Source organism: Lactuca saligna, chromosome 9 (assembly GCF_052625555.1).
Source record: "Lactuca saligna cultivar CGN05327 chromosome 9, ASM5262555v1, whole genome shotgun sequence".
Taxonomy (NCBI): Eukaryota; Viridiplantae; Streptophyta; class Magnoliopsida; order Asterales; family Asteraceae; genus Lactuca; species Lactuca saligna.
The window spans coordinates 4,662,291-4,734,379 of NC_136425.1; the positions used below are offsets into that span (position 1 = coordinate 4,662,291).

Below are 72,089 nucleotides of genomic sequence, written 5' to 3' on the forward strand. Positions count from 1 at the left end.
GGGTCGACCTTTGTCATCAATGCAGGGTACTCTCTCCCATGACATATCTTGCTTATCACCAACAAAAGATGTAGAAATATTAGAAGCATTAGAAGATTTGGAAGAGTGAGCCTTTGGAACCTATTTGTAGTTGGGTTTAACCCATTTCTTTTTCGATCTGATGGGTGGCTCAGTGCTTGCTTTTGATCTTGATGTCGGCCGTTGAGATGACTTTGACCTAACTGGTCTTTGTTTCACTGGAGCATCTATTGGAATAGGCTTCGTGGCCGACATTCCCTTCTTTCCCTTGGCATTCGGATTCTTGGTCTTGTGGGTTTGATTCTTGGCCTTCTGTGCATTCCAATCAACATTGTCTGAACATGAACTGGAAGGATTTCTTTTGAAGTATCTCCCACTTGGCGCGTTTTTCCATCCTTGTGCGCAGTTGGGAACGTATGCGCAATTTGGACAATTTCGGGCAATGTGTCCAGGTGTTCCATAGTGAAAACATGTCTTTTTCTTCACTGTGAAGTTGTTTCTTCCTGCCCCTGGTGGCGTATCCTTGTCTTGTCTCTTATTGTTCCCATATGCACACTTGCAATAGACAGTCTGTTTCACTGGAATTGGTGGCTTATATTTCTCAACAGCAAGTTGATCAGAAGCATCTGAGTTCGAAGCAACAGATTCAGAGTTCAAGGAGATGTTGGTTTGTTCAGTAGAGTTCTATTTGTTCTCATCTTCTGCTACTTTACCTACACATGAAATAGAAACATTAGTATTTTCAACTTGAATACCTTCTGACACAAATCCAGCTGGTTTGCCATATTGAAGATGTGCCTCCCTGTCAATTTATTCCTGTGTCATAGGGATGGATGTGTAGTTATGATTGAAAGGTGGAGGAACACTATCATACCCTAGACTCTTGTTTTGATTATCTTTGCATTTTAATTGAGTTTCAAATAAGGACTCAACTGTCTGACTTGATGCAGTATAATTTTTGAAACTAACATCCGTTTTTCCACACTTAATTTTCAAAGTGTCAAGTTCTTCAGTTACACCAGCAAGTTGTCTCTTGATATAGTCATAATTTTCACACTTGTTGCTATACTCTTCCTGAAGCTTACTAAAGTCCTTGGTTTTTGCTTCTAATTCAGCCTTCAGGGGTTTCTGTCATTTCCTAAGTTGATATCCTTCGTATTTTAGGTCCTCGACTTCCCTTTTTAGCAAATCATTATGTTCACGAATAATTTTAATCGTATCTTCACAAGATGGAGTACATGAAACTTCACATGATTGAGAACATGAAACTTCATTGACCGAGATGTTTGCAGAACCCATTGTATTTCCACACTTCAAAGCGTCAAGCTCTTCAATTACATCAGCAATACTAAGACGGTTTAGATCTTTTGTCTTCTTGATGATAGCCACGTTTAGATCCCACGATTTTGAAAGTGAAATCAGTAGCTTTTTGTTTATCTCAAACTTAGACAAGAAGATCACATCTATATTAATCTCAGTAGTGAGTGTGGTAAATCGCTGCAGCTGAGCTTCGAGGGTTTCTCCAGGGATATAATCGAGAATGTTGGAATTTTGTCTTAACATATCCTGACGATTCTCTTTCATGTCTTTAATTCCCTTGTTGACCTCAAAAGCCATTAAAAGCACAACTCGAAACTAAGATAAAACTTAAACGTCAAATTTAAAAATGTCATTTTTCTAAAAAGTCAAATTTAAAAAATCAAACTCAAAAGTCAAACTTAAAAGTAAAACCGAAAAGCTAAATTTGAAAATATTAAAAATCAAACAAGAAAGTCAAAGTCAAACTTTTAAATGAAAGTCAATAATAATAATAATAATAATTATTATTATTATTATTATTATTATTATTTTATTTGTTATTATTATTATATATAATTTTTTTTATTTTAGATGAAGAAGGAATTTAAAAATAAAAGAAATTTAATTTTTGGGTTAAAAGTGTAAAAATAGCGAAACTTGCTGCGACACGAAGTGGTTATACTTAAAAAACGGGAGCTTGAAAACAATAGGAAGCTTGGCTCAAGTGGTAAGACGCGTGGATCTTGATTCGAGAAACCCGAGTTCAATCCCGGCACCTCCAATACATGTATTATTTTTTATGCGAGGACGATGCACGTGTGCGAACCGGAAACTCCGAGCCGTGCGAGCTGGCCGCAAACTTGGATGCCGCAAGCTCGGGGGCCGTGAACTCCGAAACCCTAGCCACCAGCCGCAAACTGTTTCCGGTCGTAAACTTCGTCCGTAAACCTTCAACAGATTCGCGAAAAAACGATATTTTTCACCATTTTTTGCTCCAAATCTCGATCAAAAACTCGTTTTTATGAAAAATGTAAAGAAGAAACCCCCCTTAATTTTCATAGATCTATCCAAAAACGCAAAAATATTTCGAAAATAAGAAAAAAATAAGCTCCAAATCTGACAAAATTGACTGATACAATCATTGCTCTGATACCAATTGTAAGTCCCAAAAATGTCTGTGTATCAATCATATATGTTTGATGGTGCGGAATCCCAATCAAACGGATGATGTCAGATCAAACAGAAGATAAGGATAAGAAGCATATGATGAATCTTGAATGTATTGATTAGAATGAAGTTCCGGATACAAGATTCACACACACTAACACACACTTGTTCTTCTATTCTCTTTTGTTCATCAATCTTTACTCCTCACCCCTAACACCTATAACATGGGCCAGATAACATGGGTCGTAAATAGGTTTACGACCGTAAACACATATACGACCGTAAACGCCAAGTTGTTTACAGTCCAAGACACAAAAATACATTTTCCCTATAAAAGTAAAGTATAAACCATATTTTTGACCCAACATTCAACATTATAAGGTACTCCATAATCCACTAGTCAATCTTTTGATCAAAGTCAAAGTCCTCAGTCAAGGTCAACAGTCCATGTTGACCTCAACTCGCCCAGTACCCTCGACTACTCGCCGAGTTCCTTGAAGCACATTCCAACTCGCCGAGTCATTAGGGTGACTCATCGAGTTCCTTCGATTCTCGATCAAACTTTGAGGCCACTCGTCGAGTTCCCTCCTTGCAACTTGATGGATACACACACATACATAACCAGGAGAAAACTCATCCGACTCGCCGAGCTGTTCTTCAACTCGCCGAGTCTATGGCAATCATCATCGGACTCGCCGAGTTGTTCATCCAACTCGTCGAGTTCACGGTCATCTTAATGTGACTCCCTGAGTCAACCTTGCAACTCGCCAAGTCCATTCAGTCCTTTTTCCATACATACTTATTTTGAGCAATGCAGCGACTCCAAATCACATATCCAAGCTACTAGGGCATGCTTGTCATGTAAAGTTGCAAACTTTACATGCATGCATGGCTATAAAGGCTCTAAATGTCTATTTTAAGTTCTTAATGGAACTTCATGCTCAAGAGGGACCTTAATCATGACCAAAACTGAAACTTTATGCTTCTATAGTCCAAAAAGGGTCCAGATCTAAAGTTTCAACCTCAAATCCAACCCATAGCTTATCTTTCCAACTTATTGTCTCACCAAAAACCCTAAAATTCAACCAATAGAAGAGATTCACAAGGAAAAAGGCGACGTGGTTACCTCCAGAAGATGATAACTGAGATGAGACTTGATTCCCACACTCTACTTGCTCCAATCTCCTTCTCCCCCAAGCTTTCTCCCTCCAAAGATCCTCTTTTCAAGCTTCAAACACACAATGGGCATACACATGCGTATTAGGGTTTTAAGGGGCTCTCAAAGACTGCAAAGAGGCCAAAGGATGCTAAGGCTCCTTTAAATAGACGTGCAAACCTTGTAATTTAGGGTTTCGTCTGCCAACTCCTACTCGCCGAGTCCCAATATGGACTCATCGAGTATGTCACTTAACACGCGATCCCACCCCGCTGCTACTCGACGAGTAGGTCAACCAACTCGTCGAGTAGAGCTTAACCCAATAAATTTTATTTAAACAATACCTGGAAATTAGGGCATTACACAACACTTTATTATGTTCTACATTATACATATATACATATGATTGAATCAAATATGGTATTCGAAGGAAAACATTATGATCCTGGGACATTCAATTTATGGCATGATAGGTTGGGCCACCTAGGATTAACAATGATGTGAATGATAATTGAGAATACACATGGGAATCCATTGAAGGACCAAAAGTTCCCTCAATCCAATAGCATAAAACCATGTACATCTTGTTCCCTTGGAAAGTTAATTCTAAAACACTCTCCAAAGAAAGTTGAACGGGAATCACCTAGATTTCTAGAAAGAATTCAAGGTGATATATGTGGACCGATTCACCCTCCATCTGGACCATTTAGATACTTTATAGTCTTAATAGATGCATCCAACAAATGGTCTCATGTTTTCCTATTATCAACTCGTAATATGGCATTTGCAAAGTTTCTTGCCCAAAATATTAAATTAAGGGCACATTTCTCTGATTATACTATCAAAAGAGTGAGACTTGATAATGTTAGTGAATTTACTTCACAAACATTTAATGACTATTGTATGTCTGTAGGAATTGTTGTTGAGCATCCAGTTGCTCATGTACACACACAAAACAGTTTAGTTGAATCACTAATTAAACGTCTCCAACTAATAGCTAGACCATTGATAATGAGGACCAAACTTCCTGTTTTTGTTTGGGGCCATGCAATCTTACATGTTGGATCATTGACACGCACGAGACCAAGTTCATATCATGTATATTCTCCACTACAACTTGCTTTCGGTCAAGAGCCAAATACATCTCAAATGAGAATTTTTGGGTGTGCACTATATGTCCCTATTGCACCACCTCAATGGATAAAAATGGGTCCTCAAAGAAGGTTGGGAATATATGTTGGTTATGAGTCAGTTTCTATTATAAGATATTTTGAACCATTAATAGGTGATGTTTTTACAGCACACCTAGCAGACTGTCAATTTGATGAGACAACTTTCCCATCACTAGGTGGAGAAAAGAAGATTATGGAAAAGGATGTATCATGGCATGAGCCTTCTTTATCATATCTTGACCCTCGCACAAAGCAATATGACATGGAAGTTCAAAAGATAATACATTTCCAAGAAATGGAAAATCAATTACCTTATGCATTTACTGACACAAAAAGTGTGACCAAATCATATATACCAGTTGTCAATGTTCCAACTCGAATTGACATTCCACATGGATAATCTGATGATAAAGCCACTCAAGAGTCTAAAACACGCCTGAAGCGTGGAAAGCCATTTGGTTATAAAGATAAAAAACCACGAAAAAAGAATATGAGCAGAAAATGCACTAGATCATGAGGAAAGTGTTCATGGAGAAACACGAATTATTCAAATTCCCCATGAAAGGAGTGATGGGTTTTTGTCATAAGACATCCTATGTTCTCATACAAACCCTAATGCTTGGATCTAGGTTTCTCTATTGTACATGCTTTGAATCCAAGACTATAAACCCTAATTCTAGCATACATATAATCATATTAACATGAGAATAAGTTTATAGTGTTACCTTGATTGTTATGTAGCAATAACAATCCCAAATCTCCTTGTATTGACTTTGGAATGCTTAGAGTCACAAGTGTCACTCCTCTAATGGCTTACAAACACCAAGAGCAAATGGAGAAGGTATAAAGAGAGAGGAAAGAGGTTAGAATTTGTCCTTAGGACCTCTTGGGAACAAGTACACGAATTCTAAGGCCTTAGGGTCTTTATATAGGTGTAGAGATAGGGTTTCAGTCATTATCCTTATCTAGTTGCTTATCCACAAAGCAACCATAAGATAAGCCTTGAAAACCCTTATCCTCTATCCTTTGGACGATTTCAAGGATCCTTATCTCCTTGAATTCGTTCAACCCATATTTAGGATAACCATTACCATATTTTGTAACTATCACATAATTACAATTCAGCCCCTCTAGTTTAATTAATTACACTTGATCACAAAATTAATTCTTAATTAATTATTGACCAATATTAATTAAACAAATATGATTTCTCCTTTAATATATTATTCTTATAACATATTAATAAATCATAATAACCTCTCTCTCTATTTATTTCTCCAATCAAGTTGCTTTGGTGAAGGCAACCCAAAAGGACTATGCACCATCGGGTCAAGTACATACCAAAATAGTTATGGACTTAGACACTAATCCAACAAGGAGGACAATGCACAAAATTACGGTCAAGCAAATAGAATATGTGACCAAAATGGAACTGTAAATATATGTGCAATATTTTCTTATTCGGTTGCATGTGATATTATGAATGATGATCCCGAACCACAATCTGTCATTGAATGTCAAAGAATAAGTTATTGGGCTAAATGGAAGGAAGCTATGCAGGTTGAATTAAATTCTCTTAACAAGTGAAAGGTTTTTGGGAACATTATCCTCACACATGAAGCTGTGAAACCGTTAGGATATAGATGGATCTTCATACAAAAAAGAAATAAGAAATACGAAATTGTAAGATCTAAGGCCAAGCTTGTTGCTCAATGTTTCTCTTAAAGACCTAAAATTGATTATGAAGAAACTTATTTACCGGTAATGGATGCAACCACTTTCAGATATTTAATCAACTTTGCAGTATCTAAAAATTTATAGATGTGTCTTATGGATGTTGTTACAACTTACCTGTATGGATCACTTGATAGTGATATCTATATTAAAACCCCTGAAGGATTTAAAATGCCTGAAGTGTTAAGTGCAAAACCCAAAGAAATGTATTTTGTAAAATTACAAAGATCTTTGTATGGTTTAAAGCAATTTGGGCGCATGTGGTACAATCGTTTAAGCGATTATTTGATAAGTAAAGTTTTAAAAAATAACATTGTTTGTCCATGTGGATTTATTAAGAAAACAACATCTGGATATGTGATCATAACGGTCTATGTTGATGATCTGAAAATCATTGGAACGAATAAAGAAATCCTTGAAGTGATTGAACTTTTAAAGAAAGAATTTGAAATGGAAGATCTTGGAAAAACCAAATGTTGTATTGGTTTACAGATGAAGCATATGTCTAACGGAATACTTGTGCATCAATAAAATTACACAGAAAGAGTCTTGAAACGTTTCAATATGGACAACGCAAATCCTTTAAGCACTCCAATGGTTTTAGATCATTAAATATTGACAAGGATCCATTTCTTCCATGTAAAGAAAATGAAGAAGTCCTTGGTTTAGAAGTACCATATCTAAATGCAATTGGAGCTCTTATGTATCTTTCGCTGTAAACTTGCTAGCAAGATTTAGTTCAGCCCCAAAAAAAAGACATTAAAATGGAATCAAACATATTTTTCAATATCTTCGAGGAACTAGTGATTTAGGGTTATTTTACCCTAACAATTCAAAACGAGGCTTGATTGGTTATGCAGATGCAGGTTATTTGTCTGATTCTCATAAAGCTAGATCTCAAACTGGATACGTATTCATGAATGGAGGTACTACAATTTCCTGGCATTCTCAAAAGCAAACACTTGTTGCCACATCCTCAAATCATGTTGAAGTAATTGCACTGAATGAATCTACTAGAGAATGTACATGGTTAAGATCGATGACACAACTAGTTTTAACTTCATGTGGACTTGAAAAGAATATATATATATATATATATATATATATATATATATATATATATATATATATATATATATATCAAAATTTAATTTATGAAGATAATTGAGCATATGTCACTCAAATGAAAGAGGGATATATCAAGAGCGACGAGACAAAACATATACCTCCAACGTTTTTTTAGTACACTCAATAGCTTATAAGGAACCATCAAGTTGAAATCAAATATGTTCAATCCAATAAAAATGTAGCAGACCTTTTTACGAAGGAACTTCCTACTGCAATCTTCAGGGAACATCTCCATGGCATCATAATGCGACATGTGCATATAATATAATGTGACGGATGTCTAAATAAAGGGAAGTCAACTATACACTGCACTCATTTTCCCTTCGCTAAAGTTTTTTCCCACTTGGTTTTCTTTAGCAAGGATTTTAATGAGGTTGTACATCAAAGTAGAACGCTAAAATGATGCCATCCAAGGGGGAGTGTTGTAAATAATTCGTGGTGTTGTAAATAATAGGTGGATGACATAATAATTGATGCATGGTAAATTTGTCAATATTTCTAACTAGTTACAATTATATGTTAGTACACTTTGTAGTATAAATACCCCTGCATTGTAAATAATGAGATACACCAAAAGTTATAAGAGATATAACTTTCATATTATTCCTAAATATTTTTTCTTCTCAATTAAAGTTCTTATCAAAGTTTACTAGTTTGATTTGGTTTAAATTTATATTGATTACGCTTAATTCATATATATATATATATATATATATATATATATATATATATATCATTGGGCTACAATATTGAGCTTAGGCCGATTTTCAGGTCCGGAATAACCCATTCCGGACCAAAGGATTATTTTTCAAATAAAAAAAATGGTTGTATTTATTTAAAAAAATGGTTTGTACTTAATTTCCCCTTTTTAAAACTATGACATGTATTCTTATTCTAGCATCACTAAATTGAAACCTCATTACTCGAGCTCTGACTTCGAACATCACATATAAGTATCTTATTCAATTGGCCACTAGGTTAAAGATTTTCTAGGTGTAACAACTTATATTATGGCTAAATTGTTACACCCAAAAATATTACGTTTTATTTTTCCTTAAAAAATATTTTTTATTACTTGTTGGTTCGTTTGGCGAACAACGTGTTAGCTCATAACCTTGTGTAAGTTTTTTATAATCCCAAAATCTTTTTCACATCTTTGTACTCTAGGTCAGGCACAAGTATATTTATGCGTAATATTGTTTTCTATATATTCAGTAAAATGCAAACACACGAGTAATGGGTGATATTCTTCTAATTATCACATGGTACCATGTTAGTACATGTTAGTACCTATCTTACCTAACTCGGTTTTGTTGCAGTTAAGTTAACATCTTTTTATTTGTTTATGCATGTGCTACTACTCTTCTATACCTAGTTGTCTACATAGAAGATATTATTGTCGTGGCAATGATCTCACCTTACTTCACGATTTTATCCAACGAAAAGACACACAATTCTCATTTAAATATTTAGGTTCCTTAAGGTATTTTCTAGAGTTAGAATCCACTCGCACCAAATATGATATTTTAGGTGACAAGTTAAATATGTTTGGATATTCTTAATCAAGCATAGTGTAACATCCCAATTCCTAGGTATGAGAATTTTTATTAAAAAGGAAAAATTTCCTTGGAACTCATCGATTTGATGGCCTCAAATCGACGTGTTGAATAAGCTAGTTAGTGGATTACCTTTGGACCTAATGAGTGAGAGTTTGGACTTAGTTCCTAATTGAGTTAATTGTGGGTTTGGCACAAAGTTAGTGGTCGGTGCGTAGCAACAACGTTTATAGGGGTTGTTCATCATCCGAGGTGAGTTTTCTCGCTATACTTACCATGAGTGGTATCCTTGTGTGACCGAAATGTCTTATGTGTTTATATTGAGTATTGTGATATCATGAATTATGTGTATGTGATTTATGTTGTGTATTGTTATGTGTTTACTGAGTTAGGACCAGAGGGTCCACCCGAGTTACGGGACCGGAGGGTCCCACTGAGATGCATTGACCGGAGGGTCTTACCGTGTTATGGCCTCGAGTGGCTAATGAGCGGTGTGTGGTATATTAGGGAACTCACTAAGCTTCGTGCTTACCGTGTTATATGTTATATGTTCCAAGTTTTTCCTAGGATCGCGGGAAAGCACCGGCTTGATTGTACACACCAGAGAAAGAGTTATGTTTTGAGGATCCTGGATTATTATTAAATAATTATGGAGTTGTGTTTTGTAAATTAAATAAATGGTATTTTTGTGAATTATGTTATGAGAATTATGTGATTTTAAATGAAATTTTTGTTTGAAAATTTATGACGTTACAAGTTGGTATCATAGCATTGGTTTGAGGGATTCGGATGCACCTTCGGGTATAACTGGACTCAAACTGAGGATTTGAGAATTTTTTTGAAAATAAATGATTTTTCTAAAACGAGCAAGAGTTTGTAAGAGAAAATGTCGCACCCCCAAACCAAGGATGGCGGAAACGTCCGAGGGTGGAGGACTTCATGTAGAGTATCACAACAATGAGTATAATAGTGCTCAAAGTAAATACAACCAACACAAATATAATTGAAAATGTTACATCGAAGCACATGTTTACATGATTCACATCAGTTACATTATAATACGAAATGAACTGTTTGACGATTTATCGTCCCATCCTCAAAACGTTGTTGATTTCCTGTTTTCACTGAATTCCTGAGAATACAAGTAGTTTTGAAAAGTGTCAACACAAAGGTTGGTGAGTTCATAAGAGATTTCGTTAGAAAAGTAAATCGTTTTCCTCGAAAAAGCGTTAGAGTATGTATCCAGAAAATCCGATATTTTCTTTAAAACCTGTGTAATGTCGTCTTATGACTGAAGACCAAAATGTATAAGTAACCCTTCTTATTAGTAGAAAATGTTATGTATTTAAATGGACATGGACACTTTTGAATTAAACGAAATTTCTGTTCGTTCTCATGTTTGTTAATACATTATATATATGTAGTCCTAAATTAGAGGACCGAGTAATAACAAGTATTGACCATACTTAAAAGTATAAATGCGGTTTCAAATGATGTGTAGTCGTAACTACCAAAACCAAAAGTGTACAGTAATATCTGTACTCATAGAGATAAAAAGGTGATTTTAAATCGACATAAAACTCGTTTAGGTTTTAAAAATAAAATCCCGCAAACTTATGGATTGTTATATCCCTATGTGAGTCGCTATAATCATACTATGACTATGTGAACCTGCCACGACGTTCTCAGTGTCGCGAAAAATAAAATGACATTTGTCACCCGTAGACCTGCAGGTCCAACTGTAGCTAGCAGCAAGGTGTGGGGTGTCAATCCCAATATAGATCTATATACAAGTATCACGTTCTCCCTCAAGGAGATTCTGATTATAACTACCAGGAATTATATCCCGCACTCGGGCGTACGGGGAGAGAGAGAGAGAGAAAGAAAAATAGAGAAACTCACGATATAGGATAACAAGTTTACGTGAAATGTGTGTGAATATAAATATTTCTTGTATGAATGTACCCTTCTTGTACGAGTGCGTAGAGTGATGTATCATAAACTATACCTATTATAGTTTATCTAAAATGTATGTAATATGTATGAATTCTTTTATGGAAATGTATTAGTGTTGTGAATTTATCAAACTATACTTTTTATAGTTTAATAATGCGTGTTCCAAAATGAATGAATAATATTTAATATGAATGTCTTAGTTTCAGTTCATAATGATAAACTAACAAGGAAACACATACAAATACTAAAACTTATGATTATACACTTTGCTTAACATAATACAAAGTGTTATGATATTTACATGCTGTTGGCAAAATTTAGCAATTCTGCCCTGTTTTGGAAAAATCATAGAAAAATCATACGAAGTCGAAAACTAGATCCGTAAATTCTGAGAGTTCAAAAAATGTGTCTAGTTTGCTCATAAATTTTATCTCAATTTATAATGACCTCTAACTTGGGTGAAAAAGTCCATAATCACAGACTGGTCCGGATTGTTGTTTGAAATGATAGGCAGTTTTGTAAAAATTACCATAAATTGTAGAAAAATCGTATGGAGATGTGCAAGTAGTCATTTTAAAGATAAAAACTTAAACTATTTGCACCTTGTACAGTTTTGAAAACAAAAATGTTTAAGATGCCCAAAACAGTCCGTGAATGGAGTTGAACTTTTCTGATGAAGGCTGTTAGAAAAATCTAGTTATGTTCTTAGTGTTTTAACTTGTATTCCCCCCCTGAAAACTTGAGAAAACATGAAAATGTAGGGGTATGAACTCACCTTGAGTGATTTCAGTAGATGATTGTTGAAGAATGGAAGTGTTTAATTCAAGAACACTTGGAGATGCCTTGAAGGTTTTCGAGAATCTAACATCATAGTTAGGGAGTTTGTGTAAGCAACCAAAGATTTGAGTAGAATGAAGTGAAATAATAATAGGGAGGATGAATTTTTACTTACTAAGTGTGGAAGAACACTTGAATCCAGCCTTGGATCTCGAAAATTTGTGTAGAAGAGTTTGAGAGAAAAAGTGATGTTTGTTACTTAGTGGAATGAGAGAAATGAGAGAAAATGAGGAGTGTGGTTGATTGTTCCAGCTCAAAAACGTGGGAGTGAGTGAAATTTGAGTGTAAGGGAACATTGAAGTGACATAGGTAAGGTGGGGAGGTATGGCTGGTCATAGAGTGGGTGTGGGGTGGTTGCATGTGACTTTGATTTTTTTTTTTTTTTTTTTTTTTTTTTTTTAACTTGCAAGGTACAATGGAATATATTACTCCTATAAAGGAAATTGACTCAATCAAGGACGATTTCACAATTAAAGTTCGGATCATACGTCTTTGGACTCAAAAGTCAAGAACAATGTCTTATAATTGTCTATATCCCATTTTTAGTTTAATTTTTTAAATATATGTGTGGTTGTCTATGTGTGTGTATCTCTTTAAAAATTCTGCAATTTCATCATTTTATGACCCCCATTTGCGAAGTTGAGTATTTATTTCCAAAAATGCGAAACTCCAGGGACAATATTTGAAATCTTCTGTTTTCTTCCCCAATTCGCATTCTACTGTGAAATACTTCGCATCTTCATTCTTACACCCTTCGCATCCCTTCGCATTAATCACCTTCGCATTTTAACCTAATTAATCAAATGCGATTCACAAAATTTTTCATTCCAGATGCGAACACAGTTTAGTTCTTGAACTCTAAACTTGCGAAATCAAAATTTTCATATGTTGAACCCATATGCGAATATTAACCCAATTGACTTCAAATTGATTCATAGATGCGAACACTCGATTGTTTTACTTTCGCAAAATGAGCATCAACAACTCCACAATCGAGTTTTTAAATTCTTGCAAACAACAATTTCATAGTCCTTGACTTTGCGTTTTTCTTCACGAATCATCCCTCAATCATCAATCCAATTGCGAATCAAAAACTCATATGTTCTTGCTTTATCGATTCATCGACTACACTCATACAAATGCGAACAATACTCAATTTCAAAATCGATTGAAACTTATAGCAAAGCTAAATCCAACTTCGCATTCAAAGCAGTGTTATTGATTGCATTCATGAAATACTAACAAGATAATATATTATAATACAAATATACATATTTTAGGTGGTGAAATCGTAACAGCCTAACAATTTGGTATGCAACTTTATTAAATCAATAAAAAAAGTTATGCAAATTGGAAAAATAAATAAAAATATATCTTTTGTTGTTTTGATTAAGGAAATAAATATTTTATATGAATACTCACCAGGAAAAACGCATATTATACATTCCCGATGAGTATGCAACATGGTTTTCATCAGTTTAATTCATTGATTAGTACGAAGGCTTAGGAAATTTTTAACACAAACTTTTCTCCTGTGATGTTTTCCCATTAACATAGCAAGTTATACAATACGAACATAACACTAACCCTAATACACAAGGTTTAATAGAGTTGACCGGCTTGACTTGATGACTTGACTTGACTCAAGATTGACGATTGTCACAATTTGGGAGAGATTTGACATTCTTGGAGAGATTTCTAATACAGAGAGATATTTGAGAGAGATTTCACATACTTGGAGAGATTTGGGAGAGATTTGACATTCTTGGAGAGATTTCTAATACAGAGAGATATTTGAGAGAGATTTCACATACTTGGAGAGATTTGGGAGAGATTTGACATTCTTGGAGAGATTTCTAATACAGAGAGATATTTGAGAGAGATTTCACATACTTGGAGAGATTTGGGAGAGATTTGACATTCTTGGAGAGATTTCTCATACAAAGAGATATTTTGGGAGAGGTTTCACATGCCTAGAGGGATTTGGGAGAGATTTGACATTCTTGGAGAGATTTCTAATGTAGAGAGATATTAGAGAGAGAGATTTCACACACTTGGAGCGATTAGGGAGAGATTTGACATAGACAGAGATAGAGTGAAAACGATTGAGAGAGGATCCATGTGTGACAATTGTGAGTGTCCGGCATCGCAATGCATGGTTCGTAAACCCTGTTAAGCCTTGTTTAAGGATCTTACACATTCCCGATGAGTATGCATCATTGTTTTAACAGTTTGGCTTGCCACGTACTAAAATTTTTAGGTTAAAGAGGTCTAGTTGTACGTACTTTTCGATTCATGTTTTCTTATTAGAATAGTGGGTTGTTTAGTAAATACTGAACGTAAGTCCAAGTACACAAGGGTTAGTTGAGCTGACCGGTTTGACTCGTTGACTTTATTTGACTTTGAATTGACCAGAATTTGACGGTTGTCACAGAAAAACGATAAGGAGTTATGTGTACACTCAGCCAGATCCCGAATGGTGATTTCCCAAAATACCCTTACTTATTTGTGCTATGAGTTATGATTAAGATATTAGTGATGCATGCTAGAAGATAGGCTAGGTGTTTCATATTTTAGGGATAGAGTTGCCTGATTTGTGAAGCCTTAGCCAAGGAATGTTGTTATATGTGATTTGCTTTGAGTATATACGGAGTAAGAGTATCCGGCAAGAATCTTTTAAATAGAGAGATTTGAGTAGAGGAATAATCTAAAAGAGATACCTAGATGAGCATCGGAGGAGCCTACTGAGAGAGTAGTTAGATACCCATGAGGGGTAGAGTTTCTTGAGTTCGGTGATACCTTTTGAGTGCGAGTAGAGAAAGTGGAGCTGTAACCTAGAGTGGTTTTACGTGTTGGTAGAGATTATTCGGTGCCCGAATGTTGCTTGCTTCGTGCTTTGTTGGATTCTTAATGATGGGAGTCAGCTACTATGTGAATATGATGATATATTCAGGAGGTAGATGGCTGGCGTCATAAGGAGTTCTTCAGTAGCTGATGACAGAGAACTGAGAGAACCTAGGAAGAGCTTGGGGTGATCTTAGTCAATTAAGTACGCTGATAGAGGAGAGTATTTGCTGAGGAGCGACCGAGTTTAACGAAATTGGTGATCGAGAAGGTCGAACGTCCGCTTAGGAACTCTAGAATGGTTCGTGTGGAAAGTATAGGTAGATGTGGCAGGTAGTATGGGTCCGTACTACTGAAAGCATAGGACTTATACTCGATAAATGGAGAATTCTAGAGGTTCTAAGTAGCAGGTTGAGAGGAGATAACATAGTTCGAGTACCATGATTCGTAGCAGATTGAGAGGTGATCACATGGTTCGGGTACCATGATTCGTAGCAGACTGAGAGGTGATCACATGGTTCGAGTACCATGATTCGTGGCGGTTAGTGTTTCTGGTTTTACTAGTTATCCCGTTGTGATTGATTAGACTAAGATCAAATGTGATAGCGTGTGGGGCCCGAGGGCCATGTTGAGCACGTTTTAACGGAGCCTACCTTGAGGGGGAAATCGAGTTAGTTTCCAAAATTTTTTATTGGTGGGATGCCAGTTGGAGTCGCAATACTTGGGGATGAGTAGAGGCGGTGCTTATTGGAGGATCACAGTCTGAGTTGAGCAGTCGATCGATAGATGAGACATCACCTTCAGTGACAAGAGTTGCGTTGTCCCTGTTTATGGGAGAAGCGAAGGAGATAACGAGTTTTTGGATTTAGAGTGTTGAAGGTAAACCCCATGGGGTAGCATAGGTTTAATGACCCAAAAATCATGACAAAAAAATTTCTTTAAAAACATTACTAAAACCATATTTATAAAACCATAACATAATCCATAACATAAATTCGGAGTATCAATTCAAAACGTGTTCCTATTATCAGAGTAAACATCCCAGGCTAATTAAACAATGGTGTGTGTCATGCGATCACCCCGAGCTTTTCCCTCTGCTACCGGAAGTACCTGAAACCAAAACTGAAAACTGTAAGCACGAAGGTTAGTGAGTTCCCCAACCTACCACATACCATGCATAATCACATACTGTAAGCACTGGGCAACACCCGCTATTTCGGGCCTCGCCCGATCCCAGGCCCCACCTGTCTCCGAGCCTAACTCGGTATACAGATCTGTTTTACTTTAGGCCCCGCTAGTCTCTGGGCCCCGCCTGGTAAACACATACAAACATATAACCATAGCACATAACACATAAACTGAACATACCCTACTGAATTATTGTCCTAAGGCCTCGCCTATCTTGGGCCCCGCCTTTGTCCTGCTACTGATGAGTCATGGAACCCCGTCCATACTCCTGTTGATAGTTAGATACGGGCCCAACCCACACTCACTTCTTTCCTAACTCGGGTCTTGCCCCTGCTCAACTACTAATGAGAGATGGAACCCCGTCCATACTCTGCTAATGGTGAGATACGAGACCTCGCCCACACTCACCTCCCTACCAAGCCCATACAAGTATCACACAGACAACATGTATACTCTATCATGCAAACCATTCCTTGGGCACCCGCCCGACATTGGACCTTGGTCTTTAATATCATACTAGCAAACAATACCTAGGGCTAGCCCCCTAGCCTTGATTTCTGGATCCACACATGAACGCTTTTCCGAACGGGGTGTTACAGCTCTCCCCCGCTTAAACTAGACTTCTTCCTCGAAGTTTGCTACGGTCAACAATTATGTACTCTGCTCACCACATGAACGCTAACGGGGTGTTACAATAGGGTTGCAACCTTTTCACCAGAGTATTTTGGGCAGTATGTTTGTTGCAGAGTATTTGTTATACCATTAGAGAGTCATTTGTGGGTTCATAATGGAAGAGAACAGGGAGGTGCCTTTTGAGGGAGGCATACTTTTAGCAGTAGTTCCAGGTGGTTAAGATGAGTATATCAGGGTGGTGACCCTTGTTGTCTGCGTTGTATATTGACTGTGAGAGTGAGGTCTCTTGTTTTTATGAAGATTCCCGCATTGGGGGGGGGGATGGTCGATGAATCAGAGACGAGGTGTGTGATAGTGTATTATCTTGAGATTGAGAGTCATGTTTAATTCGGATCAGTTGAGGTATTCGACAGTGTGCCAGTCTGAGGTTTCGAGGTGACTAGAGGCAGTCATGTTGGAAGGATTATGAGATTCTTGTCTGAGTTACATGATATTTGGAGTTGCTTGGTTTCCATAGGGGAGATCATTGAGTGTTTGTGTGGTACGTTCCAAGAGTCAAGTTTGATGTACCTGGTGAAACAGACTATGAAGTAAATTGTTGGCATGCCTACTGGTGAGGGTTCGAACCTTGAGTAGGGGAGAACTGGGTATTCAATTGAAAAGACCAGCAATTCGTTCAAGTGTGGTTAGAGAACTGATTATGGAGATCTGCGGTGCGGACGCATGAGACCTGGGTTATTAGTGGATGAGGCGTGGTGCAAGGCAAGACGATATATGTGTATGTGCTTAAGAAAGGATGAGTGAATCCACGACAGGTGGCCATTGGTCAGTGAATTTATTATGGCTAGGGATTTTTCGGGTTTGCAAGTGTTAAGTTCGAGGCGGTTGGTTCGCTGAGTTTAGGGTACAATAGTTGAGATTTGCAAGTATAGGTATATATTGTGGTTTATAGTCCAGGAGGGGCATCAATTGATTTGACAACCAATTTCAGAGTCGGTATGAGTAGTTCGTATGGGTGGTGGTCAATAGAGGGTAGAGCTTCGGATTTTCGTCAACGTGTATTCATTCGTTGACAATTTCTCCGTGTTCCAATTGGGAAATGGGAGCATTTCGAGGCTTCAAGTTGCGTAAATGGGAGATCAGTGGTTAAGGCAAGAGCGCATGAGACGTTATGTTGGTGTACAGAGGTACTCGAGTATGATGTCCTAATTTTTTTTGTCATGTTAGAACTCGAGTTGTGAGATGGCGGGTGGAGTACCGAGTGATTTTGTTCCAGTGGGACCTATCAATTAATTATCGTTGGAGTGGGTGTCTAAGGGTGTTACTGTGCTGAGACTAGTGCCTTGCCTGCGAGAACTTACCTCATAAGTGGTGGTGCATAAGCGGGGTGGGTGTAAGCACCCATTTATGTTGAGTTGCGGAGTGAGTTGGTAAACTCAGTGTGGTGATGACTAGATGATAAGATTATGGGGGATAAGAGAGCAAGTGATTCGATTGGGGAGTATTCACTTGGTACTATCAGTAGAAACCATGGAGTGAGTCCATGGTGAGTCAGTGAGAGAAAGTGTGTCGTGATACTGCGGGGAGCCGTAGTATTCACTAGTTAGAAAGAGAGAGAGAGAGAGAGAGAGAGAGAGAGATTGTGTCGTGATATTACAGGGAGTCATAGTATTAACTGGTTAGAGAGAGTGTGTCATGATACTGTGGGGAGCCGTAGTATTCACTGGTTAGAGAGAGAGTGTTGTAGTACTACGGGGAGTCGTAGCATTCACGAGTCAGTGAGAGAGTGTCGCAGCTCTGCAGGGAGCCGTAGCATTCATGATTTAGTAAAGGAGCATCTTAAGACTACGAGGGAGACTGTAGCACTCAGTAATCGATAAGGGTGAATACTGTTTCACCGTGAGTTGTAGTATTCACTAGTTCGGGTATGACGCAGAGGAGTTCTTATGCTTGGGCAGCCTGACCACTTGAGTCTTCGGGAACCTGGTTGTCGAACCAGGGGCGAAACTAGGGTCTTTGTGACGGTCGAGAGTTGTTATATCCCTTGTTGAGAAGGGATTATCGTAATCGGAAGGAAGTGGAGAGATAATGCATGCATAAATTCGCGAATCTTGGGTCGTGAGTAGAGTACTAGATTAGAATTGAGTGATTCCAATTATGTTGTTGAATTAGACTCTCGAGCTTAAGTCTGGATTCGTTCGTGTGTTGAGTTGGCGAGATGAGGTTCTAGATTCGTAGATGGGTTTCATTGTGAGGGGTAATGATCTCCATCTGATGTCTCAAATCGGAGTGGGTCATTTTCGTTGGTATGGAAAGAACCGTTGGATGCTAGCTACAGCTAGGCAGACATGCCTGGGGTGACAAATATCACACCATTCCAACGCCTGAAGAATATCGTAGAGGTCATTAGTCATATCAAGCATGGTTATACCAAACTCACAATAGTATAACTAACATTTGTTTACAAGATTTTATTCTTCACTAGTTTTATTTTAATTAATAAAAATACTATACACTACACTTGAGGATTCCAGAGGATACAATACATGGTGTTATTTAAAGTAATAAGACTACTATACATCACTGGTGGTAGCCATGGTTTTCATACAAGAGTTTTTCATACAAAACAACGTTATACAATACAGTTGGTGGTAGTCATGCATACAAACAATCATTTCATATACTATTACAGAACACAGTGATGAACACTACAGTTTGGTCTTAGGGTTTAAGGCTACTTTTTATTACTAAAGAAAATATTGGATTTTCTTGAGAAACATACAAACACTTTCACATATTCAATGGCAGGTTTTCATTACAAAAATCATTTTTATGAACTCACCAACTTAAATGTTGATACACTTTCAAAATCGCTTGTATTATCAGGAAATCAGTAGACAGGTACTCCCGCGAGCTTTTGAGAAGACGAATCACATAGAGTCACGTCTTTTATTCTTTTGTTATATTTTGTTGTATACAAATTATGTATCAAATAGATGTATATACCATATATATTCAATGTAATGGTTGTGTTTACTTTGATTACTATGATGTAACTATTGTGATACTATACATGACGTCCTCCACCCCCGAATGTTTCTGCTGTTTCAGTTTGGGGGTGTGACACTATGGCTTGCCACACCGTGGAGCTATGATCTCCATTTTGTGGCGACGGTTTTTCACCCAAATTCATTCCAACTGCAATCAGCCATAACTTATTTGTTTCAACTCCGTTTTCGGCGATCTTTATATGCACGAAAAAGTATTGACGAGCCTCACAAGCCTATCTGATTACTTTTGAATTAAAACATACCAAACTAAAATCTTTAATTCATAAAAGAAATCGAAAACATCATTTTTCTCATTTTATCATTTGACTCAAAAACACAAATCAATGACTTAGATCACATAACCAATATTATCAACATCACATATGGTCTAAATCCTATTCCTTTAAAGCCTAAGGTCTTTACTTAATCTATTTATTGTCGACAATCCTAAAATAAGAAACTTCTCGAAACATAATGTTACACTTAAACCCCAATTTGGTAAGAAACATCAAATTTGCAAATTTTTCATAAACTAAATGTCACAACTTTAAGTAGGGATGAGTATCGGAACCGGGTACCTGCTTTTGGAACCGGAACCGCCTTGGAACTGCCGGTTCTGGAACTGGAACTACCTTAAGCGGTTTCGGTTCCTAAAGTTATGGAGCCGCCTTAGGCGGTTCCGGTTCCAATTCTCATTTTTTCGGAACCGCTACCCGTTGGGTACCCGCCGAAACCGGTTTATATATATATATATATATATATATATATATATATATATATATGTTACTTAGACCAGTTTACAATATATTGATCCGATTCTGTCCCTCTTTGGTCCGAATTAATACGATTTGGATCGAACTAAGTTGCGGTTTTATCGACAAAAGTTAACAAAGTTAATGTAACCGGGTTACCCGCTTCCAGAACAGGAACTGTTGGTTCCGGGACTGGTTCCAAAAATTTAAGAATCGCCTAGAACGGTTCCGGTTCCGGTTCTCGCCAAATGAGACGGGTACCCGCCTATGCTCATCCGTAACTTTAAGATTTAAACTTGGTGAGGTAGAAATGATAATTTACTATAGCAATTTGAAAGTGGGGGTAAAGTATTGAAAGTTTGATTTTTGGAGGAACGGAGTTGAGAAAACCTGCTAAAGTTGTGCAATTGCGGTAAAAGAAAAGAGACCGACCATACATATTTACGAAACTACCCCCAATAAAGCGGCTGTTACGCACCAAATTCGGTACCACCCGTTGAATCATGTGTACCTACACACCTTACGAAAACCAACCCCGTCGACAAAGTACCGTCTACATAATACCTACAATGACGATTTTTTATTCAATCTTTCTCTTTTTCGTCAGCCTTTGAAATTGTTTCTCGAAAGGAAAACGAATTGCAACACGAAACCCTAGATCTCCTCGAATATTTTGATTCAATCTCCAAACCCCTCATATAATCCTGAGTTTCATCTTTAAAACCCTAGATCTGACCACCGATTTCACATTTCTTGTATCTCACCGGTCGAATTCGTAAGATTCGACTGGTTTTAGCAGCACCCCATTGGATTTTTTTTGGTGTGAACTGGAGTGTTTGCGTCTTTAGTTTGTTGAGTAATCGGGGATGGGAAGAGCGTCTATACAAATATCGAGGACATCTTCGTCATCATCGCCGCCGGCGGTGACAACGACCTCTACATCGGTCACCGAGACGGTGAACGGAGAACATGATTTTAGGATTTCGGGTTACTCGCTATCGAAAGGAATTGGAATTGGGAAGTATGTAGCGTCTGATACGTTTATGGTTGGTGGTTATTCATGGGCTATCTATTTTTACCCTGATGGGAAAAGCCTGGAGGACAATGCGACATATGTTTCTTTGTTTATTGCGTTAGCTAGCGAAGGATCAGATGTCAGGGCGCTTTTTGAGCTGACTCTTCTGGATCAGAGTGGCAGGGAGAGGCATAAGGTTCATAGCCATTTTGGGAGAGCATTAGAGAGTGGTCCGTATACCCTTAAATACAGGGGTAGCATGTGGTAAGCTAAACTCTGTTTTTGTTATACGATCACAATTATTAATGTATATTTTTGCTCAAATGATTTGGTATAATCTTGAAAATCTATTTGCTTAATTCATATATGTTGGGGCGTGTCTGGATGTGGCTTCATTTACAGATTCAGTGCTTAAAATTAGGTATAGTTAGACAAGTTTACATTCATCTCAATAGTTGGTTCGTTACAAATTTTATGGTTATCTAAGTCTGATCATTTTGACTTCAAATGATTAGAAATTTACAATCATCATCGTATTTTGCCAAACACTCATTGTGGTGCTGAATGTAACATGGTTTTATGATCTAGTAGTCTATTATGAAGTTCTTTTCCCATGGGTAAGATTTCTGAAATGCTACATCTTTTAGTGAGTAGCCAGTTGCTGTTTGTTTGGTTTAATAATGCAGAGAATGTAATTTTGATAATGTTAGATCTCTTTGTTAAAAATTGTCCCCTTTTTGAGCTCTTTAATGCCTATGTGATGCAGGGTTGGTCAAATGTGCTTTATTTTAATTCCTAGATGAAATACAACTTAAGAAATAGGGAGAATTTCATATATACCCTTATTAAACGTCAAAATATCATATTTATCCAGCCTAATATCTAAATATCATATTTGTCCTCCTTAATCTTATGAAATATCATATTTAGAAGTTAAGGGTAATACGGTACATTTAATTATTATTTTCAATTTCAATAATTTTAAAATATTTAATAAATGGTTTTGGGCAAATATGACATTTTAAAGTTTAAGAAGGTTAAATATGATATTTAGATATTTGGTTGGGCAAATATGATATTTTAACATTTAGTAAGGATATATACGAAATTCTTCCTAAGAAAGAATTAAATTTTTAGGAAATGTTGATGTGTGTTGCCTGACTGATTATCACAAAACAAAAAAGCATCGGGAATAAGATAATGAAATGATTAAAATCAAGGATATTTAAGTCATTTCACACCAAAGTCATAATAACCTCGGTGGACTCGCATTTAATTTAAACATCCTACGGTGTATCCTTTTGCTCATTGAAAGCGAAGCTTTGATTGTCATACATTTCATCAGAGGAAGCACATAATATATATATATATATATTATATATATATATATATATATATATATATATATATATATATATATATATATATATCTGTTTCTATGCATCCAGTCTCAAGTAAATGCATACAACTTTGTAGCAACTAGCAACAGGGTTGAAATGGTAATTCTAGTAATGGTTGAGCGTGGAAACATTCTTACTTATATTTGCATATTAGAAACGTACAAATGATCTCATTATCTATATGAAAGATTCTTGGTGCACTATGCTCTCAGGTTCTTTTATGTTATTTTGCTTAAAAGGTATGCGGTCCTACTACCTTTTTGTGACAGGAACTTCCAGCTTGCTAATAATGTATGCTTATTTATTGGTACATCATGAATCCTAATCTAAGAAATTAAGAAGTGGTGTGATTAATCTGTTGTTTAGGCAAATTATCCTTGATAAATGATTATTAAAAAATATACGAGAGAGGGAAGTAACAGTTGAGAAAGTGGAGGGAATCAAATGAGGGTAAAGTTGTGACAAAGTAAGGACTTAATGTGAAAAGCCCCCTTTTTCCCAACTTTTCTATCAAGTCTGTGCTTTCTGCATTAAGTGAAAAAGATTTATCCCCCTGTAGTTTTTCTGGCTACACTACTGACATTTGGATTCAATGATTGTAATGGAAGTCGTCTTAACATTTAATATGGTTGGCATACTATTTAAGTATTTAGTGTTTACGGTGTGCCAGATCTTTGTCAGTTCTAGTGAAGGAAAGTGTTGATACTTAATTTGAAATCATAATACAAATACAATGATACACACTCGGAGTTTTCATGCATACTTGATTTTGGCCTTTCTGTTTTTCATGTTTATGGTTTTTATGCTAGGAAGCAAGCTTTGTTGTTGAGAAATTTTTGTTTGCTGATACTACAGGGGTTATAAGCGTTTTTTCAAAAGATCTGCATTGGAGACATCAGATTACTTGAAAGATGATTGCCTTCAGGTTCATTGTTGTGTTGGAGTTGTCAAGTCACGTACAGAAGGCCCCAAGACGTACTCCATCCATGTACCACCTTCCGATATCGGGCAACAATTTGGGCAACTCCTGGAATGTGGAAAAGGCACCGATGTCTCTTTTCAAGTAAAAGACGAAACCTTTTCCGCTCATAAATTGGTGCTTGCAGCCCGCTCACCTGTTTTCAGGGCTCAACTTTTTGGTCCAATGAAAGATCAAAATACCCGATGTATTATAGTTGAGGACATAGAGCCCCCTGTTTTCAAGGTATTTAAAAAAAATAAAGCTAGCATCTGTTATGAACAAGCTATAACCAAAAATGTGTATTTTGCAGGCATTGCTTCATTTTATGTATTGGGATAGTTTGCCTGACATGGAAGAAGTAACGGGTATGAGCACGAAATGGGCCACCACATTGATGTCTCAGCATCTTCTTGCAGCCGCGGATCGCTATGGTTTAGATAGGCTGCGGGTGCTCTGTGAGACTAATCTTTGTCAGGATGTTGCCATAAACACGGTTGCAACCACATTAGCACTGGCTGAGCAGCACCACTGCCACCAGTTGAAAGCCGTGTGTCTAAAATTCATTGCTTCGCCTGAAAATCTCAGAGGTAACATAGCTTAACCTACCAGATTAACTGCATAACCCACCCATTAATTAAGTAAATGAATCCTGTTGCTTGTTTATCAGCCGTGATGCAGACGGATGGGTTTGATTACCTTAAAGAAAGCTGCCCGGAAGTCCTGACCCAACTCTTGGAATATGTAGCAAGGATCAGCGAGCATTCTCCTGCCATAAGCAAGCGCATTAATGATGTTATACCTGATGGAGTTGATGTTCATGGTAGAAGGGTAAAACAGAGATTGTAATTCCAAACCCCTTCCCTTCCCTTCCCTTCCCTTCCCTTCCCTTGTTGAAAAAGATCAAGTATAGGCACAGAGGTCAGGTCAGGTCATGTCATGTCATGTAGGGGTTTAGGAAAGTATGAATGCAATTCTTTCTTCTTATAAGCTGAAAGTGTAAATTTAGTGTTGTAATGGATTGCATGTTGCAAGCTCTTTACGGCTTCCTTCTCACTTTTTATTTCCACTTTTTGTTTACTTCTTAAATCATTTCCTTTTATGTGATGATGTCTTATCTCACTTTTCATTTCCAATTTTTGTTTACTTAAATCATTTATGGGTACACACAGTGACACTTTTTTCTTTTTTTAAATTTGTTAAATTTGTTCATATATTAGCATTGTCATCGGCTATAGTAGCTGACAATGGAAATTTGAACACGTTTAATAAGTTAAATACTCAAATGTATACAAAAAAAAGAAAGATGTCAAAACGTGAATATTTTCTTTTACAAAATTTTTAAGACTTTTTATAATTTCTTATAGTATTTTAATAATATTTTTTCCTATAAGTTTTTCTAATATAATCTTTTAAACTTTTTTTTTTTTTTTTTTATAATTTTTTTTATATTTTCATAAAGTTTTAATACAAGTGTTTTTAAACCAAATATGATAAATGTTTTAAATTTTTCTTACAAGTTTTTAACCTTTATTTTTATTTTTATTTTTAATTTTCATGTAATTTTTTTATAACCTTCATATAGTTATTTATAAAAAAAATTTACCTTCATTTTTAAAGTGTTTTATAAATTTTATATGACAATTTAATATTTTTTTTATAATATTTTAAAATACTTCTGTTAGATATTAGTTTAAAATGTTGTATTAAAAAATAAAGTTTATAAACTTTTAATTAAAGAATATTAAAATTTTGTAATAATTTTAAAACATTAATATTATATAATTTTTTTTTTGTTTTTTTATTTACAATGTAATATATATATATATATATATATATATATATATATATATATATATATATATATATATATATATATATATATATATAAAGATCCAACATATTTATTGTTACATATTTAATTTATTTAATTTTATTGTTAGATATTATTCACTTTAAAAATATTATATATGCTTAAAAACAAATATATATATATATATATATATATATATATATATATATATATATATATATATATATATATATATATATATATATTTCACAAAATGAAAACATATTTATTAAATTAAAAAGTAAAATTTAGAAATAATCAATATTTAATTAATATTTAGACCATTATGGATATTATAGAAATAACATTTGAAAAAAATAATACTAACAAATAAAAAAATAAAATCACTATTAAAAATAAAGAAAATAAATAAATAATTTTTGATTTCGTTTATATTTAAACAATTTTTTTTATACATATTTACTATTTAACTTCTTAGTTGTGTTAAGAATGCCATTGTCAACACGGTTAAATATATAAAAAAATAAAAAAATTACCAAATTATAAGAAAAACCATAAAATAATTAGCTTGGTTTTCATTCTTCTCGCTCTTTCCGTTCCAAACCCTTCATTAAAAAAACTCGAGAATATCGCGTTAGGCTCTTCTACAGAAAATTATAATCACACCTCCCCGGACTAACACACCTTTCACTTTCATGGCGATTGTGTTTTGTCCACCGTTACCAACCAGAGCCCTCTCTTGATCAAACCCAAACCCTAATTCCACAAATAAAAACTCCGCTCTGCATTGTTTACTGCGATTCCGGCGCTTAATTTCTTCTGTTCCCTCCATTTTGAGCCGTTGTGCAATGGAGGAGTTCGAGCCAAACCATCTAAAAACCCCGATGGTCTCTACAAGCACAAGGTTCTCTGATTTTTATCTCTTACTCTGTATTCCTTCAATCTCCATCGTTGCTTATATGCTTTATCAATTTACGTTGCTTTCACACTGCATTTGTTTGGTTCCCGGCGAAAAAAAAAGGTAGAGAAACAGAAAGATAACACAGTAGTTTCGACCCAACCCAGCCCTCTGCCCTCATCATTATTTTTGCTGAACTTTCTTCATTCTTTACATTTTCCCTCTTTCCCAGTATGTATGTGAGACGCAGTACGGAAACATGGACAATAGTATATTCCTGATTCCTGAATACATGTATAGGCATACTATAGCTCATCCAATGGTTCTTTATCAAAAACAAAAAGTATTATTTTTATAGCTACCAAAGTTCGAATATTGCATAAAATATTGAATATACCTGCCTAAAGCAGGAATATGTCTTAAGCCTGGGAAAGTTTAAAAGTTAGGACCTCCTTCCAGTTAAGCTGTCTTACTGCATTAAATAAATAAAAAATACTCATATGTTGTTGATTTTCATATTCTATGCCTGATTACTCTCTGTTTTACCTTTAGTTTATAAAATGGTAAAACTAAGTATCACTGTATCCAACTAAGTATCATGTACGTATGCTAGAATTTATTACTTTTTGTATCTGATATCATTTACTTTAATTGGTTGACATATCAAAATGTCTAAAGCTTTGCCTTTGCATACTTGAACTTTTATCAAGTGTTAAAGCAGTTCACACCATGTTAGTTTATAAGATGGCTATACTAACACCTGTTTTCTCCAGACACAAATGTGCAGCATGTTTTCAGCAGTTTAAGAAAAAAGAGAACCTTGTTGAACACATGAAGAAATCCTATCACTCAGTGCATCAACCTAAATGCGGTGTTTGTCATAAACACTGCAAATCATTCGAATCTTTAAGGGAGCATATATCAGGTGTGATACTTTGAGGGCGTTTGGATGTGCGGTTTTAAATTGATCATTGTGATTCAAGAATCAGAATCCGAATTGAAATCACAGTCATTTGATTAAAGTGAGTGATAGTGGCCTTTGGTTCACCGAATTTGGAATTCAACTCCATTGCAATCCTGGTTTTTGCAATGAGTATGAAACTGAATTCCATTTGAATTTACAAAATCCTTTGATCAATTGATTTTATTCCATGGAATTCAATTCCTCGCATTTACTTCTTTTTCAAAATACTCAAATACCCTTTTAACCTTAAGTTCAATAGCAAATGTTTCTCACTCGTGAATTTTATTCCATTTTGTGCCAACCAAACTCGTGACATAATTCAATTCCTTCATATTCCATTTCCTTTGACAAATTCCTGTTTCCCCCAAAACATTTTTCGAACCAAACTCCCCCTTTTTAATCAGTTTTTTTTTTAATGTGCTTCTGTTATGTCCTACATAATTAAAATTATAATCGGTTGCAAAACACTATGAAACTGTCAAATGGCAATAATCACTTTATCATCGCATCTAAACACTCCTTTAACATAATCTATCCATTAAATTTTTCATTCTTATTTACATTTTTGTATGGATTATGTAGGTCCATTAGCCAAAGCTCACTGCTCAAGTATATTTGCACAAAATGGTTGCCACCTTTGTCTGAAAGTCTTTGAAAACCCTGTTTCTGTTGATGAGCACAAAGAGTTATGCCTCCAAACTGCCCCTCCCCCCCTCGTAAGTTGATGTGGAATAATCTTTTCGATGATGAGGGCATTAACGTCTTTTGCACACGCGAGAGATTGAGAGCAAGTCCATGTCCCATCTTTTTTGGTGAACGCATGCATGACTCATGAGTCTCAGTTTCAATCTGATACACTTGATGTACATTTATTTTATTGATGTGTTGCAGGGAACAATGAATATTTCATACACAGAATATGAAGCATTAGAAGATGAAAACTACTACATGAGTAAATATCCTGAAGCAGTTGCTATCAACTGCCAAATGGTTGGGTGTGGTATCGATGGATCAGTTGATCTATTAGCTCGAGTTTGCCTTGTTGATGAAGAAGAGAATATGATATTCCACACGTATGTGGAACCCCAACTATCTGTAACTGATTATAGGTACTTCTGTGCTGCATCTTGTTCATTTTTCTTTTAGAATTTTTAAACCCGTTTATGTGAAAATGGGTCAATTTGGGTTATATTTTCTTGATAACAGGTCAAATAACGGTTAAACTAAAATATTTCGCTAAAAATGGAACATGTCAAGTGGTTTAAAAGTTGGCCAATGCATACTCACATGTTTACACTTTACAGCTTTCTAAGTTTTCATTATTTCATTTTAATAGTTATCCTTGTAATTATATTTAACTTGTTAATTCTTTACAAATCGGTTTCGGTTTTAGTGAAACTGGTTCATAAAGTTGATGTTTACATGAATTGTGATATAGATATGAAGTAACGGGCATAACAGAAGAGCAGTTAAAAAGAGATGGTATGGCAGTTAAGGAAGTGAGAGAAAAGATTTCTCAAATTCTGTACAATGGAGAATCAATAGGAAAAGCGCGCTTGGATGGTGGAAAAGCTAAACTTCTTGTGGGCCATAACCTGGACCATGCCTTGGATTGCTTGTTAATGAACTATCCCGAGAAATTGTTAAGGTTTTCTATTTTCCATTTTTTTCTCTTATCAAGTTTTTCTAATATGAAACATGTATTCAGTTATAGCATTGCACTTCAGTTTTGGTTTTTTTTTTTTTTTTTTTGAAAAATCTACCTAATCATAGCAATGAAGATTGCTTTGAATATGAATGGCATTCCTATAATTGGGTAGATTTGTCCAAAGTACAAAATGTTGTAATTAGAAGAAATGAAAGCGAATTAATGGAAGTAGCAACTCGCCAATTCCTTGCTTTTTATAAAATCTAATTATTTCGGCTTTTGATGGTCAAAAAATCTGAATCAGATTTGCCAACACTACAAAACTGATTTTATTTATTTATTTTTGCTTAGTGGCTAGTAGCAGATGCCCTCAACTTTTGTAGTTAATAGGTTTTTTTTTATTAATTTAGTAGGAGTATAAAATAATACCCCCCTCCCACTCCCAAAAAAAAAAAAAAAAAAAAAAAAAAACTTGTATCGCATCTATAAATATCTGTTGTATTGAATATTGGTTTTGGTAAACTATATGGTTATACATTGAGCATGTTTTTGTTCAAATGCTGTTTTTCTGTGTGTAGGGATACAGCAACATATCGTCCATTACTTAAAACTAATTTCATGAGCCACTCTCTCAAGTACCTCACCAAGACATATCTAGGGTAAGTTGCTTTTTTTTTTTTTTTTTTTTTTTTTGCCTTTTATGAATTATCTTAGCACGAATCATGAGTTTTAGCATACTTAATTTTGTTTTATCTGATCCACTTCTACTCATGTCACCCAAATATGGGAAAATTTATATTGATCATGAGCTCTTTTATAGAAAATGGTTTCTAGATTACAAAATGTTCCATCAAATTAGAAAACCATAAAAAATGCCATTAAAAAAAAACTATAAAAATAGGAAAGTTGGTAGCAAATAATGAAATCTGAGCAAGTGACCAACAAATAGTTGTGATTTAGTTTTCTAAAATGGGAAGGAAATAAATTCGCCCAAACTCAGCCGTCATTATAATATTCAATGTGAGTGGTTTCTAGATTGCAAAATATTCCATCAACAAAACTTTACCTATTTGAGTTGTTGGAGATAAAAGAATAAGATATATGCTATTGAAGCTCATTTTTCATTCTTTCTTTCTGTGTGGAAGTACCATACATTGTCTGTACTGTACTGCTTTTTTTTTTTTTTTTAATGATTTTGTAAAATTAACCAAAGTTACTACTATCCTCGTCACTTTGAAGTTTGAACCTATGTGATTCTTTTCTAACACAACACAAATTTGTGTTTTCAGGTACGATATCAGGTTAGGGAGTCACGACACTTTTCAGGATTGTGTGTCTGTAATGAGGCTGTACAAGCGTATGCGCTCTCAAGAACATCAAGACGAAGAGACTGCAAAACAAAGCCACCTTAATTTTGATGCTCGAAAATCAAAGGATCATGATCTTCACAACATGTCACCGGATGAACTCTTTCGGATTTCAACGTCAAATTATCAATGTTGGTGTTTGGACTCTCAACCACGTACCGCTGAGTTTTATGGTGTTTGAAGAAACACTAACATATATATATATATATATATATATATATATATATATATATATATATATATATATATATATATATATATATATATCATAAAAGGAAAATGGTTTTGTTTGATCAGGTGTTGTTAAATATCAAAAGACGAAAAGAAAATCACTGAAATAAAATTAAACGACTAAATATTTGTATTGATTCTGAAAACTTCAAAAGACGAAAAGAAAATCAGACATAGAGTGCAAGTATCTCTGCCCAAGCTCAAATAGCCGACCGACTTCATAACAATAGAAAAATCAGAATGATCCCCTTGATCTCCAAATTCAACTAAAGCCTTGTTTGTTTGTCTCTTAATTTTCCAATTAAGAGGTAGTCTCTTAATTTTTAAGATCTAGACCGTTTGATAGCTTCTGAACTTATACCTCTTAATTTGTTAGTCACCTCTTAATTTTTCAGATTTGGGGATATGTCTGAATTAAAGAAAAGAACAAGCGCTCCTCTTTTGCACTGATACTTCATCTTTTCCTTCTTCTCTTTCTTTCACAAATGTCGACGCCTCATTCTTACTGCATCTCCGATTGCGTAATGACAACCCTCTGATATCCCCTCCGCCACCAGCTGACCGCTGCCTCTTCCCGTGCTGTCATCACCATCGATCGAGGCTTGTCGGAAATCCCCAAAGGCGAGCGGCAATGCTTCTGCGATTTCGAAAATTCTAGCAACACCGATCTCATCTTCGACTGCTTGATTACTGTCGGATGATTTGATTTCTCCAGCTCTCATTTTATCTTCCTTACTTGGATATGATAAGCAACCAAACTCGACACACTTTCCTCTGCCATCTCTGTATGATTTTTCATTTCCCCTCGTTTTTATTTGCATCTCTTATTATAGAGTATATAATCCAATGTTCCATTCAATCAATTTTGGAAATACACAGTCAATTTCCTAAGAAAAGTAATGGCTTTTTATTTGCATCTCATTAAAGCTTTTAAGCACACCAACTATTTGTGAAAAGTCCTATGAGTTTTTTTAATAAAATCACAAAGTTGTGATCCATATAAACATACATTTCAGATTGGAAAATCTTGTGAGGTTTTTTATTTGCATCTCATTGGAAATACACAGTCAGATATATCTTTTAGAGAATGGTTTTTTAATCAAATCACAAAGTTGTGTTTGATGGGTATTAATGTTTAGATTGTATATTCTACAATCATACTCTTGGTTGCAGTTTGATGGGTATTATGTTTCTAAATTGAAGATAAAAAAATATTGAATGACATGCTGCAAAAATATGAATAAAGGCATAATGATCTTTTCCTTGTTATTATCAAGTGGGGCTAGGTTATTCTAGATTGCATGAAACATCGAGACTTTGGATGGCCGAAAGAAAGGAGTTGGTTGATGGTTTAAAGGTTGGGCAAGAAAATTTTTAAGGGGTATTTTTGTTGGATTAGTGTCTAAGCCCGTAACTATATTTGGTAAGTACTTGACCCGGTTGTGCATGGTCCTTTTGAGTTGTCTTCACCAAAGCAACTTGACTGGAGAAATAATAGAGAAAAAGGTTATTATGATTTATTAATATATTATAGGAATAATATATTAAAGGAGAAATCATATTTGTTTAATTAATATTGGTTAATAATTAATTTAGATTTAATTCTATGATCAAATGTAATTAATTAAACTAGAGTGGCTGAATTGTAATTATTTGATAGTCGCAAATTAGGGCATTGGTTGCCCCAAGGAAGGGGTGGACGAATTCAAGGTGATAAGGCCTTAGAATTCGTCCATAATAAGGATTCAAGGATTATCTTATGGGCTGCTTGGTGGGTAAGTAATCAGATAATGATAAGGACTGAAACCTTAATCTCTACCCTATATAAAGACCCATTGGCTAAGGGAAATCGGCCACTTGATCCCTAGAAGACCTAGAGCCGATTTTTGCCTCTTCCTCTCTCTCTCTCTCTCTCTCTCTCTTGCCTCTCCATTTGCTTGTGGTGTTTGTGAGCCATTAGACGTACTACACTTGTGGTACTTGTTTTCCAAGACAAAGAGATTAAAGATTTGTGTTGTTATTACAATATAACAACAAGAGGTATGTAATCCCTTCTACTACATAGATTTCGAAATACCTAGGTGCATGCTAGGGTTCTTCTTGTGTTCATAAAGTTGTGTATCTAATAGAGAAAACATAAATCCAAATATAGGGTTGCATGCACATATAGAATTGTTTGTATAAAACCCATCAATTTTGGTCTTCTTTTTTGGAATTTTACAAAAAAAATGCTTTTTTTAATGTGATCCATGTAAACATACATTTCAGTTTGTTTTCATAGCCTATTGTAACCTTGTTTTTGTAAAGGTGAAGACATGAAATAGCAATGTACTTTTATATATTTCTTTATTATAGTATCATACTTTCACCTCTTCCTATTAGATCATAATATTTTATATGGTGTTTATATATATATATTTTTATAATTATTTAAGGAGTTTGGTTTGGTTATTTTACAAATAGAAACATTGAATTCAACGAAAAATACGATGGAAGGGTAGACTGGTCATTTTTATAATTCAACACAACAATTTACAGGTTCCAACCAAACAACATGTTAAAAATCCAGATCTTAAAAATTCAGACAATTTTAGAAATTCAGACCTCTTAAAAATTCAGATCTTAAAAATTCAGATCCTGCCAAACAGCCCCTAAATGATATTCCCTATCCTATCCCTTTTCATGCATAATGACCCAATTAATCTTAGCCTTACACCTGTCATTCTAGGTGCTTACTCCTCTTGTACATTTTCCAAACTTTAGGGACGTTGGGCTCGTTTGTTTGGGGACTCATCGGGATTTCGACCAATTTCCTTATCAATACCGACCGCTGAAGGAACATGCTTGTCCTCAAGCCTGAATTTAGGGAATTGTTGTTGGATACTTAGGATAAGCTGTCTTCCAAGGTGACATCCTCAATGGAGCTGTGTAGCCCCTAAATTAATCATTAAGGACAAGTATAAACCAGATTGAATTGAATAAAACAAAATAAATCATTTGTATAGCCTTTCGTAAAAAGGATAACGACAAAACAATATGTTAAATTACTAAATTATGATATTTTTCAAATTTTTTTCACAATGACAATATGTCAGATCCTCGATGTCTTCTTGTAATATGAAAATTAAACCTAAACGGAGAAAACAAAGAAAGATAAAAAAACAAATAAGTAAATTACTATATATATATAGGGTTGAGATCGGTTGAGAACTCATAATTTCCCGAGAACTAAACGTGAAGCGTTGGATCAAAAGTAATTTATTAAGAACATGATCGTCATCTTACAATCTCATATAATGTTTAATTTTTTTTGTGTTATTTAACATATTAATATAAATGTCTAAAAATTTACATCATAAATCAAGTTTTCATATTTTTTTAAATAATATTTTTCGTTTTTTTTAATGCATATTTTTTAATTTTTTTATAGAAAACATGACTTTTTGAAAAAAAATATATATTTTTTTTAAAGAAAAACTGCAATTTAAAAAAAACTACATTTTTTTTTCAAAAAAAACTACATTCTTTTTCAAAAAAAACTGCAATTTTTTTTAAACAAAACAACATTCTTTTCAAAAAAAACTACAACTTTTTTTAAAAAACTATATTTTTTATAAAAAAAAAACTACAATTTTTTTTAAAGAAAGGTACATTTTTTTTCAGAAAAAATTGTATATAAAAAAAGCTGCAATTTTTTTTTTTTTTAAATTGCATTTTTTTAATAGCAAATTTAGGTGCATATGTGCATATTTTTTCAAATGCACATATGTACATTTCTTGTACTACAATATTCGTAAGTAAATCACAATAAATATTTTATTCAATACAAAATAAAAAATAAAAAATGCTACAAATTTCAAAGCGTTTTCATGTCTTCGTGTCAATATTTCTGTATTTTCTTCAATTTATCATTTTTCTCCTCTTTAATATTCACCACAATTTATTCCAAATCTACAAGAAAATTAAAAAAAAAAAATTATTGATGCGAAAACAATCACAAAAATACAACACTACAGAGTGCCGTCCAACAGGGTATAAAATGCACTCACAAACCTGGATTTCAAATATTAGAACGAACAATATTTAGCCGACACAACCTAAACAAGAATCGAAGATTTCGTTAATAGTAGCGTAACGATAAAAAGATAGACAAAAACGAACGTCGGATGAAGAAGTTATGAATTTTTAACGGACCAATCTTGTTCCGGCCTGTTAAAAATTTAAAATTTAAAATAAAGTCAAAGTTAGCTGACGGAGCTAAATGAAAGTTGTAGAGTACGTTCCCGCCTACACGTGGATGTAAAGAACGTCGAAAACGGAGCTCGTATGCGAAAGTTATGAATTTTTGAAGTCGGAGTGTGAAATTGCGAATCTGCATGGGGGTGATGACGTGGCCTCATCTCGGTCGTTGCTTGCTGATCACGGACTGACCTTCGGATATTGACACGTCGCAGCTCGGACGCCCAATGCTCGTATCGGACGCCCCGCGTCGGAGAAGGTTACGCCCAACGGTCTTTGGTTGTGCGGTTCCGGAGCATGCCACGATGGCCCAACAGCGAAGCAACGCGTGTCGACCTTATCCGAAGCTACGCCCGACGTAGCTCTTCCAAACGCCTAGCGTTCCGAGGACCTCCGACCTAAAAATAGATGCGAGCTTTCTCGGATTTTTCACACCATTCTCTCTTCTCTCTCTCACTACTTTCTCTCTCTACCATTCCTACCCCCCCCCCCCCCCCCAAGCCTAGGTGAACCCCTAGCACCCGAAGGAAGCCTCAAGGCTCTCGGAGTCCCGAGAAAAAGGGTTTTTCGGTTTAGAAACACTGCTCCGAGCGAAGTCCGGTTTTCTATAAAACTCGCTGTAAGTGAGCTATGCCTATACTATTTTTAATAAAGCTTCTAATTAATTATAGTAACGTTATTAGGAACTTATAATAAGTACTTGAGCTATTATTATGGGTTCTATAAGTATTTTTTAACGCTTATATAATAGTAATAATAGTTAAACTATTAATTAGTCTCGGTGAATGATAGACTAACCCTAGTGGTAATGATACTATGTTTTGACGAAGAAAATTGTTTCAAGAGTAACGAAGCGTTGTCTAAGTTTGGAATCACCACCTTGACAGGTAAGTACATTGTTATTTTCATCTTACACATAGATATGAAGTATTATATATAAATTAAATGCTATGTGTGCATATTATCTGAATACTTGTTGTCTATGCTGTATGAATGATTTTATACATGTTTTAAATGATTTAAAATGTATAAGTATTTTATATCTACAAAAATGTTGGGGGTAAAACATGGGTAGATGTATTAAGACGATGTGTGATAAAATGATGAGAAGCCTCGATGTTGTTGTTGTTGATTCTGTCATCTAGCGGAGTATGGATGACGACCACAAACTCTTCTAGACAGTCCAGTGGAACGCTAGCAGGCTCGGAACCTGTAGGTGTTTGTGAACGATGTGTTCACCGGTGTACTCCACCCCCACATATAGGTAGATGTATTAAGACGATGTGTGATAAAATGATGAGTGACCTCAATGTTGTTGTTTTTGTTGTTGATTTTGTCATCTAGCGGAGTATGGATGACGACCACATACTCTTCTAGACAGTCCAGTGGAACGCTAGCAGGCTCGCAACCTGTAGGTGTTTGTGAATGATGTGTTCACCGGTGTACTCCATCCCCCACATGGTTACCTTAAGGACATTTATTGCTAAGGAATCCCCTTAACATTAGTGTCCATCCCGATGTTGACCTTAGTCTAGGTCCCTTATGATAGGTCTTTTAGGGACGTAATGTGAGGATAACGGGAACGGGTAATCGGGTTATTGTTGGTTGATAAAATTAATAAACTTATTTATTGTGGGTTGAAAACTCTATGTGCTCATCAGACTCCCAAGCCTGACCCACTCAGTTTCATGTATTACAGGTAGTGACGCTCGAGCATAGATGAGATGTTTTGGATGAGGAATTACAGATATAGGCCTGTAGATATGAAATAATGTAGTAAGACTTATATTGTACTGTTTATGTTTTTGATCTGTATCGAACATGACATCCCAAGTCTTTTTAATGAAATACATTTCTACGGAAATGTTTTGATAAATGTTTATCATATTTTATTTTAGAAACAAATTCTGCAACACTTTTATGAAAAATATTACTCTAATTTTTAAACAAGCATAAACAAAATCGATATTTTCTGATCGTGAAGATGGGGATGTCACATGCTCTGACTTTAAAATCAAAAACACAAAAGAAAGTAAGGGTAAGATAAGTAAAGTAAAAAATTAGGGGTCGGACAGGTCGTAGTTATACACTTATACCCAAAGGGAATTGTGCCTTAGTTTTCATTGCAAATGGAAGAATAAGACCTTATGGATAGAGGAGAAAATAAAACTGTAACTGTACCTTAGTTCAAATCGTTAGTAGGAGCTAATAGAGAAAACATGATGTATTTATAGAAGCTGAACTCAACAGATCGAAAACACATGAGGTAAAGTCGACGGTAACGGTGAGAAAGAATGATGGAGAGTCGGATACATTGACGGATCAACATGCCGTCATTGACCACCAGTAGCAGTGGTAAAGTCGCTGGTAATGATCAGAGAAGGAAGATTCGACGTCATCTGCTTTTCTCCAACGTGTTTGATGGTAATCGGTATTCGACGACAACAATAAGCGGTGGTGGAAAGCTTTTTGGGAGAATGAAGCCGACAACAGGTGTACATGTGTAGATGTAACTAAGGGGAGAAAAGACAGTGGTGGATTTACCCAAGTAGAACAGTGAAAACAATGTAAAAAATGTGATTGGACAGATGGAAAATGGAGTTGGTGCAAATTAAAAAAATAATAATTAAAAAATGGTAAAAAAATAGAAAATTGGTCCAAGGGTTAATTTACTGTTCGTTCGTGTAAGAGAACAACAAATATATATATATATATATATATATATATATATATATATATATATATATATATATATATATATATATATATATATATATATATATGGAGAGGATCAAATGAGAACACCTAAAAGGTTGAGAACGCGAAAACAATTCTGGACCAATCATTTTATAAGGGTATATTAGTAACCTTATATAAATATTAATTAATGATTTCCTAAAATCTAGGGATAAGGATTTTAATTACCTAAAAAAATTAATATTTTCTTTTAGTTAATGAGATATATAAATATTTTTTTTATGATTTTTCCCAAAAATAATTTATGACCGTTTCAAAAAAATTACCTAAAAAAAAAATAATATTTCTTTTTATTTTAAATCTGAAAAGAAAATCTTAAAAAAATTATTATTTTCTACTATTTCACGTTTTTGTTTTTCAAAAAAAAAATGAATAGAAATCCAATCCCAAAAAATTCAATGCATTTTTCATCAATTGAAAATAAAAATAGTGTAAAAATTATCATTTCTTCATAAAATGAATACCTCTAATCATAAATAAATACACTCATTCACATGAATACACTACTATTTATAAATAAATACAATCATTCACACATGAATACATTGCAATTCACAAATGAATACACTGTTATTTATAAATTAATACACATTCTATCATATACTGAGTAAATATAATCATAAATAAATACACTCATTCACATTTAATACTACTATTAATAAATGAATACAATCATTCACACATAACTACAATGTCATTCATAAATGAATACACGTGCTATTTAAAAATAAATACAACCATTCATGCACCCCCCTTCATGATCCGTTTTTTATTGTCTATCGACTAGAGCAACATCAAGAGTGAATTGGTACTGTTGAGTTCATCGTAGCCCAAGGTGGATTGAAGGCTTCCTTCCCGTTACTCCCTTTACTGCGCTGCCAAATCAAACAAGAAGAAAAAAAAAGAAGGAACCCTTACCTGTTGAATAAAATACATTTCTATTCCTTCCAAGTTGTTGAAGATGTTCATTCATCCTTTGTCATTACAATCATTTAGGTCATCCGTATTTACTCGACCCATCTAAAAGAAATCAAAGAAATTTTTTGTATTATTGTCAACAAAGTGCTTAACTCATTAACCACATACACTTTTAATCAAAAATTAATAAAGAACGATTATAATCATCGACAAGAAATAAATTTATATTAAAAAACAAACAGAAATACAAATATGCACAGATGAATAAATCACATTCCAAACGCCTCTTATTGACTAAAGAAGTAAGCCTCCTTAACGATTAAACTAAAAAAACATTGCATTCTTCATCTTCTTCCTATTCATTTCAAGCAACAAAACAACACCAAAATCTATTGATTAAGCTCATCCATTTCTATTAAAAAGCAAACCCAAAAACCCACATCAAACTCCACAAATTTCAGTCAAAATAGAAGATAAAAAAGGGAATCAAACAAACACCCACAAGAACAAAAAAAAAAAAAATGAGGAGCCCTTACCTGTTGTTGAATCGGTGCAACCCTTCTCGATCACCAAACAACCAAATGTTGAAGCTTTGTCATCGGAAACCAATTGCAACACGAGCAGGGAGAATTCCCATCGATTTCCCGTAGATTCCTTCACTTCTTGAATGCATTTCACTTGTATGTAAAGAAACAGTAGGAACACAAACTATTTTTGACCACCAGGTCCGTAATCGGCTCCTTTCCTTGCCCTAATACCACCGTATCGCCACCCTTGCTACATTATCCTCCTTCTTGATCTCTCTTTCAGTCACACCCATTCTTTCCCGCATCTTCTAATTCTGTCTAATAACCCACTACATCTAATTTCTCTCAGGATCTGTCATGCTCACCCCCACGATTGGCACACACTGAATATGCGTGTGTGTGTGTCTCGTTGATTCCGATCGACCAAACCCACTATAGCCTGATCATGTTTAATTTGACTAATTTCTGCTCTTTCTGTTGCTTCCATCCTTCTCTATTTCTTTAATCGAACCGAGAATCGGTGGTCTTTTTTTCCCCTCCTCTTCGCGATCAATCTGCCACCACCGAACCCTCCTTCTTTCCCTCTGTTGTTCTTCATTCGCTGCCAAGAATAACCACCAGGAAGGTCTAATTTAGACTGATCCATTGAGACTGATGTACAGATGAGGGAAGCTTACCGTAGGTATAGAGAGAAAGATGAAGTCGAAAATGGGGGAGTGAATGATGAAGTCGTAGGTTTATACAGAGAGAGATTGAGAGATTTTAGGAGTTGTTTAAAATAAGGGAATGATTAATTACCATGATACCCTTTTCTTATTTTTTAATTCAAATTAATTGAATTTAAACATTTTAATAATAACAAAATTTCTATTTAATTATAGCCTTAGATCTAAGATAATAGATGGATGAGATCTGTTCTCGCGTTCTCAACCTTTTAGGCGTTCTCATTTGATCCTACTCCTATATATATATATATATATATATATATATATATATATATATATATATATATATATATATATATATATATAGGTTCATGTGAGACGGTCTAATTTTGTGAGACCGTGAGACACATTTTTTAAAATTTTTTTTTTAGTTAATACAAGTTCCGAAAATAATATTTAAAAAAAGAATTTTTAGATTTTTCCATTTATTTTGCATTTTAAAATTATTTTTTAGAATATATCAGTGTAATATTCTATTAGAATATTTCATGTATTTAAAAAAAATGGATTTTATTTTTATTTTTTTAGTTAATTCAAGTTCTGAAAATAATATTTAAAAAAAGAATTTTTAGATTTTTCCATTTATTCTGCATTTTAAAATTATTTTTTAGAATATATCAGTGTAATATTCTATTTAAAATATTTCACTTATTTAAAAAAAAAAACGAAATTTTTTTTATTGTTTTTTATTTTTTTTAGTTAATTCAAGTTCCGAAAATAATATTTAAAAAAAGAATTTTTGGATTTTTTTCATTTATTTTGCTTTTTAAAATTATTTTTAGATTTTTGGTTTCACGACACAAAATTAAAATGGTCTCAAATGAACCTGAACCTATATATATATATATATATATATATATATATATATATATATATATATATATATATATATATATATATATATATATATATATATATATATATATCTTTACTATCTTATAAAAAAAATCTATAATAATAATATTTTTTTAAGACGTCCAAATGATGATGCTGATAGTACAACTAGCCATTAATAAAATAATATTAAATTTTAACCACATTTTGAATTCAAATATTTATCATCAAATCTCCTTATATTTCTCAGCAATTTGATATGGTTCCCTCAAATCCCGGATTCATTCAAATTTTGAACTCTTTTCGATATCTTTAAATTTAGCATGTTAATTTAAATATCCCTCCAATCGCAGATACCTCTTTGTTCCCTTGTCTGCTATAAAGCCCACCGTCTAGGAATAAAAAATGACTTCATCTCCCAAATAACACCATAGTTTGATTATTTTGTCTTCGACATGTACTTTCTTTTGTAACATAACATTTTTGTAGAGGAAACATATCACCGAAAAAATTTACACACCCCGCCGCTTTGCGCGGGTACACTGCTAGTATATATATATATGACCAAAATCCAACAAATAAAAGCTTTTGAATCAAATTCTTAACGACCAAATACAAAATCTTTTGAACCAAATTACGAAATTTGCAATTTTATCTTGAAAATAATATGCAATTCATATGAACAAGAAAAAATGGTACACGTAACCGCAGTCGTAAGTAATTAAATACCATCCTCTCCTATAATTACCTCGATATGTTTGCCCGTCCGCCACCGTCACCGGCTCAAGGTGGACATCACCCAATCACCCGTTTTCTTCTTGCCCTCGTCAATGTAAGCGGTCACATTCCTGAGACATTCCTCGTTCAGTCGACTCTGTGTAATAATCGGAGAAAATCCCCCTTAGGTTTTTTGAAAAGCGAAAAAAACCCTAGGGTTAGTTCTTAGTAGTCTATGGCGGTGATAGTACCGGCGAGCACGAGTTTGTGGGATGGAGTGTTGGAAATGACAAAATCTGCTCAAAGTAAGGGCGCTGACCCTTTGATGTGGGCGGTTGAGCTCTCTTCTTCGCTCTTGTCTGCAGGAGTATCCATGCCTTCAACTAAGGTCGCTGAATTACTCGTTTCTCACATCTGTTGGTCCAATAACGTTCCAATTGCTTGGAAGTTTCTCGAGAAAGCCCTCTCCATTAGAATCGTTCCGCCAATGCTCGTTCTCGCGCTTCTTTCCAACAGGTTTCATTCATGCCGATCGATTCGGTCAATTTTCCTACTCTGAGATTATAATATCGTCTTAGTTACATAACATTTAGAGCATAATTGTACATGTTTTTATTTATTCCTGGAGGATTAGCATAGTGGAAAAATCAGTCTGCTTGAGATTTAATTTAAATTCTTTTACAACTACGAATAAACTCTTTAGCGCTACTTAGAACATGTTACTGATGTTTTGGCTGCTTATGATGTGCATATTGAAAGTGATTTTTTAATGTTGGTTATATTGAATAGTACATTGAAACAAGTGTAAACTAAACTCCTAAAAGTATGTAAGTAAAATTTCTCTATCATTTTTGTTGCACTTATTGTGAATTGGATTATTTGACCTCTAAATAATAAGATGTCATAAGCAAAAATTGGCCCCCCCAAACACTACAAACTGGTTATTGTGGCTTGAGGCTGCAATAATCAGATAATCACTTTCAAAATGCACATCCAAACATTCACACAAAGTATGCCTTTCCATCAAGCTTGGTGTTGAACAGCTAGGTGCACCTTGTGGTAGGATGTTCTTGTAGAATTTATTTTTTGTCAGATTATATTATTGTTTGAATTAAGTGGTTATTGGTTATCATAGAGTAATCCCAAGCCGAAGAAGCCACCCTGCTGCCTACAGGCTTTATTTGGAGCTCCTTAAAAGGCACATTTTTCCATTAGCTTCGGAAATTAATGGTTCAAACTATCACAAGTAAGTTTCTTTTCCTCTTTTGGTTTATAAGAATCTCTGCTTTTAGAGGACGGATGCTCTTTCTTGTCATTTAATATGGTTATGATCCATTGTAGTGCCCTTGTATCTCTTTGTAGCTGAATTTGGAGGTAGTTATCATTTGGATATCTATGTCTCTTGAAATTATACTTATTAGCATGTTTTAAATAGGAAAAAGAATGACATTGATAACATGAAATTGCAGGATCATGGAATCTATAAATGATGCTCTTCACCTCTACCAGAAATTTGGTCTGGAGTCAAGTGAACCTGGGATTATCTTGGTTGAATTTATATTTTCAGTAGTGTGGCAGTTACTTGATGCGTCACTGGATGATGAAAACTTGCTGGAACTTGTACCTGATAAGAAGTCTATATGGCCTATCAAATCACTCGAGATGGAAATCGATGATTTTGGAGAAAAGAAAACTGATTCTCACTCTCACCAGGGACTCTACAAAATGAACACCACAATGGCCATTGAGATTATCGTACAACTTTTCCGTAATAAAGCAACTTCCAGAATTTTGAACCTGGCACGCCAGAATATGTTAGAAACAAGACCTAAAATCTGTTGCTGTATTTTTTTTTATATTTTAATTTCTAATCATACTTTTTTTTTTTTTGCTAATTCATACTTTTAGGTCTGCACATTGGATGTCTTTCATTCATCATTTGAGGCTGCTTGTAGCAAACTCAACAGCTGTGAGAAATTTAAAAGATATAACTCCCGAGGCTCTTTTGCAGTTAACATCTGATAGCCCTGTACAACTGTCCAGGGAATGCAAAGGCAAAACAATATCTCTGCAACAGTTTCATGCAATAGCTGCTTGTGGATCACTTATATCATCTGCAGGCCAAAGTCATGGGGCTAGCCGTTCAGCTATTTGGCTTCCAATTGATTTGTTCCTTGAAGACACTATGGATGGTTATGTAGTGGCTGCCACCAGTGCATCTGAAACTCTCACTGGTACAGTTATTTATTTATTTATTTATTTTGTGGAGGTGTTGAGTTATAAGTTTCACATCAAGAAACATCATTTTTAAGGCCATTTGATTGAATGGATTTGTGTTGTAGATCTGCTGAAAGCTCATCAGGCAATTACCCAAGCCTCCTGGCAGGACACTTTCCTTGGCTTATGGATTGCAGCTTTGCGACTTGTTCAAAGGGTAAAATCCTGTAACACTTTCCACATTAGTAGTTCATAAACCTTTTACTTGTATATATAGTTTACAAAAAAATTCAGGGGCGGGTCTACCCTTATATGAACTGTTGCATGTATTTATTTCCCAGTCTAATTTGGCCTATAGTGTATTCTTTATATAGTCCAATTTAAATGCCGCATGGCAGTATGTGGTGTTGCTGTAAAGCTCATTGATTTACATGTATACCCTCAATCAGAATATTATAAAAAATATGAACCATGGCATGTATGACCCAGTCAAATTTAGCCTGGCGTGTATTTTTCATACGCATTTTATACCCTGTTGTACGGCATTCTGCAGTGTTGTAGTGATTTGATTTACATGTATACCCTTCATTCTGTTTGATTTTTTTTTTTAAAGGAAGGGGAAGCTGTTGAGGGTCCAGTACCTCGCCTTGATACATGTTTATGCCTGCTATTATGTACGACAACTCTTGCAGTTGTTAATATTATTGAAGAAGAGGAGAATGCTTTGCTTCAAGAAGATGATGATAAACATGCACATCAAGGGAGCGAAACACAAATTCTTGGAAATTGTCGCAAGAGCCTTGTTTCTAGTCTACAACAGTTGGGTGATTTGGAAGGCTTACTGACCCCACCACCATCCGTGACTTCCATAGCAAATCAAGCAGCTGCAAAAGCTATTATGTTTTTCTCGGGTATACCGGTTGGAAGTGGTTACCTTGATGGTGTGAGCTTCAATGACATTCCAGTCAATTGTGGTGTGTAAAATATTTTCCATCTTTTTTACTCAAGGTATCTGCCTCAGTAAAGCTTATTGTTAGAATCTACTTTCTTGTTTGCAGCTGGAAATTTGAGACATCTGATTGTTGAGGCATGCATTGCAAGGAATCTTTTGGACACATCAGCATATTTGTGGCCTGGCTATGTGAAGGGACACAGCAACCAAATACCTCGTGCTGTTTCTGGCCAGATGCCTGGCTGGTCTTCATTGATGAAAGGGTCTCCTTTGACTACTCAAATGATGCATACTCTGGTATCAGTTCCAGCTTCAAGGTATGCTAGTCCTTGTGGTTTTCAAAGTCTTGATTTTATGTTTTAAATTCCATGCCCACCAACAAACAACGATGTTTTAATTTTCATATTTTAAACCCTGGTTTGGGAACTGAATTTGAGATCTTGGATTTTAATGGAAGCTTAGCAGAGATCGAGAAAATATACGGAATTGCAATCAACGGTTCAGATGAGGAGAAGATTTCTGCTGCAACTGTCCTATGTGGAGCATCCCTGACCCGCGGTTGGAATATACAGGTGATTCTTACTCAAATTCATGTATATTTTTGGTTTATTTCACTCTTACAAGTCTAAAGTCTTCATGGGTGACATTTACAGGAACATATTGGGTCTTTCATCATTAAGCTATTGGCACCTCCAGTTCCTGTGGATTATTCTGGGAGCGAGAGCCATTTGATAGTTTATGCTCCCATGCTAAATGTTCTTCTTGTTGGGATATCATCTATTGATTGCGTTCAGATTATTTCTTTACATGGCTTGGTAAGTAAACTTTGGTTTGTGCTTCTTGATTCTGATGTATCATTAAGCAGGTAATGGCAACATGCTTTACTCTTTTTACCAAGATAGGCAATGTTTACATTCATTTTTACCAATAATATAGCATCCTTGAATAGTGTAAACATTAATTTATTTTTTACCCATAATAATTTATTTCTTCAATGATAGCATCAACATGTAACCAGTAAAATACATTGACCATATTGGCAAAGTAATGTACACATGTTGCTATTATGGGTAATATATATATATATATATATATATATATATATATATATAAATTGCTAAAATGGGTACAAAATAAACTGCATTGCCCATAACGATAACGAGAGTAAAGTGTGTTGTTATTCCCTGTAAGCTGATGTTGATATTTTATATTTCCAGGCCCCACATCTTGCTGGTGTGTTGATGCCCATATGTGAGGTTTTTGGATCATGTTCGCCTACAGTTTCTTGGACACTTCCAACCGGGGAACATTTATGTCCCCTTGCTGTATTTTCAAACGCATTCACTCTTCTTCTAAAGCTATGGAGGTTTCATCAACCACCTCTTGAACATGTGATGGGGGATGTAACCCCTGTAGGATCCCAGCTAACACCAGAGTTCCTCTTGCTGGCACGCAATTCCCAGTTAGCATCATGTGTCAATTCACTTGATCCAAAAAACAGAAGGGGGATTTTTGGGAGGAGTAATCTGTCATCTTTAGAGCCGATATTTTTGGATTCTTTTCCAAAACTGGCGTTTTGGTACAAACAGCATCAAGCGTGTATTGCTTCAACTCTCTCGGATCTTAAACCTGGAACTTCTGTGTACCAAATTTTTGATGCCCTTTTGAATATGATGTTTAGAAAAATGAATAGAGGTGGTCAGTGTACTTCAACATCTGGGAGCAGTAGTTCATCTGGATCCATACCGGAGGATTGCACTCTTCGTCTTAAGCTTCCTGCTTGGGATATTCTGGAAGCTGTTCCTTTTGTGCTTGATGCTGCTTTGACAGCCTGTGCTCATGGAAGATTGTCTCCCCGTGAACTCACTACAGGTTAGTGTTTCTAACTTATCCTATCCAAGTCTTGTAAAGCCTTCAAGTTGCATTTCTTTTATTGTTTAAGATCTGCCATGTTGAATTACTCATGATAAATTAGTTGCTTGGCATATAATACTTATTGTTATACATACTATATCCTCCCACATGATAATGCTGTATGAGTTATTAGACTTGGGTGTTGTTTCTTTTTGATGTAATGGATGGGGGGGACAAATTTTATTCAGTAAGCTATATATAGCCATATAGGTGTTTCGTTTGACGTAATGTAGAAAAAATGACTTAATAGAGAAAGTGAAGAAAAGGAGGTTTTCCCCATTAATAGAGGGTACAATCAGAAGAATAGAAGGAAAAAATTTATGACAAGTTTGTAAAAGGATAGGGATGAAATGGGAAAAGCCTCATTTTCCTGACTTCCTCTATTAAGTCGTTTTTTTCCGGTTTAAGTAAAAAAAACACTCATATGTAGCTTATCATATTAAGTCTTGTTATTAAGTCCATTAAGTAAAAAAGAAACAACCCCTTAGTTTCTTTAGGACACTTAAAATATGATATACCCACAAGAAGAGTGAATAGCACAATTTTTTAAGTATAAATGTTCTTCTACATGACTCAACACATCCTGTGAGTTTCTTTTAAAAATGACGGCAAGCGAGTTAGAAATACGAGTTTAATATGTGTGGAATGTTTGTTTTACCAGGACAGGAAAAGAAGTGATTGCTTCTGCAAGTTTGTTACTTGTAGAAAAGTGTCGATAAAAATTGGTTACATCAATTCTAGTCAACATGTTATTTTTTTTATACAAGAAAAAGTTTAGCATTCTTTTTCTTTTTGAAGCATTGCTGTTTCTTGTTAAAATTTCTGGAATGAAATTAGCAACTTGTGTTTGTATCAATCATCATTCCTAATATATGTTTCAGGGCTGAAAGATCTTGCTGACTTCCTTCCTGCATCCATGGCAACTATAGTAAGTTACCTTTCAGCAGAAACAACACGGGGTCTATGGAAGCCTGCAGCCATGAATGGGACTGATTGGCCAAGTCCTGCCACAAGTTTAGCCATGGTCGAGAAAAACATGAACAAAATATTGTCCGCCACTGGTGTCGACGTTCCAAGTCTTTCTGCAGGTCTTTTTCAGTTTGTATGTATGGCCCTTTCTGGTGACATTTTCAGTTTTTGTTTTTTCAAATCTGTGTTTCTTGCGTTGCAGGGGGGACTACTCCAACACTTCCTTTACCTATGGCTGCCCTAGTGAGCCTGACAATAACCTATAAAGTGGATAAAGTCTCTGAACCTGTCCTAAACCTAGCTGCCCCAGCCTTAAACACCCTCGGGGCAAGCTGCCCGTGGCCTTGCATGGCCATCATCTCTGCTCTTTGGGTTTCAAAGGCCAAACGTTGGACTGATTATCTGGTTTTCTCCGCATCCCGGACTGTATTCCATCACAGCAGTGACGCCGTTGTCCAGCTTCTGAGAGTTTGCTTCTCATCAGCCATCGGCCTACCCATCTCCTGTGGTGGTGTCGCCTCCGCCGGTGGTGCCGGTAGTCTTCTCGGCCATGGCTTCGGGTCCCACTGTTCTGGCGGGATTTCTGCAGTGGCCCCCGGAATCCTCTACTTGCGAGTCCACCGTAGCGTGCGAGACATCATGTTTATGACGGAAGAAATCGTGTCTTTATTAATGCATACAGTCAGAGATATCGTATCATTGGAAGTACCGATTGAAAAACTGAGAAAACCCAAAAACGGGATGGTGATGAGATACGGAGAGGTTTCATTATATTCAGCCATGACCCGTATCAAGCTAGCGGCCTCCCTCGGGGCCTCCCTTGTCTGGATCACGGGCCGGTTAAATTTGGTACAATCTTTAATCAAAGAAACGTTACCTTCGTGGTTCATATCCGGCCACAAATCTGACCCGAGTAAAGGTGACTCAGGCGGGATGACCGGAATGCTGATGGGGTATGCGTTAGCATACTTTGCGGTGCTTTCGGGGGCGTTTGCGTGGGGCGTCGACTCCACATGTTCTGCATCTAAAAAACGGGCAGTTATTCTTGGGGGGCATTTGGAATTTATGGCGAGTGCACTTGATGGGAAGATATCACTTGGGTGTAATAAAGCAACATGGAGGGCGTATGTGTCGGGTTTTGTGAGCTTGATGGTGTTGTGTGCACCCAAGTGGGTAGGTGAGGTGGATGTGGAAGTTTTGAAGAGGCTAAGTAAGGGGTTGAGGAAGTGGGATGAGGATGAGCTTGCTTTGGCATTGCTTGGTATTTCTGGAGTGCATGCAATGGGTGCAGCTGCTGAAATGATAGTCAAATCTTCAGTTTAATCAGGAGGTAGGAAGGACTGGGCTAGTTTGTTTCTTTGTGTACATATAAAACAAACGCCCTTACGCTAAAAGGTCCATTGGTGGTAACTATATAGTCTTAGACTGAGCACAGCACAGCACAACACTGCACACAGGAAAGGAAATATTTACCCAGATGTTTGTGTACTGGTCATGACGTTAAGTTTGTTACATGTCCTTTCTGTTCTTTATTGGTAAAACAAGTATCATTCATGTCAATGAAACCGTTTTGTTAGTTAAATTGTGTATTAGAAACAGAGTTAACTTTATTATATGTTTTATACAACTCTAGTCTAGTGTTAGGGCTCATACACCACGATGAAACATTGGCCGATCAAGTACACCAAACATACACTCAAAACTGTGTAGAGCTTTACCGCCTCACCTCAAAGAGCAACAGCAACAGAATCAGTAGTGTGAATTTTGTCTGATCAAAATCTCATCTATATTAAGATACCCTGTGAAACACTGCTCTTTAGTTGGTTAATCATGTGAGAAATTTTGACTAGGAACAAGAGAGGAGTCAGCCACTAAGTTAGGTTGATGGGTATGAGTTGGATTAACTTGAAATATGGTCCTAAATCTTGTATTCCAGTTAAAGCCGCTTGAAACTGATGTATATCCAATTTTCACATTCCCATAGCTTTATATACATACAAACCGCCCAAGTCCCAACCATTTTATTTGTTCCATATTTAAACCAAAACAAAGTTTACTAAATGCCAAGACAAGCAACAATTGTGTTTGTGTGTGAATGAACTTTTTTGTGCCTCATGGATGGCATCATTATTCGCAAATATTACTTTACATATGATACTGCTATTATAAGAGTGTAATCCTTTTGTTAACATTTATAATAAACAAATCTCAACAATAACAAACAAGAATCTACCGTTAATCGTCTATCCTCCTCCTGGCTTCAAGCAACACACAACTGTGAGACGCCATTTCATATGCAGGTGCTCCAGGCATCATCTCAGGAATGGAATCACCTGTTACAGAAAAGAACCCCGGAAACGGAAGACTTGTGTCGACCAAACGAACCCATGCCATGTCAGCAGGAGGTAGCGGCACAGTAGTAGTCACCGCCTCATCTCCGCCATTGAAGGCGGCAAACATGTCACCATCCAACATGTTTTCATCATCTCTGTTTATTTCTTTCTCAACCTTCAAACTAACCGCTAAAAACTTGCTAGTTGGATCTTCCCAATTTGGTGGGGACAAATTGGTCCCATACCAGTCGATATTTTCAACCTTTAAAAACTCCCGCCTCTGAAGAAGATCACTACGCCTGATTTTTAACGCACTCAAGAATGAAATGAATTCTGTTGTTTGGATCGCGAAACCGGTTTGTAACGCATTCCAATTGAACGGTTTCCGATCACCTCGGTTGACCGAACCCCCTGACGATTGACCGCATTCATCTCCCATATTCAAAACAGGAACACCCAGAGAAATATATAAAATAAATAAATAATTACGGATCTGTTTCAGTCTAGTTTCAAGAACACTTTTCCTTTTTGTAGCACCTTCTTCCCCACAGTTCCAGCTTAACTCACTCGCGTTACTAAAACTCACCGAGTCAACAAGAGTCAACCCGTGGTTCCTTGACACGAAATTGAAACAAAAGGCGGGCCCACGACCATTTAAGAAGATATCACCACTCCCACATATCCGTGTCGCGAGATTACTAACAAGAGTCTCGCCTCTCAGATAATTTCTGGTATCCCTGAAAAATTCCGCGTTCATTTCCGCCCATCTTTTCCAATGTGGAAACTGGATTTCTTTTGTGGATTTTTGAATTGGGTCGAAAGAATCTGCTATAAGTTTGGTGTTGGAAAGTATAGGATCAAAAGATATTGCTTCAATTAAAGGTGGACGAGAGAGAATTTCACCATTAAATCCACGTAACATTGAAGAAGCATTGATGAAACAAAACCCATCGATATGATACTCAATCACCCAATTTCTAAGACTGTCTAATATCAGCTGTTGAACAACAGGATGCGCACAATTCAGTTCGTTTTTAGTTGAAAGATAATAGGAAGGTCTATCAATCTTGGTCAACGATGCGGTTTGACTAGTATGGGTGAGGACAACTTCCATTAAGACCTCGATTCCATTTGCGTGTAATCTCTTTACCATCTCCTTCATTGACTGAATGGTCAACGGATTCTGTGGTGAAAAGAAATGAGATGGGAAATATGGTCCAACTTGTTTATCGAATGGAACTATTGGCTCTAATAAGATCGCATTAACACCAAGATTCTTGAAGTGATCTAACTTTTCACTAACACCCAAAAACGTCCCTCCAACTTCGTTTGTCAAGTTGCTAGATGGATCTTTTGTGAAATCCGTTACATTTAACCGATAAACCATTAGTTTCTCCATGGGTAAACAAGGGCGAATCTCATCACTCCAATCAAAAGTAGGTTGCTTACAAATTTCACCAAGAAACTTCTCTCCTATGACTTTAGCATATGGATCTAATAGGACTTGATGCTCATAAGACTTGTCTTGACCACTGTTTCTGATTCGATACCCGTATGACACGAAGTTCATGTCAATGTCCATTGATGCATGCCAGATGTCACCCGATCGATTCACATAAGGATCTAGATCAATTTCTAAAGCGGGGTTTTCTTTAGATTTATTGTCAAATAAACATAGGATTACACTTTCGGCATTTCTTGAGAAAAGGGCAAAGTTGATGCTGCCATCAGCTGAATATGAAAGGCCAAGTGGAGCAGGAGATCCTGATCTTATACCTACTGGGAAACAGAAATTTGTCCTTCTATGGCTTCTGATCTCGATCTTTTCACCACCAAAACGAGACTTTAATAAGAATGAAACATAGAAGGGAGCTAAACTTGCATCAAATTCCAATTCAGTGGAAAGCTTGTTTAAGGATTTATTCACAAAAGGGGTTTCAAAGATTCCAGAATCACTCGACTCCAGAGGGATTAGTGATGATGAATCAGATCTAAATATGCCCCAACTCATGATCACATCATCATCATTGTCATGCAAAGAGGAAACTTCAAGATTCGCCCTATACTTGTTGTTTTTTAACCCGCTAATAACCTTCACATGGCCGCCCTTTTCTGTTCTAAACAAATAAGTGGATAATTTGTTGGCAGGTTGAATAACAGGAAAAGTTGAAGCAGCCAATACATTTATTCTACGAGTGTGGCAAGAATCTTTTATCATGTTCTTAGCAACTTCTCCAAAAACTAGGTTTTGTTCCACATTGATTCTCCCTGGTGTTTGTGCCACTCTTCTACCATATTTGCAACTATCAGCAATAATCAACTTGGAGACTTTGATAGTTCCACAGGTTAGGCAAGAAGGTTGAGTTGCAGAGGAAAATGAAATCATGGCTGTTGATATGTCTGAATGAAGTACAACCCACGAGTGCAGACAAAAAACTTGCAGAAACCAAATTATTCTACTTAAGTATTGATCTCCCTCTGCTTAAAGTGAGAAGAATCAGCACCCTGAACAACAATTTTAATAAAAAATGTAGGAAAATTACATTCTAATCCTGATTACAGATGGTACTTGATCAAGACAGATACTTTCATCCAGTCCACCAGTGAAATATAGAAATAACAACATTAAATGTTCAATGATGTTGATAAATAAGTAAATAACATAGCGTACTCCTTCCATTTCATAATTTGAGTCCACTTTCCATATTGTGCAGACATTAAAACGTGATCTCACACAATCTGATATTGGACAAAGAAGTCACTTTTAGCAAAATGGACAATCTTATCATGTAACAAAAGGATTAGCGCATGGAAATATAGAATGTTTTCAAATGAAAACTTTAAACAGATCATTAATATACAACATCAGTTACGAAAACCTAGGATAATCAATATCAGAACTGTCGATCAATACTAAAACCTTCTAGCATAAGCTATAGATTGTCAAATATGACAATGAAGAGTTGAAGTGACTCAGACGCATTCATAATAGATGCTAAGAAATTCAAGGAGACAAAAGAGAATTTAAAGTAGAAGATACTGAAAAACTCACAGCATTGAGATTGATGAGTAGCGGGAAAGCAGCATTTTAACAGAATCTCCGCCAAGATGATGATGAACTATGGTAATTCGATTCAAATGCGTATGAATTTTGGGATTTAGTGAAGAGTGAGAGTGTGCGAATTTCAAAATTATATCTCCGGTTATGAGGGCCGCAGATTTGTGACGTCCGTCTTAACAGGTGGTGTTTGGATGTGAGCCCTCGAACTCGAAGGAATTTTTTTTTATTTTTTTTTTTCACAATAAAATCAAATAATTATTTGAACAGATTACAGAAATGGTCCCTATGTTATATAAAAATTTGTACTTTGAATCCAACTTTTTAGAACTTGGGCACGGAGAGTCCTTTAGGTTTCAATTTTTTGCATGGTTGGCCACTTTAGATGCCGCTGACCACAAAGAGGTTGAGAGAAAGAGGAAGTCGGCCAAAGGGAGAAGTGAAGAACATCCCATATACTTATTTTTTTCGTGGATATTGAAAAGAAGGGTAGTTGGTTTAACCATTTTGGTCTATGTAATTGCAAAGTATACATCAGCATAAAGTTTTGAACTTTCTGACCTTGGAGATTTGTTGAAGTAGAAAACTATCTCAAAATAAAGTTTAAACCGAAATTCTGTCAATTTTGTAGGTGTAAACTAAATCTAGGAGCAAATGGAATAATCGAACATCAAAATGACAAACATGAGGGATCAATTGCCAAAGCTTCTGATCGATTATCCCTAATCGATCAATAATATAGCCTTGATGACCTGAGTTGGTCACAATTGCTCTGGGTAAAACGGCGATTACCTAGTTACATGTCTTTCACAAATTTTGTTTATGTTGTTATTTCTGGTAAACGTTTTGCTGCTTGTGGGTAATTATGCATCGATTTTCATAAATCGTTAGGAAAACCTTTTGAAACCATACGGTTGGTACCTTACTTGAGATTTTGATGATACATCATACATGTACAAAGTTTCTTAAGAGCATACATTATATATATATATATATATATATATATATCAAAATCAAATCTACTGTAATAAATAAATGTTTTTTTGCCACATGTCATCTTCTCATTCATTTAGACACATGACATTTTCTAAAATTTTTAAATTTTCTATTTTCCACTTGTCATTTTATTGTATTTTTCATTTTATTAAATTAAAGTTCCATATTTAATATATAAGGTAATATATATGTAAGACATTTATTAGAAAGAGTCTATATATGTAATGTATTCAATATATTAAAGCCTCATTAATTTTAATAATTCAAAAAATTTCTCATTTTTCTTATAAATTCAAAATTTTAAATTTAATTTTTTTAAATAACTCATGTAATACATGGGTCTCACACCTAGTGTTTTATGTTATTGCAGCAACATTATATATATGATGAGTAGAACATAAATAGAATACTATTAAGAGTAAATAGTAAAACTAAGCAGTCTTAGTATGACACATGGAGCCAATAAAGTCATTTTTATTCGGAAAATAAAAATAATTACGCTACAGTAAATTAATAAATACAAATTAAATATAAACATATTAATATAATGATTTATTTGACTCCTGCAGTTTATCCAAAATGCTGAAAAATTAATCAAAACTGAACCGAATAAATCATCCTTATTTGGGTTAGCCTAACCGGATTGTTTGAAAACCGGATAACCTTGACCGACCCGAAGGGCTTTTTTTTGGGTATATGTAGGATATGAAGAGATGTATGAACAAAGGTTAAAAAATGTACGTTTTTAACCTTTTTTTTTTTAATATGATTTGATTCTTGAATTTACGTTTGTGGTGCATTGAAAGCATATGAGCATCCAAGTAATAACGAGCTAGGTCGGGTTGGATGTTTTCTACCTCCCCAGATGGAGGTGATGAAGAAGCCTCAGATTTGGGTATGAAATGAGGATAGCAACGCTTTAATATGATAAGATATTAATCCTTGGTATTTGCGTTAACTCACTCCATATATATAACCACTTTGTCAAAGCTCTGAAAATTAATGGTCAGATGTAAAATTAAGTTTATCATCAAAATAATCTGATTTTCCAACTTTACCCTTTACTCATGTAGTCTTGTCCACAGAAGAGATGAGATGGTATGCAGAAGAAAAAAGAGTTGGTAGTTGGTAGTTGGTGCGTGTTAAGTGTTAAGTGGTATTTGATGAGGTAGGTTAATTAACTGTACACAATTAATTGACTCGACTCAGACTCGCTATATCAACTAACCGAGTTCCTAGATTTACATATAATACACAACATACGCAAATTAGTCACAGCTTGTCCTGCGCCGTTATCACTGTCGGACCTGCTTTAGAAGTAGAACCTCCCTTGGACGACGACGTCTCTGAAATAAATTGAAAACCGATTTTTAGATCAAGAATACACAAGAAACCGCACCCAAACCCAAGTTCAAACTGCTGAAATACCCATTCTGTCCTCAGAAGTGTCTTCTTCTTCTTCTTGTTTTTGTTTACCATGATGATGTCTATGAAAACTCCTCTTTGTCAACACCAGTGGATTGTTTTCTTCCTCATCAATCACCCTCGGTCTCTCAAACTCTATTGCACCCTTGAAAACCGGGTGCACGTATGCATCTTGCAGATACGTTTTTATGTTGAGGTTTGGTTCTGTTGCCTTCTCTAGTGTGTCTTTTTTCATTGCATCCTGTCACATCAATCAATCAACATCATTCCATTCAGTATTAAGTATTGTCACTTTAACGCATAATTAATTAAAAATATGTTTTTACCTCTAACGGGAATTTCTTGAATTGAGATTCAAAGCGCCCCTTGCAAACTCTAAAAAACCAGAAGGTCAAGATAGGAAGTGGAATCAGGAAATATGTTGCGTTGTATGCCTTTTTGGTGTTGAGCAATCCCAAGAACAGAAACTGTGAAAGTATCAATCCAATGATTATCCGGCGATGAACATCTGGCCAAAATGTCGCTCCACTCTCATACTTCTGATCGTACACATTGATAATCTATATATAACACATCCATTTTCAAAAAATCAGATATAATATATATATATATATATATATATATATATATATATATATATATATATATATATATATATATATATATATTTGTTTGTTTATTTATTTATTGGGGTGGGTAGCTGGGGGTGGGGTACCTGATGGCGAAAAACCAAAAAGGAGAAGGCAAAAAAGACAACAATGAATGGGAGTAGAACAGGGGTGACAGTGGAGTAGACTAATCCAAGCAAAAAGTATAGTTGTATGCGAGGCTCTGATATTGCCCAAGTCAAGGAACCAGGATCCATGGCTTGTTCTCTGTCCTTTTCTGTTTTCACCAAAAACGTGTTTTTCAAGTGAAAAACCACCAACGGAACCAGTCTCAGAATCTCTGCAGCTATGCCTGACCAACCATCTACCATCACATATGTTATGAAGAATGTGGCCTTCATTGGGATGGATACACCAACGGTTTGTGGAATCCTGCATTCATCCACAACTTGTAATTTTTTTAATATTCATTCCATCACCCAAATACTTGGGAGATGCAAATTAATTGTAGAGATGGGAAAAACGTATCATACATACATGGTTGGGGACTGATTCAAGAGTCCTTGAAGTTGCTGAAGAGCAGTTCCTGTAATGATGCTTCCAAGAAACACATTCACAAGCAAAAATAAATAATATTTTCCAGCTGACCGAGTCTCCAAAGCCGATAATGCAGTAAACCCCTCTATTTTTGACATCGTCATTATGATTGTTGGAAGAAGAATCAGAAATATTTTTAGTATAATTCCAGGAAGGTAACCTTGAATGATAGCCTTCACCGATTCACTGCAACAAAACACAATAAATTACATTTCTGCTCCTTCACTACAGCTGATTGTTTCAAAAAATTACATTTTTTGGTCCCTGTTCCAAGTAAATTGACTATAGATCATAAAATTACATTTTTGGTCCCCGAGTATTAACTGTTTTGGTCCTAAAAACTATTCTCTTGCACTTTTCCAACTTGTTTAAGGTTCTTGGACTTGGTCCCTGTTTCAACAAAAACGACTACTTTTGATTATAGCTGATTGTGGTCCTAAAATATACTCATCATATTACTTGGACCAGGGACAAAAAAAAACATTACAAAAACCTGCAAAAGAAAACTTTTTGGGAACAAAATTTTAAAAATCAGCTATTATACTCTTACGTGAACCTCGAATAAAAACCGAAAACGTAATTTTCTGTTAAAGCTGAAAAGTTTACTTACATTTCAATAAGAGGCTTCATAAAGGGAAGATACTTCTGAATCGACTCGATATTAGCCAGAGTTTGAACAAAGGCTATAGGGACCATAAAGCAGAAAGTAAGACCAAATAGAGCAACAGCCATTAGCAATCTTCTAAGTTTAAGTTCCACATATGGTATACGAAGGTTGTCCCAGTAAACATCACGTGGTTCAGGGGCCCAATCTGTGAGCCAAATTGTGGGATTGTTTGATTGTTGTGTTTGAGCACAAACAGCTGCACCCCATCGCGATTTAAATGAAACAAATGCTGCAGGTACAATTGCATTTGCATCATTCAACACCCTTTCTCTTTCTGCTTCCTCCTATTGTATATATACATATAAAAAAAAAGACAAAAAGACTAGGTTATAGAAATTGTATTATATAAATAAATCAATCATTCCTGACTATTTTGTATACTTACTTCTTTGCTTAGAGCCTCGATTTGTTGTGTATAAAAATCAATCGCATCCACATGTTTTCCCCAAAGACCCAAAAAACCTGTCTATATAGACACCTAAACTTAAAATGACTTGAACAGCAATGAAAGATGTCATGTCAGCTAAATGAAGTCTAGTCAAATACCTTGGTAGTTGGCCTTTTATTAGGGTTTCTCTCAAACTTGTTGGTGTAGTAAGTAAGCCAATTTTGCAAAGTCTTCTTCATTATCACCATATCTGCAAGAGCATTTGCATTGTACACTACCTAAAACTCCAAAATTACATATCATCCAGATTAGCCAAATGAGACAGACTGTTCCACAAAGAAAGAAGCTCGCACACCTGATGTGAAAGATAATGATCAGGGTGATTAACACAGAAGAAATGTTCAACATGCTCACTAATAGACTCATCATCGTCTGGAGGAACATTTCTCACAAGAACCTACAACACCAATTATATTTTATGATTATTAATTACTCCATAACTTTTTTCAAAAATCATATATCTCTGCCCATTTTTGTTGACTATTACTCACTGTAAATTGATCCGGGCGACGTCTTTCAGCAGCAAGAAAATGAAGCCTCATTTTTGTTACAATCCTGTACTCATTGTAAAGGGCGTAGCATGTCCATAATGTGAAGACATAAGCCATTACTATATGGGCATATAACCTGATAATGATGATGACAACACTAAATACATATACTAAAATTATGTCATCAGAATCACAAATGGAATTATGTAAAAGAAAAAAACCTTCTCGATCCAGGAGCAACATTGGATATCGAGAGCTTGTCAATATCATTGTAAGTTAGATCTTGCCTATTTACTCTCATTTCCTCAAAATTCTCACCCGTATAATTAACAGGTACCAAAACACCAAATGCAAGAAGAGTGATGGGGCAAAATATTTTCAAGCTGCATCAAAATTTTGACATTAACAGAATCAGGAAAACTAGCATTTAGGTTGTAAGTTTTGATTTTGGCTACTCAGACTCCAAAAGGTGCTCACCCGAGAAGGTATATTCGAACATACACAGCAGAATCAAGTCCAGCATGTTCAATAAGCTCAGGTTCTGGCATTCTTAAGGCGGCAGGCATCCAATTCAAGAATTTTAGGTACATTTTGACATCTAGATTAACAAACTTCTTTACATAAGTTCCTGAACTAGTTGGACTATCTCTTATGCCCTTGAGATACCATTTTGGGAAGTAAACCCTATCATTGATGGGTTGAAGCCGTAAAATTGCAAATGCAACCAGAAATAGTACTGCAGACAAACAGTTGATAGCAGCAGATACAGCAATATCTGAAAGACTAGCCATGTTCTTTATCCAAGACCAAACACCACCTACAGTTTCAGTCGAAATTCATGTCACAACTCACAAGCATTAGAACTTTATGAGCTTCAGATGATAACTGACAGATAATCTAAAAAAATATGAATCCGTAAGTTTTTATGTTATATCTTGCAATCTAGATTCTAAACATCTAGCAAAACTACAAAATAAATTTTAAAAAATCACATTCTTGTTTCACGAAGCCTAAACGTCCCAAAACAATTTGCTTTATCTGTTTTCCTCAACCGAACACATTCGCAAATGACAATCAATGGCAAAAAGCCAGAAAATCGTCGATCCAACTACATGATCCTAGGATTGAGGGGAAAAAACTTAAAAGCAGGAATCACATACATTAAACTCATAACAATGCAAATTTACAAAATTTTAGGACGGGCGTCACACAATCGTGATCACGAAGATGAAACATTGAGATTTTACCTTTTTTCCTCAGCAAATTTATGGATCTCAACAAGAAGAAGAATGCAATAAACAGGTTAAATCCCGTTGTAATGACTGATGTGAGAAATATGAAAATTAAGGGTTTGAATTTGGGAGAAATTGTAAGGGTTTGGGGAAGGTGAAAATATATAAGGGGGAGGCGGCATCAACATGCATTAAGCGCGCAAAGTTTGTATGTTGGTTTATGACGTTATATATTTGGGGTACACGTGGGAATTATTGTCTTTTAAATGCTGCATATTCCAGATGTGCCCCTCTTTCTCCATTTATTTATTTTAGAAAAAATGACTTAGGAGTTTAATGAAGTTTAAAGAGCTCTTTGTCTTGTTTATCTATGATTTTTTTTTTTTTTACATCATATACCAATTAGTCAAGGGTATTGTTATATCTACCCTAGATTTTTAACACTACCCCTGTAATTATTTAGGTAGATAATAAAAACCTAAACATAGTATTCCATGCTACAAAAACCTAGACATAGTATTTCGTACCTATGAGCTAGAAAGCTTCAAAAATCCGAGTGTACATAGGGAAATTCGATCTCTAGACCTTCAGAGCAACATCACACATTAGCTTTAAACACTTTACCACTGAGCTGAAACCCTTTTTTTTGTTTAATTAAATCAAATCATTTTATATAACCTATAAAAAATAAAAATAAAAATAGAAATAATAATAATAATAATAATTTATTATTATAATTATTATTATTATTATTGTCGCTGTCTTATTATTGTTACGGTTTGTATTGTATAAATACGTATAAATACATATTGTATACATATAAATATGTATAAATACATATCATATACATATAAATATGAAATAAATATATATATGTATACTTAATAATATGTACAAATACACATAGTTATGTCTTTTATAAATTAATAAAACATTAAAAATATATTCAAACGGCAAACATTTTTTGTTTAAATCTTTTGTTAAACTAAAATTAAAGATTTTTTTAAATATACAAAAAAGGATAAAAGTTTAAAGATTTTTTGGTTATACAAACAAACAAAATGTAACACCCGAAATCAGAAAGACCAAGAAAAGAAAGGAAAACCATAAGTTTAAGGGGTCGACTCGTCGAGTCCAATGAAGAACTCGACGAGTCGGAGCGGGTTCCATGTCGCAGATTAAGTGACCGACTCGACGAGTTGGGGTTTGGACTCGGCGAGTCTGGTCTGGGTTGGGAATCCCTAATTTCGGGACTTGGTACCCTATTTAAGCACTTTATTCTCTTCCCTAGGGCTCATTTGCGGCCCCTATAGTCCAGAACCCCAAACCCTAGCCACCATAACCGTTTTTGGAGCAAGATCTACCCTTGGTGAAGTAATTTGAAGCTTGGAAGAGAAAAGATTCATAGTGGTGCAAGATGAGGCCTTGGATCCAGAGTTGGTGGAACTTTTTAGAGCATTTGGAGGTAATGAATTGTTATCGTTGGCTTTCTCCTTTCTAGATCCATCTTTCATGAAGTTTTAACGTTTCTTTGAGAGTATGTGATGAGAAATTGGTGCACAAGTTAGATCTAGAGTTGAAACTCTAGATCTGAGCTCTATTTGGATCAAAGATGCAGAAAGCCCTCTTAGTTGCTATGCAAAAGCCATTCCCATGAGTTAAGTCCCTTTCTAGCTTGGTTTTTTTTTGGTATTATGAGACAAGAAGCACGTAAAGGTAGCAACTTTATGTTGCTAATGGACTTTAGGAACCCTTGTCTATTGTTTGGAGCAAAGGAGTAGCTCGGTGACTTGAGATTATGAGAATACACGTAAGGACTCGGCGAGTCGGGCTAGATACCAAACTTAAATCGCGTAGTAACTCGGCGAGTCACATGGGTGGACTCGGCGAGTTGGATGAAGATAGGCAGGAACTCGACGAGTTGGAAGAACAACTCGGCGAGTCTGTTCTTGGACTCAGCGAGTCAGGTTGCGAAACCCCAAACCCTTCTAGTTAAGACTCGGATCAGTGAGTTGAGTGGAGACTTGGTAAGTTGAGCAGGACAGAACTCGAAAATCAGTAGACTCGGCAAGTCATGGTCTGACTCGGCGAGTCGAGTCGCAAATGAAAGGGGTTTCTGAGCTTATGAACTTGGCGAGCCAGTAGGCTGACTCGACAAGTAGAGTCAACCTGGAAGGTTCACTTTGACCAGGACTTTGACTTTGACAAGAGTTGACTTAGTTGACTTTTGGAAGACTGTTAGACTAAGTGTTATATTGATATTAGTAGCTCGGAGAGCTAGAGGAGCAGTGCCTCAGAGGGTTGTCGGTTAGCAGCCAGAGGGTTATCAGTAGAGCTCAGCAGTTCAGGTGAGTTTTCCTTCCAGTAGGAACGAGTCTAAGGCCACAATGCCAACCCGTTTAGCTAGCAGTAGTTTCTGGACTTCGGTCCGATGCAGTAGTTAGTATGTTTGATGCCTTCGTGGCTCAGACAGGATTTATGTGTTATGTGTTCCGGGCTACGGTCCGATGCAGTATGCAATATATGTGTTCATGCTAGTTGATATGTTTATGATATGCTATGTTCAGTCAGTTAGTCCGGACTTCGGTCCGATGCAGGGGCAAGGCCCCAGTTAGTCCGGACTTCAGTCCGATGCAGGGGACAAGGTCCAGTCAGTTTCCGGACTTCGGTCCGATGCAGGGGGCAAGACCCCAGTTAGTCCGGACCTTGGTCCGATGTAGTGGGCAAGGCCCAGTATGTGCTTTATATGTTTGCATGGTATGTGGTAGTTTTTTTTTTTTTTTTTTTTTTGGGGGGGGGGGGGGGGGGGGGGCTCACTAAGCTTTGTGCTTACGGTTTCAGTTTTTGGTTTCAGTTACTCAGTTTTTAAAAGAGGAGCTCAGAGAGGTTGCAGCGCACACACCATAGTCAGTTAGCCTGGGAATGTTTTACTCTAATAATAAGATTATGTTTCGAATTAATACTCGAAAATTATGTTATGACTTATGATACGGTGTTTATAAATATGGTTTTAGTAATGTTTTAAAAGAAATTTTTATTAGTGATTTTTGGGTCGTTACAAGTTGGTATCAGAGCTTTGGTTTGAGGGATTCGGACACACTTGAAAGTGAGTCTGGACTCAAACTAAGGAAACGGTAAAAGGTCTTCAAAAGAAAAACATTTTCGAAAGGAATTTTGGTAAAAAGGAGTTTGAGAAAAGGAAAGAGTTTTAGAAAAAGCGAAAAGAATATTTAGAAACAAAATAACTTGAAAAGAGAAAAAGTGTGTGGTGCATGCAATTAGCCGAGCTCAAGTAAGTACTCCCAAATTACCCATACAAGTTTATGATTATCAGTTTTAGTTCTAGTTTCAGTTTCAGTTTCAGTAGAACATCATGCTAGTATAGGACTAAGGATCTAGGAGGATGCCTTATGTGCCTGCTTATGTGTTTCAGCCTTATGAGAATTGTATGCTAGTATTGAGTAGACAATAGTAGGATAGCCTGTTAGGTTATGCCTGATAGCATGAGTTCAACATTGTATGCTAGTGCAAATTCTTGGTTATGAGAATATATTTGCCTGAGTTAGTTTCCTTCTTGTTTGAATGCTGCTTGCTTTGTGTTTTGTGGGACTCTGAGTGTTGGGAGTTAGCCATTAGGTAAATACGTCACGTCACATGTGATCAGGGTTGAATAATCTCAGAGTGATGGATTTGGTCCTACGATGCAACTCTCATCTGAGTCTAACCATTGTAGGGATGAGTCCCTTACTCGAAGGATTATTCGAGCCTTGTTACATGTGATGGTATTCAGGTAATGGCTAATTGGCATTACGAGGAGACCTTCAGCAGCTGAGGACTGTTTGGGTGGAGTAAGAGGTTCCCTAGGGCAAGCCTAGGATGAGAGTAGCAAAGATTAGCAGTAGAGAAAAGGGGACTTGGTGGAGTTGAGGTAACTCTTGAGGAAAGTACGGATAGATGTGGAAGGTAGTATGGGCCCATACTACTGAAAGCAGAGGATCCGTACTCGATTCAAGAGGGGCGAAGGAAAAACTAGGGAACTAGTAGAGTGTGTGAGAGGTCCCTCAGTAGCGGTGTGTATTGATCAGTAACGTGTTATGTTTTCAGCATGGTGACATTGCGCGAGATATCAGTTGGCAGTTCAGGCGCCGGGGAGGGATCTAGCTCGGGTTCTAGAGTCGGGCAACTTGATGATCAGATGAGGGATTTCATTTCCGCAGAGATTATATGCAACATCATTGTTCAGACTCCAGTGATTTTCGGTTCGGTTAGAGAGGCCATCGTGGAGCTTATGGACAGTCATCTGGAGGCCATTAGGGTCGGGATAGTTTCAGGACAGATTGGGGCTCGTCTAGAGCCCGATGCTTATGGAGTTCAAGGATCCATCAGGGAGGGAGATCCCATTTTTAGCTCTTATCATCAGGGGACAGGAGTGAGTGGGGCACCCTATCTCCAAGAGAGACCTCTGCATGATTGGATAGTCAAGGAGGTTTCGCGAGCCATTCATGAGGAGCTGCCTGACATTGTCGTGAGGGTCACTGATAGGTTGACCGCGAAGCTCCAGGATCGGACAGCGGTTGTTCAGACGGTGGATGGGGTCGACGAGGTAATGCATGAGCGATAGTCTGGCAGGGAGTCGGAAAGGAAAAGGAAAACGGATGAGACTCAGGTAGCCACAAGTTCGGGCAATAGGCCCAAGGGGGCGGATTCGAGATCGAGGGACTATCAGAGCCGCAGTCGATGCGGGAAGTGTGGTAGGATGCACGAGGGTACGTGAAGGCGTAGAAGTGGTGGAGATGCTGGATGTTTCTGTTGGATTAGTGTCTAAGTCCATAACTATTTTGGTATGTACTTGACCCGATGGTGCATGGTCCTTTTGGGTTGCCTTCACCAAAGCAACTTGATAGGATGAATTATGGAGAGTAAGGATTAAATATGATTTATTAATATATTATGGGAATAATATATTAAAGGAGAAATCATATTGTTTAATTAATATTAGTCAATAATTAATTGGTAATTAGTTTTGTGACTAAAAGAGATTAATTAAACTTAAGGGACTGGAATTGTAATTATAAGATAATTGCAATTTGGGCCATGGATTGCCTTATATTAAGGAATGGACAAATTCTAATGGGAAACCCATAAGGAAATCGTCCATGGGCTTAATTAAAGGAGTCTATGGGTTGTTTAGGGCTTAAGCATCCAAATTAGGGTTTCCTTGTTAGATAACCTTAATAGCCCAACTATATAAAGACCCCTTAAGGCTCAAAAACATGGCCAAGGTTCTTGTAAGGGTTTACACACGTTTTTGGTAGCCTCCAACCTCTCTCCTCTTCATCCTCTTGCTTATGGTGTTTGTAAACCATTAGAGGAGTGATACTTGTGACTCTAAGCATTCCAAAGTCAATACAAGGAGATTTGGGATTGTTATTGCTACATAACAATCAAGGTATGATCTTAAACCTAATTACATATTAATATGATTACTTGTATGCTAGAATTAGGGTTTATAGTCTTGGATTCAAAGCATGTACAATAGAGAAACCTAGATCCAAGCATTAGGGTTTGTATGAGAACATATGATGTTTTATAACCAAAACCCATCAGTTTCAAGTGTGGCCGGATTGGCCATTTTAGCAGAGATTGTATTGTTACCATCGCACAGGGACTTGACCCGATATGTTTCCATTGCAGTCAGAGGGGTCACAAGAAGGCCCACTATCAGAGTTTGCATACAGCAGGGCAGGTGATAGCTCCTACCCTTGTAACTTCGAGAACCACTAGCGGTTGTCGTGGTCGGGCAAGGGCGCCCACGACTCGGAGCCGAGTATTCCGATTGATTTCAACAAGGATTCGAGCAGCACTGAATGTTAGGGGTACGTATATTTTTGATGGGTTTTTGGTCATAAGACATCTTATGTGCTCATACAAACCCTAGATCTAGGTTTCTTTATTGTACATGCTTTGAATCCAAGACTATAAACCCTAATTCTAGTATATGAAATCGATATTAACATATGAATGGGTTTAAGAACATACCTTGATTGTTATATAGCAATAACAATCCTAATTCCACCTTGAATTAACTTTGGAATGCTTAGAGTCACAAGTGTCACTCCTCTAATGGCTTACAAACACCAAGAGCAAATGGAGAAGGTATAAAGAGAGAGGAGAGAGGTTAGAATTCGTCCTTAGGACTCCTTGGGAACAAGTACACGAATTCTAAGGCCTTAGGGTCTTTATATAGGTGTAGAGATAGGGTTTCAGTCATTATCCTTATCTAGTTGCTTATCCACAAAGCAACCATAAGATAAGCCTTGAAAACCCTTATCCTTTATCCTTTGGACGATCTCAAGGATCCTTATCTCCTTGAACTCGTTCAACCCATATTTAGGATAACCATTACCATATTTTGTAACTATCACATAATTACAATTCAGCCCCTCTAGTTTAATTAATTACACTTGATCACAAAATTAATTCCTAATTAATTATTGACCAATATTAATTAAGCAAATATGATTTCTCCTTTAATATATTATTCTTATAACATATTAATAAATTATAATAACCTCTCTCTCTTTATTTATTTCTCCAATCAAGTTGCTTTGGTGAAGGCAACCCAAAAGGACCATGCACCATCGGGTCAAGTACATACCAAAATAGTTATGGACTTAGACACTAATCCAACAGTCTCCCACTTGGATAAGTCTAATAACTATTCTGCGTATGACTTCAGATCCTGATCTGCAATCGTAGCTTTCCAAAGCTGCTGTCAACTCTGATCCTATCAGATACGCATGTCCTTAGATAAGGGATCATATATTCCTCCATTCTAGATATCGTATGAGATATGATTTCAAATCATTCTCTTTGTACTACTTCTCGATTTCCGATTTATGACGACAGACTAATTGAACAAATCAAATTAGCCCTAGCCCGACTGAGCATTTACGTTTGTCATCACTAAACCATCGAGGGGCCCAAAGATATCGCTTTTATCCTTCTTTGGATAAAAGGAACGGATAAACTTTGATACAATGATTGCTTGCACTCATTCACCAAATTACACACAATAATATGTTTTATAACACCAAGTTACTAGTACGTTTACATATTATCAATGTGCAACCGATTCACAAGATACAACTCACACATCTCAGTTTCAAGAATATAAGATGTTATCGTCTCACTAATCACTCGTGATACAATTCATGGAGTAATCCAAGTGAGCGTGGGTTTAATCCAATGCTCAAATCATATTCATAAGCACTCATGAACGTTGCAGCAAACATTTGCTTATGTCTAATACTCTTTTAGACAATCTACACACCAATTCACGACAGTCTTCATTCATATCTACTTCCAACATATGAATGACTGTGGCCCGTTCGATTAATTCGATTATTCTTAATAAACTCAATTATTCTGGAAGTCAAAACATGCAAATGTGAAACACAAGAATAATACTAATCCCATATGGCCTCAAACCTTTGAGTATATATAAAACACCTTTTATTCATCACCATATTGATTACTCATTATTTGTCGTTTCGGGTAATCAACTTCTTACTTGAATTATTACACTTGTCCCATGCACCTAGCATGCACACAATGTTTACCTATGGTTCTTACTTTTGTGAAATAGACAAATTGCATACATTTCCAATCATTCTCATTTCACAACTCCAAATCCATTTTCATAAGTGAAAGAATATCAAATTCTTGCTACTTATAGAATATGCTAGATTCTAACATCCTATGCAATGATTATTTCGTAATGTCACTGCACCAAAGTCACAAAGACTATTGTCAATGATATTACAAAGTCCTTTATCGGAGATTGTTACAAGACAATTCCTTAGATATGATGTCTCTCACTCAAAGTACATTCCTTTGAACATCCTTTTGCATAAAAGTTTCTAATCTAGACATAGATTTTCAATATTTACTTCCTAATATGAACACGCTTCCATATTTTCCTCATGACAACTCATTCTTAATAGAATCTTTTCTATTTGTAATGATGTCAATATGGTCCATCCAATATGGAAACATTTACATATTTTCCAATACTATACTTCCAACTACTCACAAGCGACCAATCCTCGTCGAACTTTGGATTGTCCTTTGATAGTTGTTTAATTATTTTAGTCAAAACCAATTCTAGTCCCTTTTCCCTCTAAATGCGCTAGACATTTGGAAAATTTTAGAATGGTCAAACATTAAAGCATTTGCAATCAATCCTATACCCGAAGCGTATGGGACACGACGCATAATGTTTTATTTGCTATGTTCTCAAAATTCGAATTGTGAAGAGGAATGCCGTAATCATAATCGAAATTTTAAGAACACACTATGTACCTTTGACTAAATTTATCAACATTTCTCAACCTAATCCATTAGATTTGAAATGAAGCATAATATTCTCTCCCTTAATTATAGCAAAACAACATTACAACCCTTACGACTTTGCAAGGTATAACTCTTGTTTTTCTATAATTAATATTGCCAACTTGAAATACTTTCTATAATAATCATACAATCATAACTTTTATGCTCCCACTATAATGATGATTACTATAAAACATAACACTTATGCTCCCACTAGCTTCAACATGTATTCATAAACATCTTAACTTTCAGAAAGACAATACCTATTGAATTTCTTAAGTCCATGTTTCTAATACTTAGTGCTTTGATAATCTTTTATCAAGGCTTCTTGAACTTATACACCTTTGCCTTTAGATAGTTCATATGTGTGTCTCAATAATTAAGACTAATTGCCAAACCTCACAATTCAAATTATGGAAAGGGATACCGTAACCATGATCGAATTCGAGAATGCAATTTTACAATCACTATCTTCTTAAAATCTTTCTTAGTGAAAGCATTTCCTCAAAATAATTTTCATGAAGGAGGAAATCTTATGACACTTAGATTTAAATGGTGTACTTGTTCCTATCCATGTGAATTCGTTAAAACCAAAGTTTACGACAAATTCAAACTCATATGGATCGAGCCTTTTTTAATCTTGATTTCTTGCCTTATGGTAGCACAGCTGCCCACCACGTCTTCCAAGTAGTTAAGCATCTCACCCTTTTCCTATCAATGTACCTTTCATTGATCAAGGTGCTTTGCCTTTTATGCGTTCAAAATGAGTACTCATAGAACTCACATGCATAATTAACTTAATTGGAACAACACAAAATCAAAATATCGTCAACACGATAGGTTGTAAAACTCAACTCGTGTGCTAGTGATGATCGATAAGGTTTATTTGATTTCTTCTTGAAACTTTTTAAGACCATTAAGACTCCCACTGACTCCTTGACATATAAGATTCTCTTGTCAATAAACATTTGTTGACAACCAAATATTCAAGAGTTAGTGTAGCTTTTATCAAAACACTTCATAAATTGGTCCAAGTTGGTCTTTTTCTTATTCAAGACATCACAACTTTCCACATTTTATGAATGTTATAAACCTTTAATACTTTTCACTCATTGCCACAATCTTAACTTTAAGACTTGTTATTGGAACGAAGTATGATAGACTTCTTGATTTAACCATTTCTTCAATCCTTGATTCCTCTTCTTAAACATACAATTGTACTAAGACTTACTTAGAGGATCAATTGAGACATGGTTCATAATCATTAAGACCCATTATAAAGCATAAAAGCTACTCTCCCTTCTTCTTAGAATGGAGAAACTTTTATCTTTCTGCCTACTTGATTCTTCTTGTTCGTTCTACTATTGATCTAAACCCTTTAATCAATTCAGAATTACACTTAATCTTGTAAGTGTAATCATATTTACTAAGCCTTTAGTAAATCATGACAAATATCTTTGTTACTCTTATGGTGAACTTGATCAACATACAACTTTGTGTACTCGATCTCTTAGTCCTTCACTTGACACTTTGTCAACGAATTTGTCTAATTTCCAAATATGAAATTTCTCATTCACCATGCAACCAAGTTGCGTGATTCCAAATTTCAGTCCAATTGAAACTTTGGGCGATGAGAAACTCTCCCTATTTGGTAAATTCTCGACATTACCATAAATAATATAACTAAGAATCATATCCATTCGTTGTAGAAATATGCAAACATCAATTTTCATAACGATTTCATTGCAAGGAAGTAAACAAATAAATAAATAAGTCAAACAAAATTTATCTTATTTATAAAAGCAGCGGAAAAACATTTGTCCTTACAATGCAAAATCTATTGAAAACTACGTAAAAGGAAAATTTCTAACAACTCTATCATAACTATCTAAGCTCAAAATCCAATCTTCAAGTCCATGCGATCGAGATCCATCTCTTGTGATTAGATTCATCTTGCTCTCTTATCAAGCTTCCTTTCTTTTCATCGATCCTGCAAAACATTCAAATGCAATCTTATCACATCATGTATTTGAATCAATGAATAGGAACTTAACGAAGTTAGATAGTGGATTTTACCTGAAGCGCAGTCATACTCTTTGACTCTCCCATCTTTGGAATTTTCAGGCTCTTGGGGCAGACTTCTATCCAACGCCCTTTCTCTTGGCAGCAAACGCAGGTCGGTTCTCCTAGAACATCCTCGGAAGCATGGTCGGTTGACTCTCCCACCAAATACGCTCCATTGCTTCGCCAAATCATTTCTGATTCAGCAGCAATGAGCATGTAGGTTAGGTCAATGAGGTTGTCGTCATGATCCATCATATAATACTTTCTTTTGAACTCATTATATGATTCAGGAAGTGACTGCAAAACCCAATTTACAGCCAACTCATTCGGGAATGACACACCCAACATAATCAACCTATCGATGTGTGATTTCATTCCTAGAATGTGGGCACACACGGATTTACCATCTTCATGTTTCATTTCCAATAGGGCCTTAGTGATATTGAACCTTTCAATTCTTTGATCTTGTGGGTTAGGGAGAACAATTGGAGGAGGAGGAGGAAGTGAACCTAGAAAAGGGATGCTTGTTCCACAGGATTTGGGAAGACCATAGTTGTCGAACTTTGACATCTACAAAACGGGAGAAAAATGAATTCAAGTTAGTTGATTGATTGAGTCCTTTGTAAATCACCCAAATGAGATACTAAGGCTAGGACCCAACACAATACGCTACAACCTAGAAAAGGGATGCCGTAATCTAGTTGTAGAATATTTGAAGGTAAGTGAATGACGATTCACTAATTTCCACCATGAAAAACGAAAAAGAAATTTAAGTTTTAAATATATGAAAACTCCTAGATCCTTTGAGATTCATTGAACTTTCAATGGCATGTTTAAATCTCGATATGCCCCTCTTGTTTGTGACTGGGATGCCGAGGATCACAAAGCGGGTGTGAATAACCATGCAAACTTACATGGTGCCCTCACATGTTACAATCACCCATTGGATGTACCGGTAAACCACACACGCTCCACCGAACTATGACAAACATTGAGTCACCCTTTGCAACCTTTGCTTAGAACCATTTAGTGTGCCGGTAAACCACACACGCTCCACTAACGTCTTCGCAAGGGCACAAAGTGTAATTTCATGGAATTGCATCAATTCACTTTTGCCTAAGTAACTAAGATTGGGAATTAGAAAAACATTTAGTTACTTTGTATTTCATTATACTTATAATGGAAGGTTTCGTCCTATCCTACCCGTTCGGCTAACGACCCTCCACTAGTCAAGAGTGCGGTGGGTAAGAGTGGATACCCATTCAATCGCCATTTTATAGGCAATTTCCTTAAACACCCCTTATAGACCAGCTTCGTGAATGAGGCCTACTAACAGTAAAACTGACTTTTACTCATACATATATATAATGTTAGACTTTTAATGTTATATATATAGTATAGGGTGCATTTCATACTTTTAAAATACTATGTGATTAACTTTAACAATTACTTTAATTCAATTAAATGGTTAACTTAAACTTGTATGGATTTATTAAATCTCTTTTAATTATACTCCTTAATTAATTAATAAAACCATAAGGGTGTATTTGAACTTTTCAAAACTAGGGTTTTAGAATTTAACATTCCTAATCAACTTTTAATCAACTTTTAAATTCCAAAACTTGAGGGCAAGTTTTGAAACATTTCAAAACAATTTAGTTTTAATCTATCTTAAAATTTCAAATTTATGACATTTAAATTTAAAATTTTAAATATTAAAACTCTTGATTTAATAATTATCTTAAATTAGACTATTAATTTAATTATTAAATCATAAGGGATTATCTAAATAATGAGGATAATTACCATTTATACATTTAAGTTATCCTAATCCCTTAAATATCTATATAGATTTCGAAAATATGGATGGATAATGCAAGATCTTGAATTACCATATATAACAATTAGAGGATAATTACAAGATATGGGATAATCCAAATCCCTAAAAATTAGGATCTTATCTTGGGGAGGAAGCAAATTTTGAAAAACAAGGGATTATAACAAACCCTAGATTTCGAAATTTAAGGGTTTAAGGAAAGGATTTGAAGATCTTATTCAAACTCTTGCAAATTAGGGTTTGCAAACCCTAATCTCGAAAAACCCTAGCCTCTTAGGGTTTATTGGCAATAAACCCTAATATATCAAGTTCATACAATTGAAACCAAACCAATGGCTCTGATACCACTGATGGGTTTTTGGTCATAAGACATCCTATGTGCTCAT

At 35.7% G+C, this 72,089-nt stretch overlaps 4 protein-coding genes and 1 pseudogene across 9 annotated transcripts; 3 read left to right on the forward strand and 2 right to left on the reverse strand.

The window, feature by feature from the left end:
• The first annotated feature begins 21,027 nt into the window (after nucleotides 1-21,027).
• On the forward strand, nucleotides 21,028-24,952 carry LOC145015120 (BTB/POZ and MATH domain-containing protein 2-like). Its single transcript, XM_078973570.1, has 4 exons — nucleotides 21,028-21,769; nucleotides 23,761-24,109; nucleotides 24,177-24,453; nucleotides 24,534-24,952. The coding sequence occupies exons 1-4, from the start codon at nucleotides 21,357-21,359 to the stop codon at nucleotides 24,710-24,712; spliced, it is 1,218 nt and encodes a 405-aa protein (XP_078829696.1). The 5' UTR covers nucleotides 21,028-21,356; the 3' UTR covers nucleotides 24,713-24,952.
• A 1,333-nt stretch (nucleotides 24,953-26,285) lies between these two features.
• On the forward strand, nucleotides 26,286-30,756 carry LOC145018833 (Exonuclease family protein). The gene is made up of 7 exons (XM_078976697.1): nucleotides 26,286-26,580; nucleotides 27,348-27,499; nucleotides 28,121-28,254; nucleotides 28,430-28,647; nucleotides 28,977-29,186; nucleotides 29,765-29,845; nucleotides 30,476-30,756. The coding sequence occupies exons 1-7, from the start codon at nucleotides 26,525-26,527 to the stop codon at nucleotides 30,732-30,734; spliced, it is 1,110 nt and encodes a 369-aa protein (XP_078832823.1). The 5' UTR covers nucleotides 26,286-26,524; the 3' UTR covers nucleotides 30,735-30,756.
• Nucleotides 30,757-41,511: 10,755 nt separating this feature from the next.
• On the forward strand, nucleotides 41,512-49,135 carry LOC145014560 (mediator of RNA polymerase II transcription subunit 33A-like). Of its 2 annotated transcripts, XM_078972950.1 has the most exons (12): nucleotides 41,512-42,017; nucleotides 42,637-42,747; nucleotides 42,971-43,315; nucleotides 43,410-43,735; nucleotides 43,844-43,935; nucleotides 44,332-44,692; nucleotides 44,777-44,987; nucleotides 45,128-45,242; nucleotides 45,324-45,485; nucleotides 45,888-46,542; nucleotides 47,466-47,672; nucleotides 47,756-49,135. In XM_078972950.1, exons 1-12 carry the CDS (start codon nucleotides 41,737-41,739, stop codon nucleotides 48,874-48,876), a joined length of 3,987 nt encoding a protein of 1,328 aa, XP_078829076.1. In that variant the 5' UTR covers nucleotides 41,512-41,736; the 3' UTR covers nucleotides 48,877-49,135. The 2 variants fall into 2 exon arrangements, with proteins under 2 accessions (XP_078829076.1, XP_078829077.1); XM_078972951.1 differs by lacking the exons at nucleotides 41,512-42,017; nucleotides 42,637-42,747 and adding an exon at nucleotides 42,783-42,875.
• A 453-nt stretch (nucleotides 49,136-49,588) lies between these two features.
• DBE1 (debranching enzyme 1) lies at nucleotides 49,589-53,173 on the reverse strand. 4 transcript variants are annotated; one of them, XM_078972952.1, is made up of 2 exons: nucleotides 52,939-53,150; nucleotides 49,589-52,364 (listed from the first exon to the last, which is right to left on the reverse strand). In XM_078972952.1, exon 2 carries the CDS (start codon nucleotides 52,270-52,272, stop codon nucleotides 49,789-49,791), a length of 2,484 nt encoding a protein of 827 aa, XP_078829078.1. In that variant the 5' UTR covers nucleotides 52,273-52,364; nucleotides 52,939-53,150; the 3' UTR covers nucleotides 49,589-49,788. The 4 variants fall into 4 exon arrangements, 3 of the variants coding, with proteins under 3 accessions (XP_078829078.1, XP_078829080.1, XP_078829079.1); XM_078972954.1 differs by having other exon boundaries at nucleotides 49,589-52,367; XM_078972953.1 differs by having other exon boundaries at nucleotides 49,589-52,391.
• Nucleotides 53,174-55,099: 1,926 nt separating this feature from the next.
• LOC145015089 (hyperosmolality-gated Ca2+ permeable channel 1.7-like) lies at nucleotides 55,100-58,989 on the reverse strand (annotated as a pseudogene). The gene is made up of 11 exons (XR_013665748.1): nucleotides 58,398-58,989; nucleotides 58,177-58,312; nucleotides 57,981-58,082; nucleotides 57,784-57,903; nucleotides 57,623-57,703; nucleotides 57,181-57,521; nucleotides 56,511-56,756; nucleotides 56,081-56,405; nucleotides 55,692-55,925; nucleotides 55,369-55,606; nucleotides 55,100-55,286 (listed from the first exon to the last, which is right to left on the reverse strand). The product of XR_013665748.1 is annotated as a hyperosmolality-gated Ca2+ permeable channel 1.7-like (transcript).
• Nucleotides 58,990-72,089: the final 13,100 nt, after the last annotated feature.

What these genes read in the sequence shown, in the direction of transcription:
- LOC145015120 (XM_078973570.1), top strand. Translation starts at nt 21,357, where the DNA reads ATGGGAAGAGCGTCTATACAAATATCGAGGACATCTTCGTCATCATCG. An exon ending in AAATACAGGGGTAGCATGTG is followed by an intron (nt 21,770 to 23,760) that starts GTAAGCTAAACT and finishes CTGATACTACAG; the next exon opens with GGGTTATAAGCGTTTTTTCA. An exon ending in TTCGCCTGAAAATCTCAGAG is followed by an intron (nt 24,454 to 24,533) that starts GTAACATAGCTT and finishes CTTGTTTATCAG; the next exon opens with CCGTGATGCAGACGGATGGG.
- LOC145018833 (XM_078976697.1), top strand. Translation starts at nt 26,525, where the DNA reads ATGGAGGAGTTCGAGCCAAACCATCTAAAAACCCCGATGGTCTCTACA. An exon ending in ATGGTCTCTACAAGCACAAG is followed by an intron (nt 26,581 to 27,347) that starts GTTCTCTGATTT and finishes TGTTTTCTCCAG; the next exon opens with ACACAAATGTGCAGCATGTT. An exon ending in TTTAAGGGAGCATATATCAG is followed by an intron (nt 27,500 to 28,120) that starts GTGTGATACTTT and finishes TGGATTATGTAG; the next exon opens with GTCCATTAGCCAAAGCTCAC.
- LOC145014560 (XM_078972950.1), top strand. Translation starts at nt 41,737, where the DNA reads ATGGCGGTGATAGTACCGGCGAGCACGAGTTTGTGGGATGGAGTGTTG. An exon ending in AACCTGGCACGCCAGAATAT is followed by an intron (nt 43,316 to 43,409) that starts GTTAGAAACAAG and finishes TCATACTTTTAG; the next exon opens with GTCTGCACATTGGATGTCTT. An exon ending in GTATCAGTTCCAGCTTCAAG is followed by an intron (nt 44,988 to 45,127) that starts GTATGCTAGTCC and finishes TTTTAATGGAAG; the next exon opens with CTTAGCAGAGATCGAGAAAA.
- DBE1 (XM_078972952.1), bottom strand. Translation starts at nt 52,272, where the DNA reads ATGATTTCATTTTCCTCTGCAACTCAACCTTCTTGCCTAACCTGTGGA.